Source organism: Heterocephalus glaber, unplaced genomic scaffold (genome assembly GCF_053883595.1).
Source record: "Heterocephalus glaber isolate CG9 unplaced genomic scaffold, H.glaber_assembly_v1.0 deba00000546, whole genome shotgun sequence".
Classification (NCBI taxonomy): domain Eukaryota; kingdom Metazoa; phylum Chordata; class Mammalia; order Rodentia; family Bathyergidae; genus Heterocephalus; species Heterocephalus glaber.
Window position 1 is genome coordinate 20,385,033 of NW_028258147.1, and position 72,089 is coordinate 20,457,121.

Here is a 72,089-nt window from a genome sequence, read left to right on the forward strand (position 1 = left end):
TAGTTATTGTCTACTTTTTTCTCCCTAGAAACATAAGAAAATATTTTATTCTGAAACTTTTATTTTGTGAAATCTGCTATCACTCTACTTACCTATCATTTTCAGCCCATTCTCTTTCTTCCAGGATTATATAAATTAAAATCCATGAATAATCAGGGCTAACGAGAAGATCAAATGCATACTGGTTTTCAGAGAGCTACTTGCTCAAATAAATTTTGATAAATATATTGCATTAGAAGCAATGAGCGGGATGGGACAATAAATGTAAGGTGAGTGTTTTTTACTTTTCTTATTGCTAAGACAAAATACCCAGCACCCAAAGGTAAAGGAGGAAAGCTTTATTTGGCCCACAGATTGTAGGGGTTTCAGTCCATAACCAGTTGGCTCCAAGACAGGTTGGCATGGCAGAGGGGCATCACAGAAGAGAAACAATCCATAGCAAGCAAGCAGCCCTCTTTCTATTCCTTTCTTATATTTTATGTAGGCCACTAACCCTAAGGCAGGTGTAGCACTCATACCCTTAATAGCCAGGCTATTCCAAGCCAATCAGTGGTCTGATTTAGTAATCATACACCCTTGATCTCAGCACCACACAATCTAGATCCATCTGCAGGGAACACCCAAGCCATAACAATTTGCCTTTGGCCCCCCAAGGATTCATGCACATCCCTTTGTGGAAAAGACATTTAGTCCATCTCTAAGAGTTGCCAGTTTCTCTAACAGTTTCTTTCAGCATTGCTGAAAAGTCCAAGTCCAAAGTCTCTTCTGAAATTTAAGGCAAACTCTTAGCCCCTGTAACAAATGAAAAGAAAGTTAATCACTTCCAACAAAAAATGACACAAGATAGACATTTCCATTCCAAAGGGGAATACAAAGGAATGGGACCAAAGAAAGTCCAAAATCCAGCGGGGCAAACATTAAGAGCTGAAGTGTCATGCCCAGCATCCAAGGCAATCTGTGGAAAGCTGTCAACTCCAAAGGGCTTGGGTGGCTCTGCCATTATGGCACTGCTGTTTGTTGTAGCTCTGATGGCTTCTCTCTTGGCCCAGTTCTACTCCATCCTTGCAGTTTTCCTCAGATGACTCACATTACTGGCTTCCTCAAACTTCTGAGGTCTCCACTACACCTTTGGCTTTACACTCACAGCTTCACACACTGCTCTCTCAGGGGCACATTGCTTGGTCTCCCAGGCCTTCTTTTGTGGAAGCCTTCTTGACCTCATAAGTCTTGCATTCTGCATGCACCTAAAGCCAGCACCATATGGATGATGCCAGGGTATGATGCCAACTGGAGCAGTAGCCAGGCTTCCTTCTCTTTTGGCTGGAGGTATAGTCACAACAATGACCCCACTTCTCTGGTACCAAATTATTTCAGTTACTTTTCTCATTGCTGAGACAAAATACTTGACACCCAAAGTTAAAAGAGGAAAGGTTTATTTGGCTCTCAGTTTGTAGAGGTTTCAATCTGTAATTGGCTGGCTCCAAGGTAGGGTGGCATGGCAAAAGGTCATCACAAAGGAGAAACAGTCCACAGCAAGCAGGCAAGCAAGAGCACATCAACCTTCTTTCTGCCTCTTATTTTTTATGCCTCTTATTTTTTATGCATGCTACTTACCTAGGGTAGGTGCAGCACTCATGCCCTTAATTTTGGCCAGAACTATGCTGATCAGTGGATTGATTTAATAATCATACACCCTTGATCCCAGCACCATACACTCTAGGTCCAGCTACCTCTGAAAAGCGCCCGCCCCCATGGCTGCATGAGGCTTTGCAGGGACATCTAGACACAAGCTATAATAGTGATTGAGAATTATTATTATAACAGCTTTCTTCAGGCATAATTTTCATGCAATGAAATACACCCATGTTAAACATAGTTTAATGAGTTTGGGCAAAATGTATAGCACTGTGAAACCTCCGTCACATCATGATAAGAAACAATTTCATCATCCAAAACATATTTCTTGTCTCTATAAATTTGATCTTTGCCCCATCCTTTACCAGGTTCCCATTAATCTACATTTTGTCCCTTTAGCTCTACTTTTTCTAGAATTTTGTATAACTAAAATGACACAGTATGTATAGTCTCTTGCTTTGCTTCTCTCACTTAGCATAATATTTTAAAATTTTATCCATATTCTACACATCAAGCTTTCTACTTTTAATCTATAAATAATGTTCACTTTAAAAGATACACATTTGTTTTGCCTATAAGACATTTGACTTTCAGGTTCCAGTTTAGGGCTTTTATGAATAAAATTCCAATGAAATTTTGTTTACAAAGCCAATATTCCTTATAGATAAATTGCTGGGCTATCAGGTAAATGTAGATTTCCTAGTCTCTTTTCTTGCCCTGAGTACCTTTGGAGAATGCATTCACTCAAAAATTAGAATAATCACAAATCACACAATTTGGCTTTCATAAGAAGAAGATAAATTTCCCCTTATTTTCTACCTGGTTTTTAACTAACTCCCTGTGTTCTCCTGTGCCCATTTGTACTTTTTACTCAGGACTTTCAGTTGGCTTCAGATTCAGATATTTCTTATAAACTCAGATTTTTGCATGCCTTATTCACAAGATTTTTCTCTTAAATATCCAGCTCTTCTGCATTGCACTCTATAATCTAAAGCTTTGAGTTGCTAAAACCATGGTACTCTGCCTTGTAGTTGGAGAAGACGGAGGATTGCAACCAAAGAAAACCAGACTCGTAGTCCTTACTCAATACAACTCTTTAGAAGTCAACTATTCTTGGGTGGGGAATTTAGCTCAGTGGTGCTGCTGCCTACCTCTCAAGCACAAGGTTCCGATTTCAATCCCCAGTACAAAAAAAAAGTCAACTATTCTTAAAAAAATTTCAAATAACCCTCATAGATTCCAGTGGCTTTGAATTATTTCTTAATAATTTTTCTAGATTTAAACTTCTAATCTAGAGAAATAATTCTCATTGCAAAAGAAAGCTTTATTATCTACTTTTATTTATATTACTTTACAAAGAAGTATCTATAAATGGTAGTTATTTTATAGAGGTAGAATTGAAAACAATTTTAGGTTTTAAAATCTTTGAATATTTCTTAATTTTTCTGGGTAAGTATTTTTTATAATCAGAAAAAGAGCATTCCATTTACTTTCATTTTATAATAGTTTGTAGAACAAGCATATTGCAAGTTCGATATGAAATGTAATTTTTGAGATTTAAAGTGCTTTAACAAGCAGAAGAGAATTATTTTGTAATTAGTTTAGTTTTACATCTTGTGTAAAATTATGTACCTCAAAAAATTTTGTTGGACTTTGTTTTATTTATTTATTTATTTATGGTACTGGGAATAGAACTCAGGACCTTGCACTTGTGAGGCAGGTGGTGGCACCACTGAGCTAAATCCCTGGCCCTTGGACTTTCTTTTTTTAAAAAAATTCATTAAGTATGTTTGTACATTTAGGTATACAATATGATGATATTCATCACTGGGAATTTGTACCTTTACAAGAAATATCTTGGTTTTTATATTTTTCTCCTTTCCCCTGCCCTCCCCCACACTCCTCCACCCCTTCATATTTACAAAAACTTTGTTTCCATTTTTGCTTTTTCTCATATTTATTTCCTTCACTTCCCCTAACCCTCCTGCTTCCCCTTCCCCTTTGACCCTTATCTTCCTATTTCAAATTATCTATTATATATTTTGATCCTTAATTATACTTTCAGTTTCTCACACCAGAAAAACTATTTGATATTTATATATGAACATCCTATTTATTTCACTTAGGATTGTGGCCTCAATGTTCAATTAATTTAGCTTTAAATGTCTATAGTTTCTCATACTTTATAGCTGAGTAGTATTCTGTTTTATTTTTTAAAAAACCCACATCTTCTTTATCCAGTCACCAGTTCATGGGCAATTGGGCTGTTTCCGAGTTTTAGCTATTACAAACTATGCCAGTACAAACACGGGTTCATATACATCACTGTAGTAGGATTCTTTTAACTCCTTTGGGAAGATACCCAGCAGGGAAATAGCTGGATCAAATCGGACCTCTAATCCTAGTTTTTTGAGGTATCTTCGGATTGATTTCAACACTGGTTGCGCCAGCCTACACTCCCACCAGCAGTGGAACAGGGTTCCTTTCTCCCCACAGCCCCGCCAGCATTTGTTATTGGTTGATTTCTTGATAGCAGCCATTCTTTCTGGAGTGAAGTGGAATCTCAGCATTGTTTTCATTTGCATCTCTTGAATGACCAGTGATGTTGAACATTTTTTCATATGTTTATTTATTGTTTCTACTTCTTTGTTTCAGAAATATCTGTTCATTTAAGGTGCTCACTTTTGTATTAGCTCTTTAAATTTGAGAGATCTGATTTTTTTTTAAGTTCTTCATATATTCTAGATAGTAGACCTTTGTCTGAGGAACAGCTAGTAAAATTTTTACCCATATTGTGTGTTTTCTCTTTTCTCTGTTCGTGGTTTGTCTTGTTGTACAGAAGCTTTGTATTTAGTAAAATGAGATCCCAGTTGTTAATTCTTTGTGCTAGTTCACGTGAGACTAAAGTTTTGTTCATGATATCTTTTCCTATGCCAATGTCTTTAAGAGTTCTGCCTGACCTCTCTTCCAGCTGGTTTAGTATTTCTGTTTTAATATTTAGATCTTTGATCCATTTTGATTTTAGTTTAGTGCATGGCAAGAGATATAGGTCTAGTTTTAATCTTTGGCAAGTTGAAACCCACTTTTTCCAGCACCGTCTATTAAAGAGGCTATCTTTCCTCCAGTGAGGGTGCTTTGGCTTCATTGTCAAAGATGACGTGGCTGAGTGTGTCTGGAGTTGTTTCTGCATCTTCTAATCTGTTCCACCGATCCTTGGGTCTGTTTCTTTGCCAGTATTATGCGTTGTTTTTTGTTTTGTTTTTTGTTTTTTTATCACAGTGGCTTTGTAGTATAGTTTCAAATTGGGAACTGTGATAACCCCCTACCTTGTCTTTGTTGCCTAGAATTGCTTTTGCTATTCTAGGTCTCTTCTTGTTCCAAATGAATTTTTTGGATTGCTTTCTCTAGTTGGGTTCTATTGGAATTTCAATTGGGATTGCATTGAATCTATATAGTAGTTTTGGAATTATGTCCATTTTCACTATGTTGGTCCTTCCTACCCAGGAGCAAAAGATGTCATTCCATTTTCTGATATCCTCTTCTATCTCTTTTTTTCAAAGTGCTGTAGTTTTCAGGGTAGAAGTCTTTGATTTCTTTCATTAGATTGATTCCTAGGTATTTCATTTTTTTTTGGATGCTATTGTGAAAGGAGTTGTTTCTTCAGTTTCTCTCTCAGTGAGTCTGCTGTTCATGTACACTGAAGCTATTCAATTTTGTGCATTGACCTTGTATCCAACTACTCTACTGAATTTGGTTATTAAGTCTAGAAGACTTATGGTGGAGTTCTCAGGATCTTCTATATAGGGTATCATGTCATCTGCAAATAATGACAGTTTACCTTCTCCATTTCCTGTCTTTATTTCTTTTTCTTGTCTAATTGCTGTGCCTAATGTTTCCAGAACTATCTTGAACAGGAGTGGTGGTATTGGACATCCTTGTCCTGTTCCTGATTTTAGCTTGAAGGATTTTTCTTTTCTTTTCTTTTCTTTTTTTTCTAGCAACCATTTAGGATTTCAATTTTGACAATTTAGTATGACATTTGCTGTTAGCTTTTCATAGATGGCTTTTATAAGATTGAGGTAGAGACCATCTATTCCATATTTTGTGGGGTTGTTATCATAAATGCATGTTGGATTTTGTCAAATGCTTTTTCTGCATCTAGTGAGATGATCATATGGTTTTTGTCATTGGCTCTGTTAATATAGTACATTACATTTATTGATTTGTGTATGCTGAACCATCCCTGCATCCCTGGGATGAATCCCACTTGATCAGAGTGTATGATCTTCTTGATGATCTTCTGTATTCTATTTGCCAGTATCTTATTGAGGATTTTTGCGTCTATGTGCATTTGGGAGATTGGCCTATAATTTTCTTTTTCGATTTGGTGTTTCTTTGCTTTTTGGATCAAGGTGATGTTTGCTTCTGGAATGAATTTGGAAGTATTGCTTCACTTTCAATTTCACTGAAGAGTTTAAACAGTAGTGGCAGCAGTTCCTCTCTAAATGTCTTGTAGAATTCATCATTGAAGTCATCAGGGCCCGGGCTTTTCTTAGTTGGTAAGTTTTTAATTATGTTTTCAATTTCATTGATTAATATTGGGTTGTTTAGAATTTTTGGTCTTCTTAATTCAACTCTGGTAGTTCATACATATCTAGGAATCTGTCCATTTCTTCTGTGTTTTCTATCTTATTGGAGTATAGGTTCTCAAAGGTAGGTATTGATGATCCTCTGGATTTCTGCTGGATCCATTGTAATTTCAGCCTTTTCATTTCTAATTGCTTGGCTTGGGTCTTTTCTTTCTTTTTCTTGATAAGATTGGCTAAGTATTTCTCAATTTTGTTTATTCTTTCAAAGAACCAGCTCTTTGCTTCATTGATTTTTTGTATCATTCTCTTTGTGTCCATTGCATTGATTTCTGCTCTGATCTTTATAATTTCCTCCCACGTATGAGCTTTGGGTTTGTTCTGCTCTTGTTTTACTAGAAGCGTGAGATTCAGCATCAGGTTGTTTGTTTGAACTCATTCTGTTTTTCTAATATGAGTATTCACAACTATAAATTTCTCTCATAAGACTGCTTTCATTGTGTCCCATAAATTCCAATTTGTTGTATTGGCATTATCATTTAGTTGAAAGAACTGTCTGATTTCTTCTTTAATTTTCTCTGTGACCCATTGGTTGTTCAGGAGTGTATTGTTCCATTTCCATGTGTTTATGAACTTCTTGGGTTTTCTTTTGCTGTTGATCTCCAATTTCATAGCACTATGATCTGATAATAGGCAGGGGATAACTTCAGTTCCTTTGCATTTACTTAAATATGTTGCATGAAGCAAGTATGTGGTCTATTTTGGAGAAAGACCCATGTGGAGCTGAAAAGAACGTGTATTCTGATTTTGTGGGGTTGAGCACTCTGTAAATGTCTGTTAAGTCCATTTGTTCGAGAGTTTGTTTGAGTTCTTGTATTTCCTTGTTTATTTTTTGTCTAATTGATCTATTTATTTGTGACTGTGGGGTATCAAGGTCACCCACTACTATTGTAATAGTGCTTATTTGATTTTTTTAAGTCCATTAGTATTCGTTTTGTATAGTTGGGTGCACTAGTATTTGATACATATATATTTGTGATTGTCATCTCTTCCTCTTGGATTGTTCTCTTTACAGGGATGTATTGGCCCTCTTTATTTCTCTTAATTAGTTTTGGTTTGAAATCCATTTTATCTGCAAATAGAATAGCTACTCCTGCTTTTTTGGGGGGTTCCTATCACATGGAGTATTGTTTTCCACCCTTTAACTTTCAGTCTATGAGTTTCTTTTTGAAGTGTGTTTCTTGTATGCAGCATGTTGTTGGATTTTGCTTCTTGACTCATTCTTCCAGTCTATTTCTTTTGATTGCTGAATTGAGACTCTTAACATTGATGGTTATAACTGATACGTATTGGTTTATCTTTGTCTTAACTCTTTCCTGTTGTTGGGTTCTCCCCCTTTGCATTTAATTTCTTGTCTTGCCTGATGGATTCATTCTGTTGGGCTTCATGGGGTTGTGACACTCACTGTCTTTCCTAGGATATTGTTTCATATTTTTTGGAATGCTGGTTTTGTATTCATGTAGTTCCTCAGTTGTTCTTTGTTGTCAAAGTACCTTATTTCTCCACTGATTTTGAAAGACAGTTTTTTGCAGGGTACATCATCCTGGGATGGAGGTTGTTTTCTTTTTGGGCTTGAAATACTTTTTACTCCAGGCTCTTCCTAACTTGAGGGTTTGTGTTAAGAACGTCTGCTGTGATTCTGATGGATTTTTATTTGTATGTGATTTGTTTCTTTTTTCTAACTGCCTATAGTATTTTGTTTTTCTGTTGGGTTTCTGGAATCTTGACTATTATATGTCTAGCTGTAAAGTTCTTTTTTTTTCTTTCTTTTTTTAATCAGGGCTAGTTGGAGTCCTATATGCCTCATTAACTTGTATGTCAAATTCTTTCCCCCTGCTTGGGAAATTTTCTGCCATTACTCCTGTGAACAGTATTTTTATGTTATTTGCACTATCTCCTGTTTCTTCATTGATTCCAATCAGTCTCATGTTATTCTTCTTTGTATCATCTAGCAGCTGCTGGATTGATTTCTTGTGGTCCTTGCTATTTTAAAGAAATCTTTCTTTTCCTCCTCACTAATCACAATACTGTTATACCTGATATTCTGTCCTCACATTGGTTTGTTCTGTTGCATAAACTTTCAGTGGACTATTTAATCTCTTGGATATCTATTTTAATCTGTTTTTTTGGATTCCATTTGTTTCCTATATTGTGATTCCATCATGTTCCTGAGCTCTTCTATTTTTTTTTTATCTGTGTCTTCTCTAGAGTTATTAATCATGCCTTGCACTATGGACACAATCTCTATTATTCTCTGAGAAATTATTTCTGATTTTATTTTTTTTTTACTGGGGATTGAACTTGAGACTTTGTGCTTGGGAGTCAGGGGACTGCACCTCTGAGCTAAATCCTGGCCCAATTATCCCTGATTTTACTTTTTCCAGATCCTCTTTCATTGCCAGTTCAGGGAGTCCAGGTGCTTGAGTTTCAGATTGTTCCATCTTGTTGCCTGTTTGGTTTGCCTTTGGTGATCTGGAAGTCTGGTTTTGTGTCTTGTTCAGGTGTCTTGTCATTTCAATCACTACAGTCTGCTGTGCCCTTATTGATGTGACTCTTCCTCTCCCAGTGGCTTCAGTGCTCAGCAAACCTTAGGGAGGCCTACTCTCTACTGCACTGTTCCAATTCCTGTGCTCAGAATGATGGCCTTCTGGATTCCCAAGCTGTGCAGTTGTCCAGGCAAGCTTCTGGCTGGGTCCTGCACACAATCACCAATGGTACCTAGGCCAGCCTCTAGCTAGGGCCTGTGGCCCTGTTTAGCTGTTTTCCAGGTGGTCCCTTGGCTGGGACCTGTGCAACCAAGCCACTGTTATCTGGGTCAGGTTGTTAGACTTTCATTCTTAAGTAGTTTATCATTTTTCTTATTTATGCTATTAATTTGTATTGGCATAATATGCCTTTTAATAGTATAAATTGTAGATTTATGTGATCAGATTAATTTCCATCATAACTAATATAATTTAGCACTTATTTTGAGGTCACAGTATTATTTCTTTGGGGAGGATCTCCTGACCTGACAAAAGATGTAAGAACATAATAGTTGCTATTCTCCACTGAGAATTAACCAAATCCCAGCTACTGCTCCAAATCTTTACATATTTCTATACTATTTAATTCTCCTAATGCCTTTATCAAATATATTTTAATGTGAATTCCCTTTATAGAGTAGCATGCTGAGTTTAGAATGTTTGGTTATTTATTTAGGGTCATGAAACTAGTAAAATAGCAGAGCTGGAAATCCTTGGCTTTTACCCCAGCTAGAGTGGCTCTGTGCCCCACCCCCTTTATTTTTATCAGCATTATACTAAATTATGGAAAGATGTGAATAGGGTTGGGAATTGGTATTCTATGACCCTCTCTCAAACTTAAATGGTAGATAATATTGCTAAAAAGCTAGAGATCATCTTCAAAGATATAAGTAGGATAAGTTGAGCTATTATTTTACCAAGGTCCTTTAGATATGTTTTAAATTAAAGGCAAGTTGATATCTGAAAATTCTTCCAGATCTATAATTCAGTATTTTCGTTCTCTGCTGTTTTGGTCTAGGAAAAAATTTAGAAGTAAACAACTTCTCATAGCCTCCCTAGAAGTCATCTATTTTTTAAAGCTTGGCACTCAATTCTCCTTTCATTTTTATTTCTAAAAAGCCAGGCTGTTAATTCTTAAGGATTTTTAGTGAAGAGAACACTAGAGTAGCATACAGAATCTCCTCATTCTTCTCCACTAGTCCTTCTCCTCCTCATTTTGAAATACTAAAACTTCTTGAGTTTAATACACACAAGTCTCTCCAGCCAAATAACATTGTTCGGTCTCCCTAATAGTCAATTGTGGCATTTTGAGTAACTTCTGGCTACCATAATATAAACAGAAGTGAAATACACATTTTAAGTGACATTTTTCAAAATAGGATGACTGGGACTCCTAACATTCTTCCTCTCCCACATCCCTGCACAAAATACACAAACAATAAAGGCACAGTTTTTTACCACAATAGCTAGAGTATACCATGAGAGAACAATAAAGAAGTAACAGAAATCCTGAAGAGCACAAATATACATGATATTTGTACAGAAAAGGAAAGGAAATACATTGCCTTCAACACTCCATCAGAAGAGCTGAGATCAGCTCAGAACTAGGAAAGACTTCTCTCTGCAGAGAAATTTTAAGCAAAAAAACTCTAGCAGCCCCTATCTCCACCATCAACTCCCATGGTTTTCACTATTAAAGATTTTGCAGTCTTCATAGGCTAAGGAAGCTCTCTGAAGTGCACTTGCTGAGCTACCCTTGGAGACAGAGCTGCAGTTGAAAAGCTGCTACTGCTCCTGGATGTCTTATAGATGAGAGCACAGCAAGAATGCATCCAGCTTGCTGGGCATGGTGACAAAAGCCTGTAATCCCAGCACTTGGGAGGCTGATATATTAGGATTGCCACAAGTTTGAGACCAGCCTGGGCTACATAGTGAGTTCAAAGCTACCCTGAATTACAGAGTTAGACTCTGCCTGGGAAAAAAAATGAATGCATCCAGCTACAGAGGGAGTAGCCATTGCATCCTACATCCTTAAAACTTAGTTGCCATGCACCATGCCCACCTGGTAGCATGCTATCCCTGAGCAGAGTTTCTATTAGATTTGCCGTATAAGAAATGCTTCACAGAATTAAGTAAAAATGAAAGGACAATAGTTGCATTCATTAATATATATGAATGTCTAAATTTAACTGGTAGAAGTTAATATATAGCTAAATCTAGAATACTCCAAATACTATAGGGGTAATGTGCAACATCCATATTTTTAATATGGAGATCAAAGTCAAAATGGTCAAAAATAAAGTTACAATAAGTTAAGAATTCACAATTTTATATATATATATATATACATCAAAAACATAACTTGTAAGAGGTCATGGTAAAGCCTGGAGTTTTCATATGTGATAGATGCTAAATTGTCATCAACTTAAAATCAGAGATTATAACTCTAAGATATTTTATGTTATCATCATAGTAAACTAAAAACCAAAACTTGACAGTAGATATGCAAACAATGAAAAGAATGAAATCATAGCTCTACATAAAATTATCAAATCAAAAAGGTACATAATATAAGACAGAAACAAATGAACTGTAAATGACCAGAGAAAAGTAACAAAACGGCAGCTAAAAGTTCTTGAATGTAAGTGATAAGATCTAATAAAAAATAAAGTGACTGAATGGATTTAAAAAAACAAAATCCAACTGTATGCTGCCTATAAGATACCTAGTTAGGCTCTAAAGACCACGTAGGCTGAAAGTGAAAAAATAAGAAGATATTCCATGCAAATGGTAACCAGAGGAGAGCAGAGGTAGCTGTATTTATATAAGCTGATATGACGGGTGTCAAGTCACATCTTTCAAGAGGAAGGTGCTTGTGCTTGCTTCCCACTTCCCTTCATTTTTATTTTTTTTTTACTACCTGTAAAGATGGAGATAAGCAGAGATAGTTTGATATCTATCTTGGATCGAGATAGGAAATCCATTTATTGAGAGTAGCAGAGTCAATGTTTCTGTACTCAATCTGTTCCTTCTGTATTGCTAAATGAGAGAAATTCTGCCCATCTATATTATTTAAAACATATATTTTGTTGTGTCTTCATTACAACAATGTAGCTAATATCCTAATGTGAAAATTGGTATCCAAAAGTGAAATATTATCATAACAAAACCCTACAAGGTGTTACTAGCTTTGCCTTCCAGTGATGAGAGGCAGGGAGGCACACATTAGAGGCTGGAAAGCTAATGGCTTTTGTTATACCAAGACAAAATTTAGTAAAGTACCTATGATAATTTTAGAGATAGGCCTCATCTTTATAGGAATTACAGTTCTACAGTAAGTACCTAGAAAAGGCCTAAATATTGATGTACTTTAGTAGATGCTTTGTGTTTTTAAAAAGTCCCTAAAATACATTTAGTTAGTTAATATATAAGCAGTTTGAAAGGAAAGATGAAAAAGAACAAAGCACTTCTAACAGAGCAATTTCTCCTCCATTAATCAAAATAGGCACTAATTTTACAGTGTGAAGATATGATATTTTCTTGAAGAAGGTTGTGCTGTTTGTTTTTGTTATAAAGAAATTGTAAAGCATTGTTAAAAATACCTTAACAATGGTTTGTTTGTTTGTTTGTTTGTTTGTTTGTTTTGGTACTAGGGATCAAACTGAGGACCACTTGGGAGTCAGGCGCAGTGCCACTGAGCTAAATCCCTGGCCCAACAATGGTTTTCTTAAGTCATGATTTTATTTGGATTAGAAATAGAGAGGCATTTTGGGAGAAGTGAGAAAACTGGATGGAAGTTTTTTCCCTCTTATCATTTGGCAACATCTTGAGAAATTTGATTGTCAAAGACTGAATTTGTTATAGAAAAGGAAAACTAACAAATTGGCTTTAAAAGAATTTTAACTAGGCATGTTGGCTCACACAAGTACTCCCAGCTCTCAGTAGGCTGAGGAAGGAGGATTTCTGTGAGTTCAAGGCCAGCCTGGGCTATATAATGAGTTCAAGGACCATCTGAACTACCTAGTGAGACCCTGTCTCAAAAAAAGGTGATTAATTAATTACTATAAAAGGGAATTTTTTTGTCTGTTGTATGACAAATCAGTGTTAAAACAATACAATTACTGATGCTTCTCAAATCATAATATGGTCACATCCTGATAAACTCATTGAGTAATAATGAAAATACCATAAATCAAGACTAGAATTAATGCATTTAACTTACTCATCATCATCACTTAGCCTAGCTTACCTCAAACATGATCAGAACCCTTATATTAACCTCCAGGTGGGTAAAGTCATCATCATAAAGCTTATTTTATAATAGAGTACCAAGTGCTGAATATAATTTTGAGCACTATTCTAAAAAAAAAAAGAAAGAAAAACCGAGTGGCTGTATATATTCACATTATCTGTATTAGGTTTCCTATTGCTAGAACATAATAGCTGACAGCCACAATTTAAAGGTGAAAAATTTTAATTTGGCTCAAATTCATAGAGAATTCAGTGTATGGTAGGCAAATCCAAAGGCGGAAACATCATGCCAGAAGAGTGTGATACAGCAAAGTTGCTTAGTTTGTGGTAGCCAGGAAGCTGAGCAATGGAACAATGCTAGAGAAGAATGGGGTGGGAGGCAAAGAGCCCTATGGAGGACTCAAGGTCACACCTCCACAACCCACTCAGATACACACCTAGAAGCATGCTTTACTAATCTGCTAGGTGTTTCTTAATCCAATAAAGTTTACATATAAAGATTAATGGCTATAATTCACCCTTTGTCAGCTTCACACTCAAACATACCTCTGTAAATTACATGGAATTTTTAAATAAAGACAGTAGCAAGTTTTATAATTCCACCTAACATAATACAACCATCCCACATACAACTATAAATGTAACAATCCCTTCCTCAAAATCTGAACAGTTCCAGCATTTTTTTTTCAAAAGTTCAATTCCAAGTATCTTCTGAGATTCAAGGCAAACTCTTAGCTGTGAACCTTTGTGAAAACTCAAAAGCAAGTTATATAATCCTGAAATGCAATGGAATAAGGTAAATATTATCATTACAAAAGGGAGAAATAGAATGATAGAAAAAAATTGGACCAAAGCAAGACCAAAACGCAGGAAAGAAAACTAAGTTATTAGTTCCATATCTGGCATCTAGTAAAAAGAGTGGTTAAGAGGTGAATTCCAAAGGACTTGGACAACCCCACCCCTATGGCTTTGGCACTTGTAGGGCACAAGGTGTCTTCCTTTGGATGGCTCTACTTTAAGCCTGCAGCTTTCCTTGGCAGACTTTCTAAGCTTCTGGCACCTCTGATTTTCTGGGGTATCTAATACACCTTAGAATTCATTCCCACATTTTCACATGCTGCCCCCTCAGGAGCTCTTTGCCTGACCATCCAGGGCTTCCTCTGAAATCTGTTTGGACCCCACAAATCTTATATTCTGTATGCTGGTAAAACCAGCATCATGTGGATGACACCAAGTTCTGTCACCAGCCTCGACAATAGCCAGGCCCCCTTGTATCATGACAGCAGCAGACAATGAGTGTCTGGATGGCTGAGTACAGTGAAATGAACTAACCCTCTCAAGCAGAGTTCCCTGGGACTCTCTTTTCAAATCAAAGGCTGACACCTTTGCATCAATGAAGCTGACATATTAAAATCAATGTTTACAGATCGTAAAATTGAAAACCTATAAGTTTTCTTATAGTCAGAGACCATTTGTATGACCAAAACAAATGTTTCACTTTGGCAAAGAAAAATCTAAATTCTCTGTTAGTTCATTACTTTTGAACTTTAAAACGTATAATAAGCTTAATGTATCTGAACCCTAAGTAGCAGGAGAGAGAATGGGTGCTGCTAGCCTTTCTAGAGATGGCTGTAGTAAACTTGTTAATCAGAATTGGAGACATACACTATATAGGACTGTTTAATGATCTTGTCCTATCAACAAAGTTACCTGTTCAGATGGCCTCAAGACAGCATCCATTAAATGAGACAAGTGAGAGAAGAGGACGAGCCCAGAAATTAGTAACTCAATAAAAGTCTGGAGTCATAAAATCTATAACTGGAATAGATTATTTGACTTTGGTTCATTCAAACTGAGATGATTAAAAGCAAAGTGATGAAAAGAAAGCATTGAAAATCATAAATCTGGACTGTAAAAGTCTGCAGGTTTTAAACTTCTAAAACCTCCTGTTTGGCAGAATCTGTACAAGCAGTACAAGGCTGCATGGGCAACTTCTTCAGTCCCATTTTTAGTTGTGGTAATGAAAAATTTATGAGAGGGCAAAAGAGGTACCATGGAAGACAATGGACAAAAGAATTATTTCTAGAACCTTGGCAAACAATTGAGCTTAAGTAACCTTCAAAGAATGGAGTTTTGCCGGGCATTTAGCTCAGTGGTTCTGCTGCCTGCCTTGCAAGCGCAAGGTCCTGAGTTCAATCCCTGGTACCAAAAAAAAAAAGAATGGAGTTTTCAAAATTTATAATCAAGAAGTTTTGGTGACTTGTGTATTTCTGCAATTATATCATTCCCATCCAACATTACATATTGAGTGGGTATGTAGAGTAAGGTTTTTTTTGGCTTAAAAGTTACAGAATCACTGATAGCCACTACCTGTACCAAGAGTGCTATGCTCCATACACATACCTACACTCTTTCCAGTATTAACCTCCTGATTTTTTTCCTTAGGAAAAGAATAAAATGTCCATATACAATAGTGATGGGTATTGATATTTGGGTGATTAGTGCAAGGCAACAGGGTACCAACTGCTAAATGTCTTCAATATTCATTCTACCCATGTTTTATTAATAAACCTTACCTGGTTATTATGGTTTAGGTCTAGATGTCCCCTCAAAGCCTCATGCAGTCACAGGTGGATTTTTCAGAGGTGGCTGAATCTACAATGTGTGATGCTGGGTATGTGATTACTAAATTAGTCCACTGATTGTTTTGTCATCACTCTAATCCTGGTAGTCTGGATAAGATAAAAGAGGCAGAAAGACACTGTTAAATTTCCCTTGTTTTCCCTACCTTGTATCCACCACAAACTGTTTCTCCTCTCCAACACCTGTCTGCTGTGCCACTCTACCTTGGAACCAGCCAAATTAGAACTGAAACATCTACAAACTGTAAGCTAAATAAACCTTTCCTCCTTTAACTTTGGTTGTCTGGTATTTTATCTCAGTAATGTGAGAAAAGTAACTAACACACTGGTAGGACATGAATGACCATGTAGAGACTGTATTTCCCCACTGTTATGTTTTAGATCTAGAATGTTGCCCAAATGGTTCATGAGTTTAGAAGTGTGGCTTTTGGTATCAGGGGATGTAGGAGGGAGATAGAGGTGGGAGGGAGGGGACCACCCCAGTGATCCAAGTTCTCCAACCAGGCTTTACCTACCAGATCATTTAGCTGAACTAATCCACTAATGAGTATCACACACCCATAATTCAGTTACTGCCCCCAAACTCCACCTATGAGCTCACAAGGCTTTGGTGAGACCTAGATATAAACCATAACAGGTACTATGTCTCAGAGATGGGAAAATAACTAAGGCACATACCATCTTTGAAAGTGAGCACGAGTATGTGATTAAGATGTGGCCAATGGAGTATGAGTAGATGTGATACGTGCAACTTGTAGTTATAGCTGTTAAGTAGAAATTTCTTGCTCTTCCTTCTCTTGCCCTCCCTGTCTGCTATGTGGGGGATGAAGTCAAGTGAATTTTGAACATATGAGGCTTTGTTACCATTGAAAATCTCTGACAGCAGTATAGCTGTGCCTTAAGTGTTAGTAACATCTGCCTACAATTTATTCTAATTTAACCTTCCACCTGATTTTTGGGCAAACCAATAATCTCACTGAGCCTGAGTGCCTACGTCTCCTAAAAAATCACTTATCTTTGTACTTGCCCAATTTTTATGTGCTATTCTTATATGACAAATATATTCTAAGAATTCAGAAAACATTTTTCCATATACAAACTTAACACCATTTGCAATGAATTATATATAGCTCAACCACTTTAAAAATCACATAGAAATATAAATCAGGAAACAGATGTTTCTCACATGCATTATTATTTTCCTTAGAACCAATTACACACTTTTTGGTGCCATTTATTATGACTTATTTAGATTAAAAAGAATGATAAACTAAGAGGTTTATAAAACTCTTGCTCATTTATTTTTAATGGGAAAATTATAAAGCTTCCATAAAAGGAGGCTAATAAGACAAACAATAATATGCTATCTTGAGAAAATATTACCCAAGATTGGTGCTTCTGAATATATTCCTTGTGCTCTCCAGATCAATTCTCCTTTGGTTTGCAGGAGGCTGACCTGCTTGGACTTTCCCAGAAGACTTTTATTTCTCCCCCTTTTTTTCACAGCAGGAGAACAGAATGAAACGGGAGAGTAAGGCGTGGGTAAGTACTCACCACATTCTCTCTTATCTGGGCAGAGTCACTGAGGGGAGTGAGGGCTCCTTGACCCAAAGTGAGCATTTCCTGTCCCCAGACCTCTACACAGAGCACTCTGCACTGCAGGATCCAGCAATGATTCTTACCCTTGCTTCTCCAGTCCTTGGGGTGGTACAGCATTTGCTTGGCAGCCTTGAAATCCTATAGGACTACTTTGCTTTTCCTAATCTCTACCATATCCCTATAATTTATCCCTTCATTAATGTTTTCTGTTTTTTTTTCAAATTTATTTATTAGTTCTAAAATGTTAACACCATTGTACATCGTTAACAGGTACAGTATGGTGTTTTGAAGCACATGACCATTGTAGAATGCTTTAATCTCACTAACAAATGCATTACCTCTCATAGTTATCATTCTTGCTCAGAGTACTTAACATTTATGTCCTTTAGCATTTTTCCATATTGTAATATATCTTCACTAGTTATAGTCTCCAGGATGTGTGATAGATCTCTTAAATGTATTCCTCCTATCTAATGGTACATTTTAAATGACCAAATTTGACTTCCCATCTACTTTCTCCTGGGACTCTGGCTGATACACAGGTATAAAATAAAATTTTATATACCATTATTATTATAATATAAAACATATGAGGTTAAAGGTGAAACAGAAAAACAGAAACCAATAGATTATTATGTTTTGGTGATTGGGTTAAAGGTGAATCTATTTTACTCCTAATATTCATTTGCTATTAGGTTAGAGTTATGTATTAGCTAAGAAAATATAAAAAATGTAAAATTGTTGCTAGGATATTTTGTCAGATAGATTTTCTTTGCTTTTATTAACTAACTAGGTAAGAATGAATCATTAACATATTGAATTTATGCAAATCACTGTAATCATCTGCTTTCTTTTTTCCTGCTCTTAGGCCACAGAGAATTGCTAGAGAAAATTTTGAAGTCAGGATGACTTGATTTTAGTCCAAGTTCTTCCTTTCAAGCAAAAGAAGCAGATTCTGGCTGATTCACCAGAGAAAGGATTTACTGAGTAGGTATCAAGAGCTCACTGATATGTTGGGAAAAGAAAAAGACTCAAGAATAAGACAGAAAGAATAAGCCTCTAGGAATGTGCTCCATGCTGCTGATTGGCCTAAGGTGAAGACTTAGAAATAAATCTCACTGAACGCACTAAGTTCATCAAATGTCTAACTTTGCTACCAATTCAATTGCTGCATAAACATTGCTATGTATGACTCCCTTACAGCACTTTAACACTTTGCCACTGCTGGACAAAGCCTAATGGCACTGCCATTGTTCTTGCTTTAAGGTGGACTGTGAGTGTACACCCATTTTCTGTGACTGACTTGTGAAGTGAAACCTCACTCCAGATCTTATAATTGGTGGAATCTCATTATGTGCTAGCATTTCAGCTATGAGGACATTGGGAAAATAGATTTCAAATTCTTTTAGGAAGGGGAATAAAACATGGATACTTCTCCAAATTTAGGAGATGCATTGGTGTACAGGGACTGCTAGTACCAAAACTGGGTGGCTTAAGCAACAGAAACTTACTTCCCCCAATTCTGGGGTCTTGAAGTCCAAGATCAAATTTTTAGTGCAGTGGCTTTCTTCTGAGGGTCTCTCCCTTTGGTTGGAAGATAGCCATTTTCTCTCCCTGCCTTCACAAGATCTTTCCTCTTGTATGAGTCTATTTCTGTCTTCTCTTCTATGAAGAGAACAGTTATATTGGACTATAGTCCACCCATAAGACCTTACTTTATCCAAATTACCTTCTTAAAAAGCCTGTTTTCAAACAAAGTCACATTCAGAGGTAGTGGGGGTTAAACTTTATGAATTTGGGGAGGGCACACAAAGAGTATTTTAAAAAACATTCAATTAAATGTGGTCCTGAGTGGTCCTGGATTAGATCATGGATGAAGACAAAATGAAGACAATCATAAAAAATGCACTTATGGTGGGTGTATTAGAGAAGCACGCTTTATCAATGTCAAATTTATTAAATTTTATCATGTTACTGTGGTTATACAAGAAAGCCATTGGTTTTAGGAGGTGTATATTAAGTTACGCAGAAGCACATGGCCATGAGGTGTATGATTTACTCTCTACTTCTGAGAGAGAAACAAAGAAGATAAATAAAGTAAAATATTGTACTGCTCTTACAATTTTTTGAGGGTTCATTTTCTTTTTTCAAAACATTTAAAAATACCTGCTGAAAATCTTATTTTTCAAACATATTTAAAAGATCCAAGAAGTTACAAGAATATTTGACAAAATACCCAACTTGGAATTGTCCATCATTTACATATAATATTTTTCCATGCTTAAAAATCTCAGAATGAACAACTATCATTACATACAATGTAATTATCACTCTTACAAAATGTCAGAGGACCTGGATGTTTGTGTGAGTTCAGTAATAGAGAAGTCCCAGGTGGTGACAAAGACCATGGAGATAGATGTTAGGATTTAAAAGAAGTGAGGTCATTATTTCTGAAAGAGTCAAGAAAGTGTGAGGGTGGGTATTGAAGGTTTCTCTACATGGATGCAGGATACTTTTCACACAATGATAGCTTACATCATTTTGTCTGGCAAATATTAGACAATTTTTAAAATACTGGATGAATGTGAGGAAGTGATGGGGAAGTTAGTAGAATACAGTGATAAAAATGTAGACAAGGACTGGATATGGTGGGGTACACAGAAGTCCAGCTGGTTGGGAAGGCAGTTGGAGAAGGAGACTTGCAAATTTGAATACAATTTGGGCAATTTAGTGAGACTTTATCTCAAAAAAAAAAATTTAAAAGGGCTCCTTCCTCTTCCCTAAGATAGGGAGAAAGCAGACAAGTTATTTTTAAAAATTGTGTGTCACAGAAAATTTTGCTATTGATGGGTCAGACATTGCAAAAAAAATAAAGTAAAATTTAAAAATGTATCCAAAGAATCCTTTTCTCAATAAATATTTTTCTACAATTGTACAATGATATATTTCATACATTTAATATTTAAATCTGGTATTTGATACAGTGTTATTGTACAATAGCTGAAATTTCTCTCACTCAAGAAAACAGAGAAATACTGGAATTTTCTTTGTTAGTATTGCTCACAATGGTAACATTCAATGGCTTTGTCTCCTTATAAAGATTACAAGATTCTTATTTTAATGAATTTACTAAAATTTGAAAGAAAAGGAACAAATGACAATAGAATATAAATTTTAAAAAATTGATAGTTTGTTGGCATATAATTATTTTAACATTGACAAAGAAGAGATTATAGAAGAGGATTTTGAGAGAAAGCTAGAAAAACTTGTACTCTTTGCTCTCCACAAATGTGCAGTTACCAGAGAGTTCACTGACTCAAGTGTTTATTCACATCTGTCAGCTAAATCATAGATCCAAATGCAAAACGTAACACTCAAGAACATTATGTGGATTTGTGATACTCCCTGGAGGACTTTGGGTCCATAAAGCAATGAATGGATTATAAGAAGACATAAATACAGTATTTTCATCTATGACAGATGCAATCTTACTCCAATGTTATTTATATTATATAAAGGAAAACTGAACCTATTTTCCTTAGTCGAACTGAAAGGAGGCACCCTTAGGGATGAATAAATGAATAGCTTGCTATTAATTTCAAATTTCTATTAATTCATCTTTGAAAATGCCATATTTCAGAGATTTTTAAGATGATGTTTATTTTATATGTGTACATGTGAAAAAAACGGAACCAAAAGAAAATATGAGATGGAGCTGCAATGACAACAGACTGATGTATTTTTTCTTTTCTTGTTATGACCCAGAATAATTCTAAACTCACTATCCTTTGGATATGAATGAGCAGTTGGGCACCCAGGCCAGCCTCCTTTAAAACCGGCACTGAGTCTCAGGTCTCTTATATCCTGTAGGCTCTCATCCACACTTCATGTGTGGGAGGCAGGCATGTGACACACTGGAAAGATCAGGGATCTTGAATTCAGAAAAGTTGTCATATTAACTCCATCTCACCTCCATCTTTCTAAGTTTGCAGACCTAGAATTTAACTAGATTACTTAAACTTTCCTAACTCCAAAATTTTGTACTTGATCCAATCAATATATCCTTTTGTTGTTGTTGTTTTGGCCCTAAAATTTTCAGAGAAAGTCACTGCGTAGGTATCAGCAAAATAGTAGTTTCTTCATTTTACAAATGCAGTTTTCATAATGTATTAAACTAGGGTCAGCTGCTGAAGAAGCTACTATACGTTAATTTTACATCTTGAAGATAAAGTCATTTTCTTGTCCAAAATAGAAAAGAAGGTATGGATATTGCAATTCAAATTTTCTTGATAACTAAAATCTATATTTGAACTTTTACTTTATATCTCATCAAGAGATTTGTAAGAATATGCTTTCATTATTATGCTTATGAATGGCAAATTGCTTCTCAGGTAGAATTAGAGAGCAATTTAATAATCTTATTTTAAATATAAAACTCAGTCAGAATCATGTTGCTTTGTCATGTGAAATTGTTTGGTTTCAAATAGTTCTCTATTGACAGGTAGTAGTCCTACTCAGAATCTCTTAATCACTGGTAAAAATGTTAAAAAAAAAACCACTTAAGTAAAACATTACTATAAATGTAAAGATATTACTATTTAATCTCATCCCTTTGCCCAAACTCACTTAAAAACTATCTTCTAAAGAAACTACCAGGATTTATTCACCATAGGAAAAAAGAGTTCTTCAATTAAATTCAATAAATAGTTCCTGGATCTTTTTTCAGATTGTTTAAATGTCCTTAATTAACTTTTCCTATAGTGTTGAGGAAGCAAAATATAATACATGTAAATAGGAGGGAGTTTTTTAAAAATTTGGCAAAACTAATTCTAATTTAATATTACAAGGTAGAGTCAATTTTCCATAATAAATTTTATATAGTGAACTTATGATTGATTATTTTAGTGAATGAAATGGCCAGTAGGAAAGGTTTTTGTTATTGGTGTATGTATAAACATGGAAATACTTTGAATTTTTAAAACTTTTAGCAGGTCACAGTTCATATACTTTAATGCACTGTTGATTTTATTTATTGCTGTGTTTCACATAACACACACAAATTAATTTTATGCATGGAATAAATGACTTTCATCTTATATGTAAGTTTCTATTTCATGTAAAACCAAAATGTTGGTTATTTTGTATATATTTAAAATGATTTTATACTTTTATGCCAATAATTAGACCAATTTTAATTTTAATTAATGAAGAAAACTCTAGGTGATACATTTTTTATACTTTAATTGTTAATTTATCTTCATATAAAATCTCAAATGTTTTCCAATGAGGGATCAACTTTAAAACATCCTTCTTATCCTGATTAAGTCTGTAAGATTAAAACAGTATAGTCCAAGTCTGCTAAATGTTTTAATTTGTTGGCTATAACTGATTAAGATACAGTCCAACATAGTTGAAAGAAAAGTGACTTATCAGTATAGTTGAGCCTTATCTTCCACAAAATGTGGCTATGAGTGCCTAATCTTCTCAAGGGAGGAAATAATCCTGTATATTCTACAGAAATTTACCACACATTAAACATGTTGAGTTACTTTTCTTTTAAAGATTACTTTTGATTTCCTTTCTGGTATATGGTAATTTTTACTTTACCTTAAATTCTTTTTGAATATCTAATAGGCTTTTTAGATAACTTGACATCTGGCTCTGTACTATCCTACCTAATTACCTTTTCTCCATTTTTTACTTCTTTAAAATTCAACCAAATAAACAGTAAGCTTCTTTTACTGTATCCTTGTATTTTAATGGCATCATCATGGTTTTATGGAAACATAATAAACTTTAATATTTTAGAGATTGAAGGCTTTTAATTGCCTCTCATTTTCCTAATGTACTATTGTATTGAAAATCAATGTGTTTATCTTACTCATTTTCTTTTTATTCAGTGATGAGGAACAGCTCTTTATTGTTTTTTGATATTCATATGTTTGGTGGGGGTGCTTGCTGTTTTTGATAAAACACACAGACATACGCATTCACACATATACACATACACACACACACAACCCTCACATCTCTCACATTAAAGGCAACTTTAAAGACTAACTTTTGTTTTCTAGTATACTTGCCAGACTCAACAGTCATTAAGAAGAATTGGCACAGTGAAATGTTTTTGATTGGAATGTATATGGGAATGCATATGCATTTGTGGGTGCAAATGCTATTTTAAAGGGCATGAAAAGCCCATTATTTCTCTTGGGACTAGAAGATAGTTCACAACCTCACAATATCCCAAAACCAGATTTCTCAAAGATGCAGATTTCTTTCAGATGCAAACCGGTAGCTCTGAAGAGTAGATATAGCTGCTGCTACCATTAAGAATGTTTTGTAAGACAGAGGAAAACTGCCAATAAACGTGAAATGTATTTTGGGAATTGAAAAGAAAAATTCATTGCAAGGAAATGGAAGTATGAGAGCATCATAAATTTGCTAGAAACAGAGGAAGCAAGACTTTGAAAGTAAGACTTTGAGAGCAAGACTTTGAAAGACATATGAAGTGTCATCCCAGGAAGGAAGGCCTCTGACAGAATGGAAATGAAGCTTTCTTGGTAACATACACATTCCTCAGATTAAGTCCACTGATAGCTCTCATGTTTTTCATAGCCACTTTTTTTTTTTTTCAGTACTAGAGACTGACCCCAAGGCCTGCACACTAAGCTACATCTCCAGCTCTTTTGTACTTTAATTTTGAGACAGAGTCTTGCTAAGTTTTCATGATGCCTGGACTGGCCTGGAACTTATGATCCTCTTTGCCTCAGTATCCCAGAGTGCTAGGATTACAAGTTCTTGATCACATTTGTCTATTTCCACTCAATTCCTTCTGTTCTGGTGCCTCACTTCCAGTCTCATAGAAGAAGGACATCTTTCTGTCATTTCACCTTTGTTTCTAGTTCTCTCAGCACATGCAGAATTCACATACTAACCCTGCTGCTACTCTCAGCGAATAAAGTAGCCTGTCCCTAGAACGCTGGTGTTTCTAACAGTCTCTGGATCCCATAAATAAGCCTGAAAAATCCTTTAATAGTGTCATGTTTTTCAAATTGTATTGCTGTTGGATTGAAATAGAAACAGAATAGTGTCAACAAGCCTTCACTTGTAGTCATAATGTGCACTAGTGTATGTGAGCTTCAATTATTAGCATTTGATCTTTTTTGAGAGGCACTTCTTCAACATCACAGGTTTAAATGTTTCTATTGATTTTCATGTCTAGGTTTATTGTGAACATATCACCTCCAGTTAGCCTACAGCAGCCTTTCTTATTTCTTAAACAAAACAACAACCAGTTAGGAAATTTAATGGCAGCAGTCTAAATATACATGAGTAAGCTGTGAAAAATAATTATATTTATGGCAAGCACTTTATATTAGAACTTACTGTCAAAAGGTAAGTTTTCAGAACATATACTAAGAAGTGTCTTGCAATCTTAGATTAACTTGGACATTCTTGATATTATATAGATATATATATTAGTTTCTTTAAAAAGATCTATTGCATATAAATGAATATATTCATATAGAACAAAGGAAATCATTTTGATAGCTCTATTGGTTTCTACGGCACAATCACACATTATAACTTTTCTATATGTTTATGGATAATACTCAATTATAGCTCATTTATTTAATTCTACTTTAAGAAGGATAACTGATTGTGGAATTCAGAAAAATATTAATTTTGTAATATTTCCTCCCCACATCTATTTTCTTGGGATAAGTTATTAAGTATCTTATCAGATCATTGTGTTGACCTCTTCTTTGTTATCGAAATATATTAACTTCAGCATTTGAAAAATTCCTCCTCTTGCTACTGCCTGCCCTAAATTCTACTCAAGACTTCGTAGATTCTTACTGGTCTGAGTGTTTCTGTCTAGAGCACTTGGCCCTGGAACCAGTATAAAATAGGTGAAAAATAATTGGCAGTTACTCTTTTATCTTATTTTGCAGGAATGCTTGCATCATTCCACAAATTTTAAATAACACTGTATTTATTTTAGCCTTTGTATACTTGATATTTTTAAAAGCATGAAGTTATTGTATAATCATCAGCTTTTTAATCAATTAGTTCTCAAAATATTTTTACTACATTTGAAATGAATAACTGAGACCTACAGTAAAAAAACAAATTTATATTTAGGAGTAGAAGTTCCTCAGGTATATTGAACTTTATATTACTTTAGGAAGTTGAAGCATGAACCCGTGACATTTTCTCAGTAAGAATAGTCTTACAAATGATGTAGATGATTTGATCGATGTCTACTTTAGAGCACTGTTGTTTTATGGAAAATGGAAAAAGAAAAATAAGAAAAATGGTCACTGCTTTTTGGTATCAATTATACATAAACAAATAATTAAAATTCTAGAAAACTTGTGAGAAGCACCATATATCAAGAACCAAAGTATTGTAAAAGTTTACGAAGTACATCCACTTTTCAAAAAGAGAGGAAGGTTTGTAAAAAAGGAAACTATTCAACATTATTCTCTTATTCCAATGAACAGAAGATATAATAACTTAAACAACTGTGATTTGAAAAGCAATAAATAAATAAGAACAAGATTATCTTCAAGAAATGGACAGATTCTACCGTATTTGAATTTAAATTTCCACAAGACTATAATAAATTGGGAAAGATATTGTAGATCATATTTCCAGTAAATGAGTTAAATCATAATTTGTGCATAAGTAGATTATGCCAATTAGTAAAAAAATAATTATCTTTAAATTATAAAGGGACAAATAACATGAAAAGAAGATTCAACAACAAAAAGTACAATTAATATACAAATCGAAAGAGAAAATGCACAATCACTTAAGTAACCAAAGGAGTATAAATGAGATGATTCAAGTAATTAATGCTATCTCCATATATTTTAGTTGTTAAATTACAGCAAGGAGGAATCACTTTTTTGGCGATTTTCAGTTTTTACATTTATTGAATTTATTGGAAATAAATATGATATATTGGTAAGAAAACAGGGCAGGAGCTTATAAATTTATGTGGAGAGTTCATTAGAGCAGAGCTAACATACAAATGGATTATTTATTAAATTATTAAAAATCTGAACATAAGCAATAATATTGACACCGACAACAAAGTGGGCAAAGTTATATTTTGGGGTTTTTTTTGCGGGGGGGTGTGGTACCAAGGATCGTACTCGGGTCCTTGCGCTTTCGTGGCAGGCTCTGGAACCACTGAGCTAAATCCCCGGCCCAAAAGGTATATTTTTGTTAGTGGTAAAATACTTTATTAATTTCTGAGAAAACAATGTGGTGATACAGAGCAGAATCCAACATACTGGTTGCGTTGTACCCAATTTGTTCCACCAGTGACATTTAATTTCAAGTCATAATCTGACCACAGGAAATATGAAGAAATTCTTATTACTGCTCTATTTATAATTGCAAAATATTCAAAACCTAAATGTGAAAACATAAGGGTAGTAGATGTGGAAAAGGTAATCTGGATTTTGTGTGTTGAAGTAGACATCTGTGGTTATCTCTCTGGGTCCACTTTCCTTTTCAGTACAACTCTGTGCCCATTGGCTGATATGTATGCACTACTGCAGTAGACTCTCTTCCCCCTCCTGGCTTTTTGTTCTGCCTAGTCAATGCGAAACATGGACAGGACACTTGAGAAAAAGAGGAACTCCATCCCCACTATCACTGTGGTTGGCTGTGTCATTTCATCAAATGTCAGAAAACCCTTTTCAGAGAGAATTCTACCAAGACTCCAGAAGCTTCCCAGTTCCCTTTTCCCTAAAATCCTCCACTTGGTAAGAGATCCTGAGATTACTGGCCCAAACACCCACTCTTGTTTGTCCTAAACCCTGTCCATGTTTTTGTCAAGAATCTCTTTTTAAGCTTCTTGCAAATCGTCTACAATTTTATTTCATGTCAAGATTCTGATAGAGAGGTAAACCTTTCCTTGAATTTAAAAAAATTAAATTTCTATAATTGATGACATTCTTTCAATGTTGATAATATATGTTGAAAATAAAAGAGTATTTTAAACTTCTACTTAATTGTCCCATTGCTATTACACTTCTGATTAATCTGTTAAAAATAATTCAAGGTTTCCTACTCCTTGCCAGGTAACAGCTTAATACTTGAAATACAAGATGTCCTGTGAGACTGTAATATATAAGACATTATTTACTACTCATGATAAATATAAAATATGAATTTATCCTACTCAGTTTGTAGCCATGATTGGTAAAGATACTATCATCCTGCCTTCCAAAAATCACTTGCCCAAGAATAAGATATTTATGCTTTTTGAGATTGAAAATTCTATATTTAATATTGCTAGAAATCATTGTGTATCTTTATAATACATTATATTAGTATTATGGTTTAGATATTAAGTGTGTCCAAAGACTTATGTGTTGAGGTTTGGTCCACAACTGATACTATTATTAGAAAGTAGTCCAAACTTAAGAAGGAGAACCTGGTGGAAGAAAGTTAGGGCACTGGGGACACTTCCTATGAAAACCCTGATCCTACTTCTGAAATTGTCAACTTTACAGGCACCATGAGGTGAAATGCTCTGTTTTGCCACACACTTCCCACCCTGATACTCTGCCTTGCCACTCTCCAAGAGATGGTGTCAAGTGGCCATGGACTGACACCTCTGAAACTGTCATCCAAAATAAGCCTTCTTGTTATGGTATAGCTCTAGATGACCCCCAAAGCCTTATGCAGTGGCTGAATCCAGAATGTGTGATGCTGGGATTAAGGACATGTGATTACTGATTGGTTGGTACCCCTCTAATCCCGTTAGTCTGAATAAGATAAAAGGGGCTGAGGGGCCGGGGATTTAGCTCAGTGGTTCCGCCGCCTGCCTTGCAAGCGGAAGGATCCGAGTTCGATCCCCGGTACAAAAAAAAAAAAGATAAAAGGGGCTGAAAGATGCTATTAAGCTCCCTTTTTGCTTCTGCTGTCTTCTTCTGCCATGAACTGTTGCCCCTCTGCCACTCTGCCTTGGAGCCAGCCAGTTATGGACTGAAATGTCTACAAATTGTGAGCTAAATAAACCCTATGTCCTTTAACTTTTGGTGTCAGGTATTTTGTCTGAGCAACAAGAGGAAAGTAACACACTTCCCATTTTACAAAATTATTTCCCAGGCATTTTTTCATGATGACAGAAAGCTGAACCACACAATTAATAAGTTTGTTTTTATGCTTTAGAACATTATATAAGTCTATAGGACTTCAGAAAAGGTTATGAAGGAACTCTCTAATCAACAATATTCTAGGGCCGGGGATTTAGCTCAGTGGTTCTGCTGCCTGCCTTGCAAGTGCAAGGACCTCAATTCGATTCCTGGTATCAAAAAAAATTGTCTGAACAATGTTCCCCCAAAATATTAGAATTTCTTTTATAAGTGGAGCTACAAACTTCTGAAATTTGAATTCAGATTGCAAGGACTCCTCACATTACTTACAGAGATTTTTGTTTTGGCTTTTTCCATCCCTGTCATTTGCAGAGCGGAGCTGTGTGAAAACAGAATGTTTGACAGAATTGCATCTATCAGTTATAGGACATAATATACCTGAAGACATTGGTGTACTATTGTGGGTCAGTATACCACATGGTCAAACTATTACCCTGCAAATTCCCACACAGTAACTGTGTGACCTTTCTCAATGGAATACTTACACTACTTAACGTGTAAGGGTATTTTGAAGAATGGGTGAGGTCATAATTTCTGTGAAATCCAAACAGTGCCTGGAAATACAACAAGCATCACTAAACATTCGGTGTTTTTCCTAATTCCATTGCAATTGTCCAAGTGCAGACATCAAATATTTCTAAATCCACCGACACTCTATCAAAACCACCACTATCTTGGACAAAAAGTTTTCTCATGCTTGTTTGTATATGTTAGAAGTATAGCCTTATAAGGCTAACTTTTCTAGCTTTTCGATTTTTTTCTTTCAACAAGAGTTCAGTAGTTTATTTCAGTGTTCAACGTTAATAAAACGTTTTGCCCTTTCTTTCATCCTCCCTTCTACTTTCTCCTTTTTTCTTCTACCATTTTTTGTTCTTCCTAATTGTTATTAATACAGTTATTACAGATTATGTGTATTTTGCATGTTTGTATGATTTTGGTGATATATGAAAAGCAAAATAGATACATTAGAAAGATTAATGAGGCATAGCAATACAAACTAGTGATAGAGATGTATTTTGTTTATGAAGAAAGCTATATCTATATGCTAGGTTTATATTACCATAGTAATGCACTTCTTTCTAGCTATTAATCTAAGCTGCAGAATATCACATGTATATTTAATCTTTCTTCAAAAGGATCTAAGATTATTTACATGTTCTATACATGTTATAGTTTTAAGGGCATTTTAATATTGGCCACTAATTTTATACTGTCAGAATGTTTTAATGTAATTACAAAGAAATGTAGCTACAATCTAAGATTATTTAATCTACATTCTTTCTGTGTGACCTTTCCTGTAGGAACATAAGAAAAGAAATTCATACCATCCTATAAAATTCCCAGTGCAGGGAAAAAGCAAAAATGACAAAAATTTCATCAAGAATTTTTTTGTGTAGCAACAACTGGCAATCTGAATCATATGGCAATGAAAGAGAAAAGTATAACCAAGGTAAATAAATGGCTTTCTTGTTGCTCACTATCTCTATCTTGTTAAAATAAAATAAATAATCGATTTCAATGAAATAAATTATTGCCATGGAGCACTGTACATTCTGTATGAAGACTGTATTTACTTTCAAGTAATAATCCTTAGAGATAGCATGTACAAATGTCGACATAATTATTTTCTTTATTTTACTGTAGTGTCTGAATCTTAGTCAAAGGACAAAGTGCAATTGGTTTGTTTTTCAAGTTATTTCTTATCCTGGTTGCATGTCAGCAAGATCATAGTGTTACTGTGTTAATTTTGATTGTTAACATAAAATTGGAATCTAAAGTAAAGGAAAATTGTGAAAATTAACTTGTTACAAGTATAAGAGAACAAAGCATGGGCATTATGATAATGTAATCATTGAGAATCTGTGAAGTAAAATGTATTTTTAAAGACACAAAGTTAATGCTTTCCTTTGAAATCTCCGTGTAAAAATTGAAAACACAACTTTAATAGAAAACAGAGTCAGGTAGTATATGAAGAATTACAGCTTGGGAGATTAATAAAAATAGTATCTAAAACAGTATTAGCAAGATATGAACCTCATTCATTAGTGGTTTCTATGATAATATATCACTGAAAATGTTGCATGAAGGACAGTCTTTGATAGGATTATGTACAGTATAATAGCAAGATACTGGAATTAAAATTCACTGAGAAGATACATCTTGTGAACTGAAGGGTAAGAAGATAATAATGGTAACATTAATAATAGTAAATAACACGAATAAAATGATTCACATAAATAGAATTTCCATCAGCAACCATTATTGTAATTATGAGAGTGATAAGCTAGTAATCTGGAGAAAATAGCTACTCTTTATTGATTCACTGCTAAATTTCTTTTTATTTTAAAGGCTTTAGAACTGCTGTCAATAACAATGTGTACACGGGGAAAAAGTTATAGCAAGAAAGAATAGAGAATGAATGTATTGCATTGTGCAACTTACAGCATTTCTAAAGAATCTTTTAAAAATACATTTATATTCTATTGTTAAGAATAAAGAGAAATGCATTCAAAAGATCCCCCTACCCCTCATAAATGATCATTGTGGGATTTATTCTAACACGGTTTACTTGAATTCCAGAGACAAAGTAGGAAAATGTAGCAGTCTAGGCTCTGGCTCTTTAATCACATGGAGTTGAGGATTACTCTTCATCAAGAACCCCTGGGAGGAACAGACAAGCCATCAGCGGCTGACCCTACAGCAGCCCTAGGGGCAATTTCGCTGCCACCAGCAAAGTTAGCAACAAGCGTTACAGAGCAAGTTAGCCAAGATCCAGATAATAGCAGGAGCAGTGCACTCACTTCCTGATGGTAGAGAATAAACTCTTGTTTAGCTCGTGGTTTCTGGCAACTAAGCCTCTTCCAGGGAAAGTAGGCTAATCTTCTTTTAAAATAAATGAAAGATGAGAATGTGAAATGATGAGTCACTGAGGTGCCCCAGCCTTGCTGTTGGTAAGAAGAAAAATTGCTAGGAGATGGTTTTTAATTTTTCTGCAATTGATAGAAAACTCAAGAGAAAAATTTTCCCTACAGTCTGAAAATGTAAGGTGCAATTACAGAGGGGGAAAATTAAATTTGATTTCAATTTGTGATACATTTTTCAGTTACAATATAAATAATGGAATCAACTAAATTTCCATATGAATTTTTCTACTATGTCTTAATCATTACAACTTGAAAAATCAATGTAACATTCAGTCCAACTGTTCTCATTCATTTTTTTTCCTGACATAACCTGTTGAGGTTCACTCCCCACTTCAGAAATCTCTGGACCATGCAGTCAAATCACAGTGTTAGTCCAACAAAGATTTGTCAGCTGAAATATCAGTTAGGGCCTGAAAATTGTTTATGTCTGAGAATTCTCTCAAATATAGATTTTAAAAATTTCTATCACTAACCAAAATACCTACTATATTATGTCTCAGTCTCCTTGTTCCTTTATCCTCAAAATATGCTTGCCACAACTTTGGTCATCTAAAAAGTATCACGTTCTTATCCATATCCACTTTCAACTTATCTCTCTCTCTCTCTCAGACCTATATGCCTCTCACATTCCTGTCCCAGAAACTTTTCTCTGCATCTGCTAAATGATTTGTAAGTGTTCAAAATCTTTTTAAATCACCAAAAATTTTTTCAGGTTTCATTAGAATTAAAAACATGGTTTATCTCAAAATAACTACAATCTTCATAGCTTTCTCCATTGGTAATATATCTCTCAGGTCTTCCAGTCCCATGAATTTAGAAGGAGAACTGTTATTGTCATTGGCCACCACTGCCATTATCAGACAACTGTTCAGTCCTTGTGAACCCATATTCTTTGTGAAGAGCTCACTGCAACTTCTCCTTGCAGTTGTTTCCCTTGCTTGTCTCTATGACAAATCAGCTATCCAAATGTAGCTGAAGATCTTCCTAGGTGACATTAGCCCATTCTACCTGTATCTATATATTAGTTATCTGTTTCTTAAGACCAGATCTGCAAGGCCTATCGTTAAACAATATGACATAAATGCTAAAGAAGACAGAGTCCAGGACATAACAAAAGGTCACACTTTAGAAAGCACATGGTCATCAGTTTCTCTCTGGACCCAAATCTGTGATTACTCTGCTTCAGTCACTCACTCCACTCGTTCAGTCAACCAATTTAATTAATCACATACTATATGTCTGCTAAGCATATGTGGGGTTATTGCAGTACAGCATACTTACACATTCCGGTAGACCTATGCATAGGATATGACAGCAACTTCCAAAAGCGGGGACCCAGTGTGCTTGAAGGGATGGCAGGGACCTGGAGGAAGCCTTCAGAGAAGACGATATTTGAAGAAAGACTTGGAGAAAAAAAAAATGTAGAAAAGCATGTAAATTGTATGCCCTGGAGAGTAGGGCAGAGGTGAAACATAGAATGCTTAGGAGAGGGTAACGAGATAAGTCACAGGCCCTACTTCCTAACTTGCAATATCCTCTCTGACTTTAAGAAGATGAAGATCTGATCATCTCATGCTGATCTTTAAATACTTCATCAAAATCAGATGCATAGTTTGAAAATTTTAGAAATAGAAGGAATGCACCCGAATGAATGGGAAGTTACACTGTATATTCTCATTCTCCCTTTATCTCCTTGTCAAACCCTAATCTCTGACTTCTGGAGGTTGGTTCAAGCCATTGAGATTTTTCTCCTAGCCTTGCAATGATCTTCTCTCCCCAACCTCTAGTTTTTTCTTTCTCCACTTCTTTGTCCCCTGCAACCCCACTTCCTCCAACACTCCGGACCGGGGATTGATCTCGTGCCTTGTGCCTATTAGGAAAGCACTCAACCACTGAGGTTCTTTCCCAGTTCAATTTCATTCTTAAAAACAGAAATTTATACATGTTCTTAAATTTCCCCTCATGGGATAAAGTGTAAGTACTATTTAGGGTGTAGTCTAGCATTTACTTTAGCCTCATTTCTCCTCATTCTCACTGTCTTTTGCAGTTTTATTCCATACATTCCAACCTATCTGCAGTTTCTCAAGTAAAGCATTTGGGCCATATTTTTGCTCCTGCTCTCTTGGTTTGGAAAGCCCTGCTCAACTTATATGGTGAAATGACAAACTCATGTTCAGTCTTAAGATTGAGATCAGCTGATTACTATTTCATGGCATTGTCCCTGCACACTGATAAGGCATAGAATTCATAGATTAATATAATTTCTATGCATATTCTCAATGTTATTCCTTTATCTTATATATGCAATTATGTCACTAGCCTTCATGCCACATTATAATTATTTCATAAAAAGTCTGTTTTCTCTTCAGATTATCAGAGTTACAAAAGCAGAAGCTGGTATATGTGAGTATATAAACCACACATGGTTTAGCACTGGGCTGACAGGTAGAAACCATCTAATAAAATATTGAAATTAGATGAATTATATCAAATAAAAGAGTAGATATGAGCATATTTTGTAGAAAACTACTATTGGCATTTATCACAGCTTAGTGGTCATGTATTTATGTAAATTTCTTAAATGATTACAAAACCTCCAAGACCTTTAAAAGTATCAAGAGGCAGCATGAGCAAAAGTATTTCCAAATAATACAGAACATATAATTAACGTAAACTTCCTTGGAAAATACTTGGAGCTTCTTTTCATAGATTTACTGCCTCCTCCTATCAAAATGTCTACCCTTTTCATAATAATTAGTGATTTAAAAAATAACACCCAAGATTCAGTGCAGCTTGTCATCTGATTTTTCCAAACTAGTTACCACAAAGTCCTAATGGTGATACTGACATGATACACATTTGGTTTTCAACACCCTACTTTTACCGAAGTACTGAATGTTAGGAAAATAATTAATAGTGTTTAATGTAATGCAAATTATATACTTTGCTGTCAGAAAACTCCACAGTGTAGAGAAGAATATTGTAAATTAAACACTGAACACTTCTATAACTCCTGAAAGGCAGCTATAGGTCTAGAAATTATATACCATTATTTTACACAAATACTGAATACTGTTCCTGTTTCTTCATCTGAGGGAATTAAAGGCCAAATCTGATTTCTTTGAGGGGACGGCAAGCATGATTAGAGCTTTCATTTTTTTTCTGATAATTACTAATTATTTGTGACTATGAAATCAAATGCTTTTTTCTGCCTTGAACATGCAAATGAGTGTCCTTGATTTACCCAACATCATCATTCATTTCGTATTTCCCATTCAGGTGATACTCAATGGTGTTCACTGGAGGGACCACTAATAATTGTCTTAACTTCTTAGTGGTGTGCGTGTGTGCGTGTGTGTGTGTGTGTGTAAACAAGCAAGTGTTCTGGTACTTCTGTCTTTGTCATGCACAAAGACATGTATATAATAAGGTTACAAGTAAGAATAGAAAAAGAGGCACACAGAAGAGAGAACTGATGCATATAAAAATACACACAAATAGAAGAGTTTGTGAATGCATAAGAAAGAATGATACACTAAATGGAGCATGCAATTTTTGAAAGAAAACAGTGGTAAAATTTGGCTGTTCAGACTACTGTTAATTAGATAATTTAAGTATAAAAACTAGCTAGTACATTTCAACTCTTCCTTTATCTATAGTTTATGTCTGTTGTTGATTTTCTGTAAGAACAAAATGATCTTACAGTTATTTGATTGCTCCACACTTTGGGTGCTTTGTATAAAATATAATGCAGTACAGATGTCAACTCAGGAACTAAATAGCACATATTTCTAAAGAACCATAAAAAATATTAACACTATAGAAACAATAGCTCTGTAATTACTTTTTGCTGTGGAGTGAGGTTAGGCATTTATCCTTATAGAATCCTAATACACTTAAAGTCAGATCTGCCCCTGTGGTCCTTTTCCCTTTGTTGATAAATGCATTGTGCAGGTACCTTGTATGGCCACTATGGTATTTGAGGTCATCCTATACCGTTAGCACAAATGGTGTGAACAATAGTTTATATGCCACTTAACTCCTTGGGAGAAGCGGTTAACCTTGCTAGAGAGGACAGATCAGTCATGTATAGTTATTAAGGTCTAGAAGGTTTTGTTATGCTCTAAAATCCTTTTGTACAACCACAGCATACTTTTGTAAGGGGCCTTTTTAGGTAGGAAAGCAAAGAAAGGAGATATCACCTTCAGAATTCTTACAAAATGTACACATGAAATAGGTGATGGAAGTCTCGCAAAGATCTATTTCATTAGTGACACCTCCACTGCAGAGGTGGTGAACACTTTCCCCTTTAGAAATAGACTTTCTAAAAATATGTTAATGAATTAAGAATAAAGGTTTTGCAGATGTAAAAAGGCTTTTGAAAATTTTCAGCTTGCTAAAAGGAATTCAGTCTGATCACTTTGTTTAAAGATTTCAGAATCATCTTATTATGTCTTAAGTGACTGGTTTTGCTATGAAATGGAGGGCCCTTATTAAATTTACTCCAAGTCATTACCAGACTTCATTCAAAATTAACTTTCAACCACTGCCCTTAGTAACTATGTATTTTTAATCTCCAGGGTCACCTGATGGTGATAGTCTCAAAAGAAAGCAGCTCAGAATACCTAAAGAAAAGCGCAAGCTTTCCTCTACTTCTAATAAAAACATCAGAAGACCATGTCACCTTATTTCTGGTGAGGAAAGGTTTGTAGGAAAACAAGCATGAGTTTTTCTTCTATATTGAATAGTACAATACTGCATCTTTTTCTTTCTGAAAGAAATCAAAATTTTCTTATAATATTTCATAGGCATTAAAAACATTTTAAAATATTGTAAGTGGAAAATCATGAGGTGAACAAAAATTTTTAAACAGGTCAAGGTAAAGAAGCATAGATAGATGTTGGAAAAAATCCATGATTCTTATGGCCTCAATAAAACAATTGTGCTATTTTTTGTGTGTGTTTCGTTAAACCATGAACAAGAGAAAAGTGTATTTATATAGCCTTTTCAAACAGTAGAAGAAGAAATCAGTTTACCACCACTGCTGTTTAAATATCTTCTAACTGGCAAAATTAAACCATGTCTCTTTATTTATTTATTGCACTTGTAAAAAGATTAATGGGGATGGGATTCCTTCAGGCTTTTACATATAACCCCTTCACAAAGAACAGAATTATACAGTTTGGCAAATGCACTAAATTAGCTACATTTATTTAAATAATCATTATAGAGGAAACAATAAATCCACAACATTCTGCACAAAAAAAGTGTTTACCAAGTGTCTTGTAATTTGTTTTATCAAGGACACAGACTTTTTGCTCTTAGCTAATCTTGCTTCTAACAGTCTATTATCATATCAACCATTAATGAGTATTTGCAATAGAAATTTAGCTGAAGGTTTGCAACAGAAAAGTAAGGACAACTTTCACCTTTGTTGCTGGCGCAGCTACTCTGAGACACATTCTTCTAATAAACATGTTGTCAAAGGTTCCTAATAACTTCAGAGACAATCAAAATTAAATGGCAGAGCTTTGTTAAATCGGGAAAGGAGATGATTTGAATGGTCATAATCATGCAATTATCTCAGCTTCTCTATATTTCAAAGGACTCTGTCCATATCTCAGTCTATATCAGAAGGAAGTGAGTAGGGGGAGCTCTAATGCTGAACCTGTGATATATTCATAAATCAGGACTTTGAGAGCCTGTCACCGGCACCATAATGAGGGTCATTATTCAGGCAGAGTGTCAAAACTACTATCAAAGGACCTTCTCAGAATTACAATCATTCTGTTTCTTGTTAAATAAGCAATGTAGTACACAAAAATGGCAAACAAGAAGCAGGTCAATTTGATACAGTGTGAGGGCACAGAGATCTCTAGAGTAATTTACCCTCTGGGAATTCCGATGGCTAGTGAGATGAATTATACACACCCTCAAAAAAGATTAATGGTAATAAAAGCCCTGGAACATTTTCACCAAAAAAGCTCTACAAATTGCTCATAAGCAACTTTGGAAAAAAAGTGGGAAAAGAAATATTAGTTTTATTGTTACAAACTCCATGAGAAGTTACAAAATATCAACTTAGAAAATTGTCAGCCATGCACCAATAAAGGTTATAAATTTGATTAACATTTTGGTTTTGGTCATTAAACAAAGGTACATATATAAAACTGGAAAATTTCCGCTCATTTTATCTTAACACATTCCCACATCCAGAAAGGTTCCTGTAGACTCACACATATGCAAGCATGCACCAATTATTCCTTAGAGGTACACATAAAACCCAAAGCACTGCACGGTAATACAGGAAAGAAACGATTTTGTGACGTTCATATTTCTCTGTTAATGTAGTGATATAGTTAGAGAAAGATATAGAAAGTAGACTTATAAATACTTTCATAAGGAAATGTTTGTGAAAATAGGTAATTTTGATGTGATTTTAAAATTACACAATATTCAAAGTTTCTATGAATATTTATATTTATATTCTATAAACTTGAAAACACTCATGTTGAAAGAGAGGGAAAGTGAGGTTTTTTTAAAGCTTGAAAAATCTTTTTAATTCTTGTGTTTTGTTTACCTTCTTATAATTTTGTTGTTAGGGCAAGAAATGATAGTGATACTTTCTCTCTACAAATGAAAAGTGGGTACAAATTGAGATTTCACCATCCGTTTCCTCTGCAGCTTTGAAGTACTTGAGAATACTTTTCTTATTGTGAAATGGAGATAATGCATTCTCTTGCCTACTCGCGGTGTGTGTGTGTGTGTGTGTGTGTGTGTGTGCGCGCTCACCCATATTTCACAGACCTCTATTTTCTCTGGAATTTCTAGTTTTATTTAGAATACCTGAAGAAAGTATTCAGCATTACATAAAATGCTGCAACTTAACAAAGTCTTGAAGTAGAATTTCTTTTTAAAAAATTAGTCATCAATGATTCCTTCTCATTTCTTTTGAAATTGATGTTCAGATATTCAAAAGACTTTTAATAGGCAGACATCTACTGTGAAACCAAGAAATCCTTAACAAGACCTTAAGTTAAAAAGAGGACAGATTTCAGTTTTATCAAATGTTCGTAATGGTCATTCCTAAGAAAAGACAAGCCAAACATTCGGCCAAAATTTCATCTCTACTCAAGCTCTTCTGTATGGAGGTTGAAAGAACATTACTGAATCCTTTAACACTTCTCTGTCAAACTGAATATTCTGTGACAATAAATCCTACCTTGTCCAGAATTACTCTTTAAGTAAATTGGTATCAATGAAATAATCAAAAGCAAACCAATTATGTTCTGGCATCTTTTATCCATGTGTTTGGATTTAACTGTCTATTAAATGGTGTTTGCATATGAAGAAATGCTCTATTGTATGCAGAGGTACTCAATTATTTAGATTATACATTTGAATAAACTGTGCAGTGGAAGGAGTACCCTTGTAATGTAGGACAATTACATTTTCTTGCATAGTTTACAGATTATTAAACTAATATCAATTCGACCCACACTACCAGTTCTTGGATTCTAACCTTTGCCTTTGAGACTTAGCTACTTTAAGGGTCTACTTTCTACCCTAACAATTAGCAAACTGTGTCAATCATTTCAAATTATACCAAATTATGCAAATTGGTTTGGGAAAAGGATTGTATGAGAAGAGACCACAAAAATTTAATTTCAATAAAGATCATAGGTGAGGTTTGTAGCAGCTTGCTGCTGCTTAAGGACTCCTGGCTAACTATGGTTGTTAATAAGCAGTGAGAGTGGCTTCTCCTCACACGCCGAGGTCAGTGTCAGCCTCCTGAACACAGGGACATCAATTCAACCTCCCCTCCTGGGTGCCTCAGAAAGGCAATGGTGATTTCCTTTGTCAGAATATCTTTCTTTAATTTTCCTGAAAGAAGGATCAGGTCATTGACACATATGTTCCTCAGAATGTATACTGTTTAATAAATACAACAAATTATCACATTTAAGCTCTATCCTCACTGAATTCAGTACTCATAAAGATTATTTCATGAGGCAATCTTTTTTCTAGCACATGATTGTGCTTTTCAATTAGATAAACAATACCTATTTACTTTAATAAATGACACGGAAATGCTTCCTTCTCCAATCCTGTAATTGTCCCATCATCTCATCCTATGAAGTTGAGGTGACTATGGTTTTTATCCTCTATGTTTATAAATGCAGACATGTTTTTAAATATCTGTATCTTGCTACTAGGATTACAGAACTTGAGAGAACATGAGACGAAAATACAGCAATCCCATGTCATGATTCCCAGATGCAATTTGTTTGGAAAATGCATTTTAATACTCTCTATTTGCAGGTACCCAGTCTTCATCGCTTGTTTATATTTTCCACCTGGCCACAGAATGAATTTGAGGTGGCTGTGGGATTCTCTTGATTGTTAAATTGTCTTTGTTTTAACAGATAAATTGAAGGCCAGAGAGGTTAAGTGGATACTCAAGATCCTACAGTGAGCTAATGGCCTACAAGGGAGTGGGCCCCAGCAATCTCAACTCCTTGTATAGTTCATTTTTCTCCAGCCTCCACTGATTCATCTATCATGAACAGGCAAACTGGAGTTTTCACATCATATTTCTTTATGTTTCATTTAAGTGATTCAAATTTTAGAAGTTCTTATAGTAATCTAAAATGTGTCTCAAGCATTCCATAAATGTCAGAAGGGAAATATGCTTTCCTTTTAATAAAATCTGAGTTTCCTCAGATGACAGGCTATATTTGTTCATTTTTATGTATCTAGTACCAATGGTCACTTTTATGAGACAATTTGGCCAGAGTACAGTGTGCAACCATTTGATCAAATGCTAATTTAGATGTTACTGTGAAGGTTTTTGCTATCCGGTTTTTGAAGTACTGGGTACTGTTGCTGGTACTGAGTGAGTACTTAACTATATCTCCAGACCCTTTTTTTTGTTGTCCTTTGTTTGTTTGTTTGTTTGTTTGTTTTTGGTACCAGGGATCAAACTCTGGACTTTGCACAGGCGGCAGCACCACTGAGCTAAATCCTGCCTGTTTTATTTTGTTTTGAAAACAGGATCTCCCTGAATTGCTAGGCTGGCCTCCAATTCCCAAACCTCCTGCTACAGCCTCCCTAGGAGCTTGGATTACAGGCATGTGCCACCAACCCTGGTGCTGTGCAGGTATTTTATAGACATGATTAACATGTATAATCAGATGATTTATATGAAGGAGATTATTTTTGATAATTTGTATGGAGATGATCCAATCAGTTGAAAGGCCTTAAAAGCAGAACTGAAGAAGTTGCCCTCTTCTGCAGTTATCAGTTCCTATCCAGGAGTTTTCAGTCCCTTCTTTCTGACAGCCTGCCTGATGGACTAGGACTATGGCCTTGCCTAGCCCAGCCCACAAAATTGCATAACCTGATCCCTTGACATAAATAAACGTTATTATATATTAGATATAATATCATATGTAAAATATCCACTACAAAAACCCATAAATGTTTACTGTGTACTGTTTTCAGAATTGATGAATACATAAGTGACAGTGTTTTATTTCATTAAAATGTATATATTTTTATTTGGAGTGTTATATTATTTATGAAATATTGTATTAATTTTCTTATACCTTTGAATGTATTAATATTATAAAACAAGACTCCTTCATGACAGGATCTGAACACCTGTTTCCTTCCTCTTGTTAGGAAATATACCTTATTGCCTCTCATGAGTAAAGGAGGCTAGCTTCCTTTGTTGCAGAAACATACAAGGAGAAGACTCTCAAGAATAGTATTCATAGGAAAGACTGCACATTTCTATAATCTGTTCTCAGTTGCTGAAGAAGAACCTGGTTAAATCTCCGCAGACCATTTGTTTTAAATCTCTAGTGCTGTAAATAATGAAAGAGCAATATCCTCTGAGCACTGTATTGACTGGTATCTCTTTGAAGTGAAGACTTGGAATATGAGTTACTCAGAACCTGTTCTTCCACTAATTAAAATTCTCATATATTTTTTGAGAGGGTGACAGGCTCAGAAATGTTTCCAGTAATAATACAATTCTTTGGCTTTTTAACTAAACAACTGTCCCATAGGAGTAACAGTAACAGCATCATCACCACAAACATGAAAGTAAACAAATATTCCCCCTTCATGGCTGTGAGGATATCAAGACTTTTCTTACAGTTAATAAAAACATTTTTCCAAAGGATTCTAAGGACATATTTATTTCAACTTATAGAATATATGATTCCTAATCTAACCTTTCTTATATTCAAAAATAAAGGAACTTATGACTAATGAATGATTAGCTGTACAATCAATGAACTTATGACAAATGAATGATTAGCTGTACAATCAATGATAATTATTTGCATTTCCAGAGAATACTGCCTGCAGACCACAGTCAGGTAATGGCAGGAAGACTGGTGTGCTGTGACAATTCCAATTCATAATGCATGTAACTGGAGGTATAGTGTGTACCTCAGACTGCATAACCCTGTTTATCAGAAATGTTCTGGGACAGCAAAACATTTAGATAAACAAGCTTTTCTGTTATCAAAGGAGTTGCAGGGTAATTGATTCATGTCTGGAGATGTAACCTAAATGTGGATAGAATGTAGCTTTCAATAGAGGATTTAGACTCTGTGGAGCTTTATATAAACACAGGATTCCCAAATTTCATTAGCAACTTTAATGTATGTGTTGGTTTGCATTTTAAACATGTCAAAATAAACTTTCTGGACCCTTCAGGTACTATCACAGATGATGAAAGATTTAAAATATAAACATTCACAAATTTGAATGAACAATTTTTAAGTGTAATTTATATTAGAGCTAAATATTGGTTACAATAGAAGGAACCTACCAGTATATAGGAAATTGAAGTCTACTGTTGGTTCTCCAAATTTATGTTAATTTTCAAATGTTAATAATAGCTTTCACACAATGTAAGCTTTATACAAGACTACTTTTGCATGTTTCTTATTTTGAACTTCAGCAATTCCTATTTATTTCTGGTCTAGAAATCCAAATGGAACCATATGAATTCCAATATATGGTTGATGATTTTTTTTCTAATTGATTACCTGACAAACTCAGAGTTTTATGATCTTTACTTTGCTTCATTTCTCTGAGTACTTCCTTAAAATCCATATCTTCAGACTAATCATGAGAAGCCATCAGAGTAATGTAAAATGAAGAGCACTCTATACAATGCATGACAAGTATTCTTCAAAAGTGTTAAGGTCATTAAAAACAAGGAAAGACTAGGAAATTGTCACAGATTTGAACAGACAAAGGAAATATGATGATCAAGCACAGAGTGATGTCCTAGATGAGATCTTGGAACAGAAAAAGGACACAGGTGGAAAAACTTGTAAAGTTATAAAAAGTCTTTAATTTAATGAATGATATTACATCAATTTTAATTTCTTAATTTTGACAACTGTATCATAATTATATAAGATGCTATAAGAGGAAGCTAAGAGTACTTAGTATGTTTTTACTGTCCTTGCAAATTTCTATAAATCTAAAATTATTTAAAGATTAAAATCAATTGCTTTTACAAGCTTAAAAATCATGAAAATTATTTGGAAAAAAATTTTGCCCTTAAAACAAACATACCACTACAAAGATAATATACTACAGTAGCAGAACAGAAGGGAATACTTACTGTATATGTCAATCAAAATATATAAAGGGATTCTATAAATTAATAAGGAAAAGGTAAAAGATCTAGTATAAAATCTGACCAAGTATGTATATTAACTAATGAAAGAAATAGAGGGAAAAATGATTATGGCCAATTTTTCTCTGAAAAGATCCGAATAGTTAGGAATAAACTAATCAAAACAAATCTTAGATTGACAAAAAATGAAAAGAAATTTCAGTAATGAAGATTTGAAGATATGGGAGTTTACTTTTCCAGCTGGGAAAGGAAATTGGTGCAGCATTTTTAAGGCAAGTTGGCAACATCTATAAATATTTTAATATGGGATAATCCTCATTTAATAAATCAAAAATCGAGACTACATTTAGAGAATGTTTCCCAACAAGGAACACAGGTATATGAATGTTAATTCTAAATTTAGTAGAAAAATTGCAAATACACTAAAAGTTCATAAAAGAAGAAATACTATACATAATATTGAAAACAATCTAAAATAAGTACATGAACATTTAAAATACCATACAAATCTTAAAGTAGTGCTGAGATAGATAATAGATAGACAAATATGATTTTTTTGTCTTCTCTCATTACCATGATATGATCATTCTCCTGAGAATTTCCAAAACATAAGCAAGGAGGCATGTGATACAAATAATGTATTAATTTTCTGACCAATATTAGTCAGTATCTATATGTTCAGAAAATGAGTGATGGAAGTATTTGTTTTTTTGTAAGATTATAAATATTGAGATAATTCTTCGTTCTTCATATACTAATAGATAATACAGTCTGTCAATATAAAATTAATATGCTATTTAATTAAATTGAGTACATAGTAGTTTTTATTGCTCTTCATTTTTCAGGACTACCTTTGCATGTTTCTTAATCAAATTACAGCATATAATTATGTTCCCTAGCAGCAAACAGAAACACAATGCTATTCTTTATTGGGGTTACCTTAAATGTAAAAGTTAATAAAGCCTCCACTTTTACAGTAAGTATTTCTAAGAAAAACAGTATTCAAACGAAGTACTGATGGGGAAATCACAATCTAAGGATGCCAGGGCAGTTTAAAAAAAAGGAGACCTCTGGGGTTTGTTTTTGCACCACAGAACATGCAGTACAATAGACAACCACCAGAGGGATTAGGAGAACCAGAGTTCCCGGGGTTGGAGGAAATTGTAGAAATTCCCATAAATTTCTGGGAAATTACAAACACAGGCCTGGAGATGAATTTCCTATACAAACTTAGACCGTAAATACTGGCAGAACTGGCTCATATGTTTATATCTATATATCTATATCTGATCTATATCTACATAACTCTCTATATAGATGGATTGTTTGTTTTTGAAAGCATGAATCCCCCAAAGTATTAGGAAGGCATACAAATAAACAGAACATGACTCAGCCAGAGTAGCAAACTAAATCTCAGAAACTCACCCCAAAGAAGTGGTTATCTATGAATTAGATGACAAAGAAATCACGAAAAGTATCTAAAAGAAGCAAAATGATCTCAGTGATCTCTTCCATATGACATAAGAAACACAGACAATTAAAAAATAGCCAAATAGGAGTATATTAAATTTTAAAATATTTTTTTTCTTTTCCCCAAAGATCTCAGTTTTATAACTATAGCATTTCAAAACAAGAGAAAGCTAGTTGTGGTGGTACACAATTGTAATCTCAGCACTCTTAGGGGCTGATCCAGGAGGACAACAAATCCAAGCCCAGTCATGAAACTAAGCAAGAAAATGACTGGGGATATGGACGAGTGAAAAGAAACTAGGTTCAATCTCCAGTACAGTGGATAATAGACAAACAAAGTAAATAATTTATAAGCTGAAATGGGAATTTATTAATAAAGGGAAAATGTGTGCAATTCATACATGTAAAAAGGGGTAATATCTAAAACATATAGGGAACTTTTACAACTCTAAAACAACAATAACTGACTTAAAAATTGGACAAAGAATTTAAATAGATATTTTTCCAAAGAAGACATACAAGTGTCCAACAATTACATGAAAATTAATGTCATTAATCATCAGGTAAACGTAAATTAAAACTGCAATGAGATATTACCTCATATCTCATTACCTTAGGATAGTCACCATTGCAAACAAGAAAAATAACAGATAATAACAAGTGTTGGTGGGCATATAGAGAAATTAAGGCCCTTGTGTACTATTAGTGAGAATGTAGAATGATGCAAGAACCTTGAAAAACAGTATGGAGGGTCTTCAAAAGATTAAGAATAGATCTGTCATGTGCTCCAGCCATCATCTTACTGAGGATATTTCAAAACAAATTAAAAATAAGACATTGAAGAAATATTTGCACACTCATATTCATTGAAACATTATTCACAGCAGCCAGGAGATGAAAGCAATCTAAATATCCACAGACATGGAAAAATGGATAGAAAAAATGTAGTCTATACGTACAATGGAATACTGTCTAGCCTAAAAAAAAGGTAATCCTAACAGATGCTTCAATGTCTATGAAACTTAAGGACATTATGCTAAGTAAATAAACCAGTCACAAAAAGACAAATGCTGGATGGCATTTATGGGAAATTTATCAAAGCCAACTTAACCCCATAAAATTAATACAAAACTTATCATAAGAGTCCCCTACAATTCTTTCAATTTCTGCAGGAAGTGTAGCAACATATACTTCATGTAATTTTTTTTCATCTCATTTATATTTTACAATAACCATTTTTAGGTTTATTTGATTATCTCTATTGTTTTCTATTTTATTATTTTCTCCTATGATATTTATTATTTCCTATCTCCTACATGCAGTGAAAATGACAGTTTAAATGGTTGGCTCTTTCTATTTAATAAAGGTGTTTGAAATCATATATTTCTCTCCAACCACTGCTTTTGCAAAGTATCAGATATTTACATGTTGTTGTGGTTTTATTTTCATCCAACCGAGTTTTAAATTATTGTGACATTGCTTTTATTTGATCTTTATTTCATTAATAAGTGTACAATAGAATTTCAATTATTATAGCTTCCATCTTCTATAATGAATACATGAGTTGTAAAGTATATTCAGTGTTCATCAGGTTCTGAAATACTCCTTACTTTTTCATTTCCATTGCTTTCCTTTATGTACTATCTCCTACATATGTTCATTGTACCCTACTCAGCTTGAGATGTGGAAAGAGCTTACACAGCCACTCTATATACTTCTAGGTTGTTTCTTCAATTTCTCTCTGTCTTGTCACTCATCCTTACTGTAGGCTTTCACATTTATTTTTTGATTGGACTTTGTTTACCACTAGAATTGCTATGTGTAGCTGATAAATCCACAAGTTCTCATTCTCTGCCCATATCAAATCTGTTCCTTCTTACACCAAAGATGCTGAGTGTACAGCCTTCTGCATTCTGACAAAACTGTAGATGTCAGCAACCAAGGTTAAGGGAGTATATTTGTGTGGTGGGCAGGGATAGTAGCTGCAGACAGGAGATCCACAGATACCAAGGCTCTTACCCAACACTTTTCAGTTTGTATAGAACTTTGGTCTATTTCAATGACCTGGCATAGGTGGTTCTGGAGTTTTGTTCTCCTAGAGAAGAACCACTTGTTTCTTTCGACATCTACCATAGCCAAAGAACTTCTTTTCATCTGAATTGTAAAACTGTTGTTCCTTTTTACTTTAGGCTTCTCTTAAGATATTATCTGTTGTTTATTCACTCTTGTGTTCTTTCTCATTTAAGATTTTTTTCTGAAATAATTGTTAAAATTTTGTTAGATTTTTTTTACAAAGTTCTTTAATGTCCTGAATGCTTCTAAAGCTCACTCATGGTACTGTTTTATTTATTTTGGTACTACTTTATTTCTTTTATTTATTTTCACTGAATTCATTTCAAACTATTTAGTTACAATTTATACCAATGTGTGGAAATATTTTTGTGGCATGTTTTATTATCCAAGAGAATATTTTTGTTTTATTCTTTAATTTCTCATATCATGGGATTCCTTTTATATAGCCCATTTTTATAAGGAATTCATTTATTTAAACATTTAGAAGTATGAAGACAGTATAGTTTTCTATTGTTATGTCTTTAGAGCTATTGCTTTGGCTGTTTTTGCAAAAAGATCCAAATACTTTCCAAGTTCTGTTTCCTCTGATGTCATTTTTCCTTTTTATTTGAACCTTCTCTTTATCTTTTTCTTCCAATTTCTATGTTATTAATTTACATTGTAGTTGTAGCAGCTTACCTTTTGTATATGGCTTTGTCCAGGAAAAGAGATTAAGTTTTTATTTTTGTTTTGAGAATTCAGGATTGTTTTAACTCTCTTGTCTTGTTATGAATCACACACTCTCAGTGAGTACTACACGAGCAAAAGCTTTCCTCAGTTGCAGCTGTTATGTTTTCAGTTTAGTCTGCCTTTCTTTCTTTCTTTCTTTCTTTCTTTCTTTCTTTCTTTCTTTCTTTCTTTCTCTCTCTCTCTCTCTATCTCTTTCTTTTATTTTTTGTTACCAGGGATCGAACTCAGGACCTTGTGGTTGTGAGGCAGGCAGATTCTTTCTAATCAATGCATTTTTAAAACTTAAGAGTCTTTGATGTTTTTCTTTTCTTCCTGCAACAGATCTCCTGATTCTATGTTGTATTTACAGTTATTGATATTTTCTCCTACCTATTCATATCTTACTAATTATATAGATTATTCATCACGAAGTATTTTTGCACATTTCTTTCTTTTGTTATTTCTTTTTTTGGGGGGGTGAGAATATAGGTTACTGGATAACTTTAAAAACTACATTAGAAATTCCACTTCAACTATTATGCAGTGAACACTAAATCCACTGAATAGTTTCAAAATACAAAGGACAATGATACTGAAAGGTACCGAAGAATCATCAAAAGCAGGTATATTACAAAAATGAGGAGAATATCTAACACTGGAACAGATTGTTAGCAATTTTCTTTAGCTTTTTACTTAACTGCAGACTCACAGAACATTTGCAGTGTCTTTTCTTTTCTTTTCTTTTTTGGTAAAACAACTAAAAGACAAACTTTTGGTTAATAATTTTTAAGAAACTACTGAAGAAGAAGTCACAAGAGGAAGATTGCCAAAGAGAAGTCCAAGATTCTGTATTTTTAAGCCAACTCAGACAAGTAGCTGAGCCACAGATCATATATGCACAAGACTACATCTCAATGTAAAAAGTTAAAGCTTCATTTGAATTGTTGACCAGGAGACAGATTTTTTAAAAAAATATTCAGTTCACCTGAGTTAATCTTCCATTAAAAGTATGTCACCATTTTTCGGAAGAGTATAATAGAATCCAGAATATGCAAAATATAATATCAAAATGTCCATATAGTGTCCAAAGTTATGAAACATGTTAGAAAAAGTAAACATAAAGTATTGACAAAGAAATAGTAATGAAATCAAGTCTCAAATGTTTGGATATTAGAATTTGATGCTCAATTATAAGGCATTTATGATAATTATGCTCCAGACTATATAGGAAAATACATTGACAATATGTGAAAATATAGGAAATTACAGCAGTTAAATAAAAATTCAGAAAATAGTTTTAATTTAAAAAAGCACATAGCCAAGGTGGATGTCAATGATCTAGAAGACATTTCATTAGAAAATATTAAACCTGAAAAGAGATAAAAGACTGAAAAATGAAGAGACCATCAGGGACTTATCAAAATATTTAAAGCATATGGAATTAGAATTTCAGAAAGAGAGGAAACAATGAGTTGGAATAATTAGTGAAATGATAGCTAAAATTTTCCAAATTTTCTGAAGACACAAGTATGGATACTCAAAAACTTCTGAAAATCCACTCGGAAAAATACAAACATAACTTCCTCAAAGTACATCATAATCAAACTGTGAAAACTTTTTGTTAAAGCAGTCACTGTAAACTGATGTTCCCTTTGATCACAAGGGAACATTTTAATGTTGACTGACATAGAAACTATATAGTCTGGAAAACAGTGAAAGGCAGAATTAAAAAATGAAAAAAAAATTTCCACAAGTACATTTCTATGTTCACCAAAATTTTCTTCCCAAAATAAAAGCTGAATAAAGATATTTTCAAAGAAAAAAAAACTAAAATAAATTATCCCTAACAGATGACCTGTACTATAAAAAGTATTAGATGAAATTTCTCATTTTGCATTTGATAAGTAATCTCTATTCTATTTACCTAATATATCAGAAAACATTTAATTTGTCTCATATGGAGAACAATTTTGCAGTATTATATTCACTTATTTATTAATCATAATTTTAATAATGATAGTAATGCAATATTTTGTGCCATGCACTGTTAAGTACTTTACATACATTATCTTGTTTGATCCTCCCAATCTATGTCTGAATTCAGTATTATTCCAGTTTTTATAGATGAGAAAAAATATTTGATTCAACGGCTTGTCCAACCTTAAACTTCTAACAAGTGGCAAAAAGAAGACAACAATGAGTTTTAACATTCATCATAGTGGTTAAAATTTGAATTTGACATAGATTGGAAGGTGAAATGCAGAATCACAATAGATGAATTATAAACTTTAAATTCAGCAAAAGAGGACAGAAAAAATTTGCATCTTCCTCATTTCTCATTTATGAACTATGGCACCCTGTCTGTGGCCTTCCCAACAATCATAGCACTTATTTCTTGCTAATGAAACAGAATTTTGTTTACATATAATGCAGCTTTGTATTTCATGGACAAAATTTTGATTTAAGCAATTTTAAAAGTCTATTGTCCTTCCAAGAAATGTTTTTGGAATAAATATATGATGCAAGTGACTCATAAAACTTCCTGCAATGTCTTTATTCTAGAGATGTAACTTGTTGTTTTAAAGTATATTTACAACCTTAGGGACACTTTCTAAGTGCCACATGCATTACCGTAAAGGTAGCCTATGTGTCTTACCTCCACACAAAGGATTCATGTAGAATAGGAATACCAATACTAGTAGACAGAAATCAGGGGTCATTTTTGTATACAGAAGTATACCGCTGGAGGAGTATAAATCTCAAAATTCACAAATTTTCTAATAAAAATATTCTCCTCACAATTCTTTTCTCGATGAATATTATGGAACATTCCAAATACACTGACTTAGTGACTTCCCTCATCACTGGGACAAAGCCTGACACAACTTAAAGGAAGAGAAGCTTAGTTTAGCTCATGATTACAGGCCACGGTCCACAGACTCTAGCCCATAAATGCATGGCAAAGGAACATAAGGAAGAAAACTGCTTCCATCATGGTGGTCAGGAAGGAGAGAGAGAGAGAGAGAGAGAGACACACACACACACACACACACACACACACACACACAAAGAGCCAGGGAAGGAGATACACCCTTCCAGGTCATGCTCCTGTAACCTGAACCTGTCCCCCAACCCCTATGACCAGCCAGTTACTATAACCCACCATGTCCAAATCCTCTTTCAAAAGCCCTGCCTATAAGCCCATGAGGCTTTTGGGGGACATTTCCCATATAAACTATTACATATACAGTTTGTGAACCATAGCAGCGCCATAAGCTTATTGAGTTATTTATATCCAACTCTGATTTCAAGCCTGATTAGAGTTATTAAAGTGATTACACAATTAGTGCTAAATGACCTTCCTAAGAATCACACAAAAGTTTAATTCTTAAGATATAACTTACACTGAAACTTTCAGCCTTGCTGAAAGATTTGGGGCATCTATTTCAAAACTTCATTTCTGAAAGTTGACTATTCTGCCTATCTGCTACTGGTTTTAGTTGAAAAGACATTTGACAGAGGGTCTCTAAAGAGTGGAAGAACAGAGTATTTTCCAGCTAAAGTTTTAAGAGAATAGTTTCAAGAAATGACCAGTTTCAATTTAGAGTTCTCTAAGGGGTTTAGTTCACCTTCATCATTGATCTTTCTGTTTGAAGTGTTCATTTACCATCCTGACACAATCTAGGGCCTCACTGCATGATGCTGATGATACTTTTGTCAATGTGAAGAATGCAGGGCCATTGTTACAGAAATCGTACAAGAAACAGGGACCTTAATATGTACCATCTGTTTTACAAAAAAGCTCAATGTGGTAATGCATTTGCAATACCAGAAGCAATATCTCTAAGACATGAAATGAACATATGTTGTCTAAGAGCCTTCAGGCTGACATTGAAAAAGAGAAAAGATAGTACTTCAAGGCAAATACTGTCCCAGTAGAAAGACTGCCAGATCCAATATGGCTCAGCCTATTGACAAGTCTCTAGTGAACAAGTTCATATAAAGATTTTCACATTGTTATGGGCTGTACAACTCTCTGGCCCATCTTTTCAGCATGGGTAAAACAGTAGAAACACCCTCTTTGTCACTCTGGGTAGTTTTCTGTTTCAGAGCAACAGATGTTGTCAGAAAAAGTCACAGAATACAATAAAGAGCTTGAATGATTATTTTCTAAAGCTAGAGTGAATCTAAAATGGTGATTTATGATGAATGATGAGATATTTTTTAAAACAGAGCTGGAAATGCAACCAACTACATGCCAACAAAAATATCTTGCTATTTACCATCACTGCAAATTATGAATTTTATTAATTGTGGTTTATATAATCATCTCATATATATGCCAAACTGTACCAAATATCAACTGAAGAATTTTTACCTTTTTCTACATAAACTCTAACATAGAATTATAATATTTTTATGATACAGATTTTAAATACATATGCAGTATTTATACACATATTGTAGTATGTACATAGCACAAATGTGTATATGTGTGTTGTATATGTGAGCATTACAGGAAATTAAATTCAGATGATGGATTATTAAACTCATTAGTAGGAAGAATAGTTAACTAGGTTAACAAGTGTTAGTTTGCTTATATTTCAGTTCCAAAGATTCAATATGGGTTTGAGTTATGTTATGCCATAATCAGGATTAGCTCTTCATAAACATGTCAATATAAAATATAAGGCTTACATTTAAAAAAAAACAGTTGAAAAAACAGAACAGTGGACTTGAAGCCAGGAGCTCTGGCTTGAATGTCCAGTCTCAGCTTACCACATGCAGGACCTCTAGTATGTCTGACCTTGGGTCATCCTTCAAAGTCTCACTTCTTTTTTTTTTTTTTTGGTACGGGGGATTGAATTTAGGACCTTGTGCTTGTGAGGCAGGAGGCGGCACCACTGAGCTAAATCCCCGGCCTACTTACTTCATTTTTAAGGAAGGAGGTTGAACTAAATGATCTCTAAGGTTCTTTCAAAATCTAAGAATTAAATTCTAATTATAAAGAGGCAACCATTACTCCACAGTGTAAAAATGAGGAGGAGTTATTTGAAATATAAAGTCAAGATAAATAACCAATTTATTTTATGCACTTTATTTTTAAAACCATACAGTGATCTATAGGAAAGTTGAGTTAAACAAACAATACCCATAGATCATATGTAATTTTATGTATAATTTCACATTATCATATAAATTATTATCCTTCTAAATCTTACTTGGGACAAACGAGGCAAGCTATCTCTTAACTGTGAGCTCGTGGGCTGATAAAGGTAATGGGAAGCCTCCTGACTCAAAGCCAAACATTTTCCTATATATTCAGTACTGATTTAATTGAGTATTTTTTTACATATAGAAGTAATTCTTTGATGATCACTTTAAAAGGGATCTTTATCTTCTATTTAAATGAACTGTACCAAATGAATGGTTGTTATCATGGCCTGCAAGAGTCCAAGACTTATTTTTTACATCCCTGATGCTGTTATGATGCAAAGATGACTGATAGGAGACTGGCTTTCCTCAGGCTGGTGTTCTAGACTACTGTTCTCCTGTAGCCCACTCTCTATAGTGTAATAGCTTTTGAGAATATGCCTCTCATAAGAAAGGCCTGGCTTGTTCACTAATTGTTCCCTGTTATTTATGCCACAGATAGAAATTCTCAACACAGAAATATATATCCAGCTTTTGAGCTGAGATTGGCGTGAAATTTTTTCTACACATTATTCTATGCTTACCTTCTTGCTTGAATTGTTTCTTCCCTTAAAACACACTAAATTTATTCCCCGTTCACAATCACTTCCTTATTGTTTTATAATCCAGTTTCTACTACTTATAGTAGAAATTATGCTACATTGAAGCTCTGTACAGGGAACCGAAAGTTCTGGTTACCCTTTAATTGAGGGGTGTATCCAAACCACTGTGGGGTCTCCTAGCCTGTCAACAGTCAGAGGCAGGTCAACAGGAACTCTTTTTGTCTCTGTGGGTTAGAGGAAAGGCACTGATGAAATTCACTTCCAACCACACAAAGTTCAAAGGCACTGGCCTGAGTGGTGCGTGTGTTTATTCAGGAACATGTGGATCTGATGAGTGCGAGGAGATTGGGGCAGTATGGCTCAGATGCAAGTCGTTGAGTATAATTGATTTTTAATGGGCTGGCTACCTGCCACCAGATGTTCATCAATTAGGTATGCGTTAAAAACCAACACAGCTGCTTATCTCATGCTGAAAATCCAGTGGCTGAGGTATTGTTACATAGCATAAGTCATATCTGTTTAGGGTGACCGTACATTCTGTTTGCTCATGACCAGTCTTGATCTAGGCCTATAATTATTAATAGTGCCCCCCAAAATGTCCCACTTTGTACAATAAATCACAAGGACATCTTCCCTATTTGTCCTGCTACTTCATTCATCATACAAAATAAATTAGACATAGATCTTGTGCTATAGCAGCAAATAATTTATATTAACATTATAAAATATAGGTCTTACCTCTGGATATGATTAAATTTTAGAGCTAGGAAGAACTTTTAGATGACATTTAGTCTAGTACTTAGGAACTGGTTATTGGTGAGTTAATTTTACCACCCTGCCAATGTTTGTTTTGCACATATTTGCAAAACAGTATCCGAATGACCTTCCTTAATTCTTCTTTGCTCTTTCCTACTCCTCTGAGAAGTCACCTGCAGCTGCTTTCTTCCTCTCTCTCTCTGATAGGCACAAGCCACATTCAAAGAGGACCTTTCTCCTTTGAAGAAGTGTCTGTTCTACAACTAAGTGATCAAATGACCTCAATGTTGTTTAAAAATGAATAAACAATCACTTTTAGGCACCAAGTCAATAACAGTTGTAAAATATTTTGTAAGATTATTTCAGTTCATTCATGTATAAAACCTAAAATAAAGTATTTTTATAAGAGGCTTTCCTACCATTGCATTTGCGTCAGTTTCTATGAGAACGTGGCACAGTATTTTAATATTTAATCGTGTTGATATTGCTACCATGTGCTATTTTAGATAATTGCCTTTTGAAAAAATTTGACTAGGGCTCAGCCAACCTAAGTTTATACTCAAGACATTTTTGTCTTTTCTGATATCTAGGAAATATTTTGCCTTGCAGTATCTACAAACTCCAATACTGTATTTATTTACATATTTTAGAAACTACAGTATTTTGAAATTTAACTTTTATTTTTACAAAAATGATGGTTGTAATATTTATAAAAGTTAACTTAGTCCTTAAATTTAAAACAACAAACAGCAGTTCCATTCCCTATTCCCTTTAGAATATTTTATACTATTTTGTAGTTACTTTTTATTTCTAAATATTGTATATAACTTGTAATTTCTTGATTTTTCTATTTTAATTTTCTTGTTCTTGTTCTTAGTTTTTATAACAATTCTCCAACCATTAACATATTCTCCTATTCCTTCTAGTATGCCACAAATTTGGTTAATCACTGTTTTGACTTTACCATTTTATATATAAAGACCATATTTGCTTTTCTATGCAATTTTTGTCTTGGAAATATGACTACCTGATTTCTTTTTGCTTCTTCAGCTTGGGTTTTGCTCGATTGTGTTTGTGTGTATATGTGTCACTAATTTGGCAACCTCAACTTTCTCTCAAACCTATAAATCTCTTCCCAATTCATTGAAACATAGATTAATTTACAAATTCCTTTTTATTTTCTTTGAAATAGTGTCATGTAGAGTCAGTCCTCCTCTACCATTCTGTACACTCATAAAGAAAGCTTTGCTGTTGATTTCTTGACTGTTATCTCATCTTCAAAGTTACTGAGGAGCAAAACAACACCATTCTGATATATGCCCTAGGAAGGTGATCTGTTTACTTTTTTCATTTGGCTTTTTAAGAATATTTCTTTTCAAACCTAGTACTCTGATATTTCATACTCACTGCCCTTGCTACCACTCTAATTGTGCTCAATATATATTGGAACCTTTTGATAGTGAAACTCTCATTCTTCTGGTCCAGAATTTGTTTTTTTAAGTATTTATGTAGTAACTGCTTTTACATTTTTTCTTTATTGTCTCTGAAATTTGCATTAGATGTTCAGAAAGTTTTTGGACTGAATCCTTAATATCCTCATGTTTTTCCTTTTTTATATTATTCCTTATACTATTTTCTTTTTATATTATCATTTAATACTTTACTTATAAGAATATTCTTATTTTTATTTATTAAAATATATAAAATTGATAATTAAAAATGTACAGTACTGTTATTAGGTCTTGATGTTGAAATCCTATGTAATCTTTTTGTTCATTTGTGTTTTACTATATTTGTATCAAATATTACACAACATGTGAATAAAAACTATGTGAGTAGTACATGCATGTGCATGTGTGTGTGTCTGCATGAATGCAGAGTGATGGTCAGTCCCACACAAATGCATTCTAATTTGCATTAATTTTCTAAACTGTAACTGCATAGCTACTTAACTTTTTTCATTTTATTGAATAAATGACTATGCTTACTTTATGAAGAGCATGCTGCAAATATATTTTTTCTAAGTATGAAATATTTTGCTTTTTAATTTTACGTAGTTGTGTCTGATATTGAATATACAATTAAGAATATAATAAATAGAATGCATCCATTTATACTTTCTGTGTTTTATTTCATTATATTTATTTTTATAGTATTTTTTTCACTTTACCTCCAGGACACCAATCCCCTTGAGTTCTTTTGCAGCACACTGTACACCCCTTCCCTCTGTTATAGCACCATACTTGTGGAATTTTAAGTGGTAGGATAATACAGGGCTCAGCCTTTCCACCATTCTCTTATCATAGTATCCCTTATTGATGTCATTCAGATCTATGGCTGTAACCATAATCTACAGGCTAAGGGCTTTCCCATTTATATCTTTAGATTCCACTGTTTCTGAATTAATTTTCATATGTCCCGGTTTAAGAACCAACTCTCCAAGAGGTTTAAGAACCAGTTTATATATATATATATATATATATATATATATATATATATATATATATACATGTACATATAAGTGAATTGTAAATTTTACTTTCCTAAAGTTGGTGCAGCACGTAAGTCCAAGTTTTAATCAATTAAACAATATCATTGATTTAAAATTCCTGGTTGCTGATTTACTATCACAGCATGTTTGTGTTGATTTTTACTGAATTCGTCTATCAATAGTAAAGTTCTGCTTCCAACTGTGAATAAGTGTAGTTGCAACATGAATACTAGTTGTGATCTCTGTTCATGTAAGCAGATATGGCAAAGTTCCACAAAAAAGACTTGTGTCAGAAATTCACTCCATCGATGCTGTGAGCAATTTCTTCGCTAAATCAAAAATAATTTTCAAATACTGTAAGAATATTTCTTAATGTTTTCATGGTAGTCACCATTTAACAGCTGTAGACAAGACATAATTTTAAAATTATTAACATTTTCTTTCTGATTTCCTAAAATCTAAGCAATCAACAATTTCAAATAAATTTCTGACCTACACTACTTGCTAGTTTTCATATTACAGATATTCCAACCAAATCTATTTTCAAGCTACAAAAGTGACATCACTCAATGTGGATATAAGAGACATGTATTCTAGCACACCATTGTAGAAGGATTCTACCATATAGACAAAATAGAATAAACTGAAGAGTATGAATATTTGTAAATCTAGTAAAAAGCCAGGAAATGATGAGTTAGGGCTAATACCATTGTTTAGTGAAATTTAGTTGTAAGTTTACATAATTTAATTTTTTTCTTTTTTGTACTGGGGATTGAACACGGGTACTTGCGCTTGCGCAGCAGGCGGCAAAACCACTGAGCTAAATCCCCGGACCTACATAATTTAATTTTTAACAAATATGTTATTGCCAACTAGTTTTTAAAATTTCTGAAATTAAACAATTGTCTCTGAATTAGTTTCCTATGACTTCTGTGATGAATTGCCACAAACCTAGTGCCTTAAAAAATTACTAGATTATATTACAGTTCTGTGGAACAGAAGTCTAAATTGATCTTATAGGACTAAATTCAAGATGCAAACAGTCTTGCTTTCCTGTCTCAAGGACAAAGAAGAAAATGTTTTCTTGTTTCTCCAACTTCTGGAGGCCTCCCAAAGTCCTTGTCTCATACCTGCTCTGTCATCATAACCAATACTGGCTGGGAGAGACTTTCTCTTAACAACTACCCCTCTGCTTCCCACTTCCATATTTACAGAGCCACATGATCACATTGTGCAAACTAAATAATCCAGGAAAATCTTCCTCCTACTTTATGTTCGAATAATTAGCCATCTGACTTCTAGCTGCACCTGAAATTTCCCTTTCCTGTGTAAATTTCCATATTTCGTTTTTGGGGATTAGAACAGACATCTTGAAGGACTATTCTGCCTGCCACAGGTTCTTGCCTGTCTTCAATCAGAAGAAGAAACGAATTGCAGTTTTCAGTGCTCAAATTTAATTAAGTGCTTGTTACAATAATTAAATATATTAGTATTCATGTGTGTGCAGCCCCCCAAAATTCTTCCATTTCACTGGATGAGAAACTTATGCTCACAGGGCTCAGGTAACTTGAGATGGCTACTAAATGCTTTAAATAGTAGACCTAATCATTAAACCTAGGCATTTGGACTGTACATTCTCTCTCTCTCTCTCTCTCTCTCTCTCTCTCTCTCTCTCTCTCTCTCTCTCTTCCTCCCTCCCTCCTCCCACTTTTCTTTATGTAGAAGTCACTAAGTATTAACCACCATGAGAAAGACATAAGAATATGAGAATCCTATTGTTAAAATGTTTACTATCTAGTTGTGGGATATAGATTGAACTGATAAATATTTAAATAATATATTTCAAACAATACAAAATATTTTGAGTATCAAATTTGTGACAGACAGTGAGTGCTTCTTTAGGCAAATAAGGAAAGTCTGAGGATAATCAGAAAATGTCTCATAATGAAGGTAGAATTAGGGGTGAGCGATGGCTAAATACATTGAGAGTACACAAATACGCTGAAGAATAGCATAATAGGAAAGAAGTTAGAAGAGGCAACTGTTCATAACCTGAAAGGTACAGGAGTATTTAAGGAAAAGCAGACTTTTGTAGTTTCAGTAGAAGGTCCTTCAGATAATACCTGACTACCTGTCATCAGCTCTGGTCCCATAATTGCACACAAGATTCCCGGTAGTTTAAGTGATTTCACTTGGATGGTCATCTTTTTCTTTGGATAGTTTATCCCAAACAAACTAATAACTGACCTCAGCAAATTTTTATATAACAAGAATAAATGTGGGGCTATGATCCAGTGTGAAAAAGTCCCTGTTTATTTTGAAGGAAGACAGGAAATGTTACATTTTCATATGACCTATTATCTGTGGAATTGTTGCTTTCTCTGTGCACTGAGAAAACCAGTGGCATTTGATACTTGCTAAGAAGGAAAAGGGCCTTTCACAATTTCAAATCTGCAGCCCAGATTATCATGCTAGACAGCTCTCCGAGATCCTGGGCATAATTAGCAGGTGATCACTTCCATTTTCAGGGTGCCAAAGTCATAAGAAATACACTTTTGCAAATACATTGGAGTCATAATTAAACCCCTGTTTCCACAATAGGCTGTGCCTATTTCACATCCCATACATGTGATTAATACAAAGAAATGGAAAATGTCAACATAAGAGTCAAAACTCACACTTACAGCTTTTTGCTATTCTGAGATGACATCTGAAAACGAGCAGTTTGGAGTGAGAATTTTTCCATTAACATTGCTGATCAGCATGTGCTATCAATTCTCTATTGACTTCAATTATTAGCAGTTACTATGAGTTTTCCATTAACTTTAATGATTGGCATTGGCTAAGAAATTGTAATGCTTCCTATGACCAGTATTTGCTAAAAACTCTCTTCCTAATTCTTTGCTATACTTTTAGAAATGTCTTTTTTTTTTTGGTTTTTTTTGTTGTTGTTGTTGTTTTGGTACTGGGGATCAAACTTGGGTCCTTGAGCTTGTGCAGCAGGCGGCAAAACCACTGAGCTAAATCCCCGGCCCTTTTTGTATACTTTTATTTCAGGTTGTTCTTGCTGTTGTTTATTCTTAATTTTAATAGGTAACAAGAACTCAATGTTGCTAAACAATAGTATTCAGTATTGTCTATGAATTATTTTGTTACAAATATATTTATATTTAAGGCATCAATTAGAACTTGTGAGACAAAAGAATTCCAATATAATATACATTTGTAAGAGACACATCCAAAAACCCCACAAACTTTGAATCCTATAGAATGCTTGGTGAGCAACATTCCCACTATGAACTAATCTTTTTCTTTTTTTAATTAGTCTATATTCACAGTACCTAATGAAAACATTTATTGTGAGGCTCTGAACTAGTTTTAAAAAGCCAATTTATTAGATATCAGCTACCAGACAATCATTTATAATACAGAAGTTGTGAGAAAAACTGTTGTATATCATTTTACTACTTGTTTATTCCATGGGAATAGGAGACAGAGTTATAATGGGAGCAAAAGCTAAATGATCTTTTCTTGAATTGATGAGTCTTTAATAAAAATTCAGCTTTGTATATATTTAAGGAGTACAGCATGTTTTATTATTCCTATACATAATAAAATAATTAATAGAGTCAAATCTGCATGTCCACCACCTTCTCTAATTATGCATTTTTATGTTAAGGAAACCTAAAATCTAACCTCTTAGCAGATTCTTAGTATGCAGTGCAATATTTTTAACAATAGTCTTCATGTTGTATATTAGATTTCTAAATATATTCATCCTACCTAGCTGGAAACTCATACCTTTTGAACTACTTCCCATTTCTTTGCCTTTCTCATCCCTAGTCCCAACTTTTTTATCCTGTTTCTATTTATCTGGCATTTTTAAGATTCTACATACATGGGGCCAGAGATTTAGCTCAGTGTTTTCACTGCCTGCTGCACAAGCACAAGGACCCAAGTTCGATCCCCGGTACCAAAAAAAAAAAAAAAAAAATGATTCTACATACAAATGAGTTGATACAGTATTTTCCTTTGTCTGACTGATTTATTTCATCTAGTATAATTTCCTCCAGGTTCACCTATGTTTTGCAAATGACAGAGTCTTCTTTCTAAAACTATTCAACCAGTGGATACTTACACTGTTACTCTAGGTTATATTTAGATCTAGAATATCCCCTCAACTCTCATGCATTCAGAGGCAGAGGTTTGGGAAGGTGTTTGGTCATGGGGGCCCTATACTTACCAGTGGATTCATCCACTATGAGTTTAGCAACTGAGCATGCTGTTAGGACATCCTGGATCCTGCCTTCTCTTGCTGCTTCCTGACCTCTGTGATTTGAGTAGCTTTCCTCTACCAGACCCTTTCACCCTAGAATTTCTGCTATGGAGCCAGCAGAACCTGGACTGAACCTGTAAACCAAAATAAACCTCTCCTCCTTTAAGTTGTGGTGTCCAGTATTTTGTCTCAGAGAGGAGAAAATGACTAAGGAAACATATCTTGATCACTGCAAATAATGTTAAAATAAATATGGAACCATAGATATCACTACAAGTGCTGATTTAATTTCTTTATGAGTGTGTATGAAGTAGCTATTCTGACATCTGTGAGCTGATATTCCATTGTCATTTGACAAATAATAAACTAAATGTCCCAAAGGGTCATTTCTTCAGTGAGTAACTTTCATAAATCCTTTTAGCTAAAAGTAACCCAAAATAGATAATAAATTCCACTCTTTTGTAGTCTGGTAGAAGTATAAGATTATTCTGTACATAAGAATACTCATTTAGGGCCGGGGATTTAGCTCAGTGGTTTCGCCGCCTGCTGCGCAAGCGCAAGGACCCGAGTTCGATCCTCAGTACCAAAAAAAAAAAAAAAAAAAAAAAAGAATACTCATTTAGAAATGAACTTAAGGCTATATTTATCACTACAACTTTAGATTCCCATCATCCTTACCTCATATAGCTTCTGCCATTTCTTCACTTCTGTCCTTAGCATAGGCATGCCAGCTACCTGTCAGACACCTTTGAACCTTTTCTATAGCAGGCCAGCTCTGAGTCAACTGTAGTTTTCTTTCTTCTACATGCAGCAGCAAAATTTTCTACTACTTTGATTACCACTGTTACTACTGCTTCTATTACAAATGCTACCACTTCTACTACTACCCCTTTTGTAGTGCCCTGTTGTCTGACAGTAGATTGGACAATTTTCTGGGAAGCACAATAGGGCGAGTGGTTGTTTTTCTTTTTGGTTCCTAAGAAGTATTTACAGTACTTAGTTTATTTTTGTTTGTTTGTTGTTGAAATACCCTCTCTCTCCTTCCCAACTGGCTCTGATTGTACAAAGAAGGAGTAGGGTGTTAGGAATGAAGTTTTGAAGACATAGCCTAAAAAAATATACTAAATCTTGGTTAGATACTGTGAATTATACAAGTCTGACCTACTGTGAGGAGGTTAGAATTGGAGTTGTGATTTTGTTGGAAAATAAAACTTAATGTTTGAAACATATTATTTGCAAAACATAGAAAATAATTTATTAGAGTATCTTGATTTCTATTTCTAACCACATTTATATCCTTTAGAGATGTTGATTCTTTAATGACTTTTTTAAAAATCCAGGTCTCATCACCTTTTCTTCTGATTGGGAATTTTAGTTTTAAAGTTCATGTCGAGCATGAGTTACCTTCTTGCAAATGGCATTCCCTAAATTGTAGTTAAATTAAATAGATTTTTTAAAAATCATGTCATTGTTGCATATGGCTTTATCACTTAAGAATGTGTTACATTATAAAAACATTCTAAGTAAAACTTTACAAACTTTAAAAGTGATCTTGCATTCTGTCTTATTCTACTTTTAAATAGCATGCTTACCAACTAGTCATCTTCATAAACCGGCTTTTTCTGACCCAACCCAGAAGGACACTTGGAGTCATGGTATAACGGCACCTTTGTCAGGGAACTTGGGTTTATAATGCACATTTTGTAAGCATTTGTGGGACACTAAGTTGTTAGTTTTATGTTTTCTGCTTTAAAAGAATCAGGAGGTGAAGAAGATTACCTTTGGCAGTTCTGCTCCATGCCATCACTTTGTTGTCATTCTTGGAATGTCTCAGAAGGTTTTATTAGGTAAAAGCCTCTATAAATTCCAGGTGTTGACCATATGTTCATCATTGCATCCACCAAACCGAAAAGTGGCCTTATTTTCAAATCTGACTTCCTTGTGCATGTGTAATAAATCCTACAGTCTTCTTGGTGCATAAATGTGAAAATCTTTACATAGTGTGAACTTTCTTTGTAAGCTAAGTTAAAAACCAAAGGAAAATAGAACAACCACTCATATCCTCCCACTATTCTACTATGCCAAAGAAAAGGTTTTTTGTGAAATTCAGAAGGGAATATGCAATTCTGCCCTTACTCCATTGGAAGGCAGTAGAATTGGGGGGAATTAGAATTTTTAACTCATTAGCTTTATCATTGCATAGAAATGGTTTTGATTTTCTTTTGGTAGGTGCTAATCACTAGTTTTAGGAGCTGCCATTTGATAGATCCAAACTGCTTTGCAATTTGTCAGGTAATCTGAAGGTTAGATACCCAATCAGATAGTAGAAGAGAGTTAAACAATGAAAGGACCCTGGATTTAGTAAGCTGTTTCCATTCAACACTCTCATTAAAAATTTTGGAAAAAGAAGGAAAGAGAGAAGAGGCAGAAAGTGAGAGTGGCCCACAGAGTGAAATATCTTCGTGGAATATGATCTGCCAAAACTTCCCTAGTAACATTTAGATGCTGGGCACTTATTTTCAGATTTATGCTCAAAGAAATCAACACAGGATAGTACAATAATCTCTAAGTGAATGCCAAGTTGTGTGCAAAAAGAATGCTCTTTTATTTTTATTTTCACCAGTACCAATTTAAATTGAGTTATTTATGAAACTGCTTAAAATTTTAAACATAGGTGTAAAACTTGACAAAAGATAGGAATTGACAAATAACTAATAACTACAACATTCTATTTCTTTTACATCCCCTTTTTAGCTCTGAAAAATTGCTTATTTGGATTAAAGCTTTTAGTTTTCACTACAAGTCACAAAGCTTACTTGTACATCAGGTAAATTTCAGATTTCAAATATTTTATACTTACAACACTTGTATTAGAGTGCTAGGTTTTATTTAAGCTGAAAATTAATTGTCCTTTGAAATGAAATTATAAAGCAAATTCTGACAACTCTTGTTTATTAATGGTTCTTTCTTGATGCATATATTAGTTTCAAAGTCTTCCTCGTAAAATATGCATCGTCAAATCCTGATTATGTGAACTAATGGAAAAAATCTGTGAATAATGTGACACAATTTTTTAAATGATGGAAAATTCTGCTGTGTCTCATATTTGACTTACATGGCAACATATGAATAAATGTAAATTTTATCTCTCTTTTTGACCTGAAAATGCCAATGTTATCACTAATGAACTAGCAAACTCTTTTGTAAAACTGCAAAGGTCTGTCTTCGCTATTTTAACGCCCCTTGATCTTAAGCAGATCAAGAGAGAAAAGGTGTCACTCCTCAAATTAACCCCCAAATGAAGCTTCTTTCTCTTCCCAAAAGCTGATTCCTATCTGTCTCATGGTATTTGTTTTACTCAATTTTTGTCCCTTAACACCTAGCAGACTACAGCAAAATAAGACAGGTTCATGGCAACTAAGTGATTGATTAAAGAGAACTTATTATTTGGGTGATCTTTTAGATAAACACATGTCAACTTCCTAAATGGAGTTGCTATATGATTTTCTTTCAAATTTTTCAAGGTTAAATCCTATAATTTTATTGCTTAATACTTTGTTTATATACCTAAGAAACATTTTTAAAAGAAATTCCATTTGCTTATATAGATAAACTGAAGATAGGAGTTTTTAAAGTTCACCACTCTTGTATTTTTCTTCACCTTTTGTAATAGATGTGGATTTTCTTGAGATTAGAAAATTAAATTCCAGCAAGTAATAATAAACTCAAATCTTCAGGACTATTGTTCCTTCTGTAAGCAATGTGATCAATTTTTCCTCTATCTTTACTAGGATTCAGAGGTAATTGCATGATGTTTATTATTTACACATCCATGGATGTGGAATTATATGGATTTTGTTTTTTCATTTAGCTAAGCATATTGACGGCAGGTGCTGGGTGTTATGCCTGGGTTATGCACCTAAATGTACAGTGAATAACCCTAATGATTAGTTCAGGGATAGAGGAGCACAAGTAACTTTCTAATCAATTATCTTAGTAAACAGAAATGTTAAAAAAAAGATACTTTCTTGGTCATTTATTAATTTGTTTTTCTTAGAAAAGAGAATTATCTTTGTAAAAGAATGCTATTTTGTTCACTATTGCTATTTTTTCTCCCTCCTTTCTGTTTTTATTACTGCTTAAAAAAGATGGGATTGTGCCTGTAACACAGTTCTTGTCCACCCTTAAATTTGTGCTAAGTAAGGCAGGTGTCCTTTAACTCACTTTCAATAATCATATCCACATTCTTGTTAATGACATGTACTCTAAGTAACTCAGTGCTGAAGAAAGTCCATGATAATTGGGAAGGAAATAATTTCCATTGGTATTCCTTGGACCTATTGCTACAACTGACATTTCGTTATACATGGTGACACAGCCTCTCTGCTGAAGGAGAAATAAAAAGTATCTCCTACAAATAGGCAACAGGCACCTGACCTGTTGGATCAGGTTATGTTGTGTTACATGATATGACATGCCCTGTGGTGACCTGAGGCAATGTCATTCTGCGTTACCCTGGTGGAGCCTTATTGCTCTTTATTAGACAACCATGAGAAAACCCATCCACTGTGGCCCCCAAAGCACTTTCATGCCACCTTTGCAAAGAAGTGGCGAACCAGCTACATTCTGAAGTTTTCTTCCTAGGAGTCACGGAAAAGAAACCCTGAAGCATAATTACCACAAGAGTCACAGAAATTGTCATGTTTTAAAGATGGAATTCAAATTTTAAGTACACAAGAGAGATATGCATTTTATGTGACAGGGAACATACATAGTCAGGGAGCAAGCTGTAGTTTTAAATAAATACGTTCCATCAAAAATATTTCCAATATTCTTAAAATAATCAGTTAAGCCTTCCAATCAGTTTACCTACTTTTCGCATAAAGTCTGTTCATAATTACTCTTTATGGTAATTCAAAGCTGTCTTTTAAAATCACCCATTGTGTAAATTAGAAGCCCCAATTAAAAGGTGAGAATAAGTGCATCTTTAGTCTTACCCTTGGGATAATTTTTATCAAAACAGTAGCTCTCAGCAAGAAACTATCTTAAATTATTATATTATGTGATATTATGTAAAAGGAATCCATTGTGTTTGGTCATTTTTTTCTAATGATTTTAATAGTATTTTTCTATTGATACATCTTGCATATAAATTCAGTTTTAATGATCTGCATAAAGAATGGAACAATATTACATAGGTACATCTATCCAGTGATTTTAGAGTAATTACTGGTGCATGGAACAGAATATAACCTTTTGGTTATATTCTGCAGTAAAAGGAATAGGTTAGAGAGGTTTTTATGCAAATTAGAAATGCTCTGTGTTGGAAGCCTAATTGTACTTTTTATTGTTAGACAAGTCAATACAGCTTTAATACACATTTTATAAGCTTCTTGCTGAAATTGTATATGAAAGGATTGGTTTCCATAGATGAAAGGCATAATCTTAACAATGAGACCACATAGGCAGAGTGGTTGAAATACTGATAAAGCATTTGTTAGCTCCAATATAGAATAAGTCTTATTAGCTTTATTAGTCACTACTCTTTGGTCCACTACTATTAACTGTGTGAGTCACATGCATTGTGGAATATGATAGAGTTGCAATGTGTTTATCTATTTAGAGTAAACATAAATTCATATGAAGAGCATTTCAACTTCAAAGAAGTAACGATCATATCTTGTCTTTTGGTTTTTCATCAATTCAAAGAGAATTATTTGAGTATTTTGGATTTTAATTTCAAAACATTTTATATTGAGGTAATCAGAGTTAAAAATTATCAAATATAGTGTTCAGGTACTCTTTGTAATCAATATCTCTTCTATGCAAGAAGAAATGAAAATCAGCAGGTCATTGCTTATAACATCATGTAAATTTGAGAAGATTAAAAGAATATTAAACAGAAGTTCTAATAAATCTGAATCGCAGGTACTTATCTTTTGTGTCATTTTAATTTGCAACTGAAATTGTGTTCTCTGTCTAATTTAGCAATGAGATACATTAAGAATGGTTGCTTTATAAAATTTATATTTTCTAGAAAGTTCTAAAAATTAGAAAATCATCAAAGAGAAAAGAAAAGAAAAATCAATGCCCAAACTCTTAAATAGTAAAATAGGTTTACAGCAGTGTTCGAGTAGATGCAGCAGGTTTCATGAGTCCTACTTATTATCAGGACCTGATTTGCCAGAACTCCTGAGTTATTTATTTATTTGTAATAAATTTATTAAATATTTAATGATTTCTGTGGTTTTTATGGGTGTATACTCATCCTCAAACCCACTGAGTTGCAAACATTAAATATGTTCAACATTAAATACATACAACTTCTATCAACCATAACTCAATAAAATGGCTTAAAATTCTGTTATTGCCAATTAAGAACCATGAATAAATTATATATACCCTAGTTTGCATTGAGAAGAAATACTCTTTTACCAAAGAGATATATGTCATAAGCCAATAAATTTATGAGTAGAATTAAAGTTTGAAACATCATCAAAAAAACAGAAATACATAAATAAGCATAGAAGCTACACAAATATATAGTGGTCATGTAATTAAGAAAAACTACATTCATTCATTACCTCATTCATAAAATACTTATATTCTAAGAAGTGCTCTGGGAGCTAGAAGTATGTAAGTGAGGTGATGAGACGTGTCGAATCATAGCTATAGTGTGAACATATTACAAATTACATTTGGTTATGGCTTTGATTTGGATAGAAGAGTATGGATAGAGTCAATAATTTGTCTTGTCCATTAAAAGTTGACCACTCTAGTTTAGATACAGAAGACTGAACAGACAATAGGTTTGTGGAAGACAGAGCAAGAGGTTGTTTTTGAATTTGTCATAAATTACCAGTTACACATCTAAATAGGTTAAATGGAAAGTTAAATGTTTAATTGCTTGCATTGATAAGTATTCATTGTCTGTGTTACAGATTTGATGCTCATAATTTCTGGTATTATATGAAATACATTGTTATTTACATCTTAATCCAATCTGTATCCCATGATTAGAAAGTAAAGTGTGTAAAGTTTTTGGAACAGTGAGAAACACATGTCTTTGTCTTTCCCACAATGCACAAGTCTCAGTGACTTCTGTAAAGTAAACAGCATTGGGCACCAGACAGGAGAGAGAGAGAGAGAGAGAGAGAGAGAGAGAGACCAGATCCAAATGCCTGACTTTAGTTTTAAGGTCTGCTCTTTAAGACTCTGAGAGTTTTCCCAAGTTTCCCTGAGCCTCATGAAGATCAGTTTTCTTATTCAGTGAAATGGGAGATAACTTGGATTGTTCACTTCATACATAGCTTATATGAGCTCACATATAGATGTAAATAATTTTATTGTAATAAATGCATAATACAGATTTGAACATTAAAAAATATAGGGTTTTATTCTTATGAGGGAATGGAGGACAGAAAATTTTCTAGGTAAGTTAAATTGAAAAATACAATGCTACGAAGAGAGGGAGCAGGGGTATGATTATGGAAAAGAATATGGCCCCGAACCAGACCTAAAAACTTAATGATGAGAGAGATGACCTGCAGTGGTGGAGCCCACACTTCTGAACAGGTGTAAAATTATCTTTGAGTTCCAGTAAATTATGGGTATCTTATTAGTTGCTCTAATGAAAGATACATTCTTGTTTTCAAGAAACTTCAATCTAAAAAGCAGAATAGTCCTTCCTGTCTTTTAAAAATCTGTAATAAAATGTTATGAGCTAGAACATGTGAAACAGTTCAAATTGTCAATTTACAAATATTAGACCTTAAGTTATCCCTTATTTTGAATAAAATACAAACATATGACTAGAAATAAAAATTCCAGGTCATAGCCTATATTGAAATTATAAAATATGGATGAATTATCTGTTCAGTAAAAGGAAAGTTATACAAAGTTGAAAATATTAGTTTCATCCCAGTAGGGTATAAGTCATATTTTACCTTCTACTTTTATAAGTAATATTATCATAAAAGAAAATAATAAAGGAAAACCAGAGGATTTTAATTACATGAAAAAAATGGGTTTAAATTTAAAAGACTGGTCTTTGAACTCCTAAGCTTAAATATTTACATAAAAAGTGTTCCAGAGACCACTAAACTTTGGGACACAGCAGAACCAACTAATTACTTTTTGGAAGAACATGGCTTCACTTCATAAATTCTCTACTCATAATCTGAAATAATAAACATCCGAGGATAGAACAAAATAAATAATCAATAATAAAATGACACTATTGAACTTACTAGAACTATTTAGGAAATGTAATGAAAATATGCAAACCACAAAACAATAGGATTCTACGGACAAAGAACAAATAGAATTCCTGTTGCTTTAAATAACTAATTAGAAGTTTTAGAAAAAACCACATATAATATGGAAATTTAAATATTCAATGTATACAATAATACTAAGACTCAAATGAAGAGATAGGCCATTTACTTAAAATGTTTCTGAGCAAAATAATTCAGAATGCAGCAGAGGTATAAAGAGATAGAAACTGTTAAAGAAATAAATACACAAGGATACAGAAGTCCAATGCATGCATAAAAGTATTCATAAAAGACAAAATTTAATCCCTATTAGAGATAATGAGAAAATTTTCCCTATTGAAAGATCAAATTTGAGAAGCATAAGACCCAAGGGAGATAAATGAAAATAAATATACATTATAGTGAAATTACTGAATGCAAAATTCAAAGAGAAGATTTGCTTAATAAGACCATTTATCACTAATAGTCACTTCATTCAAAAATTGCCAAGGATGAAATCTGGAGGAAAGAAAGCTGTGACCAGGACTTAGGGTTTTATTTTGAGTATAATTTGAAGGCATTGTAGGGTTTTCAAAAAGATAGTGATGTAATTTAATTCATATATCAAAGATATTGTTCTGAATGCTATCTTCCTACTTGATTCATAAGGGCATCTATGAAAGACCAAGACCAATTAAAATTGCAGGAATTCTTGGCAAAGAACAATACCAGATTGGTGGTAATAGTAGAAGTGTTAAGAGTTGGAGCGGAGTATGTAGGTAGTCACAAGTCTTGCTGAAGAATTAGAACTGACATCAGAGGAAAGTGAAGAGTCTGTAATGATTTAAGGGTTTCTGGCCTGAGAAGCTGTGTGCATTGTTCTGCTTTTTTATAAGATGGAGAACAAGCAGGAATGAGTAGAATAAAGGGAGTGACAGATCAAGTTCTTAGCTACTTATTGAGTGTTACTACTGGCTGGGCAGCATTGTAGGCTCTTGAATACATATTCCCCCACCTAACTTTCACTACAACACTAGAGAAAGGAATTACTTTTTGTGGTATGGAGGATCAAACCCAGGACTTTTTCTATGCTATACAGGCATATCTCCACTAACCTACACTCTCAGCCCTAACTCTCCTTTTAAACATGAGCAACATTATTGAGTATACAGAAGTCAACTCCCTTGCTAAAGGTCACACACCTGTTTGATTTAAAGCATATTCTCACTACTCTCTCCTGCCTTTGAGCTAGGACAGTGATTCTTAACTTTTTGAATGTTCTTGGCCCACTCTCAAATCTTAAAATTTTGGCAATAAATGGAAGACATTAAGAGATAGAAGCAGCAAAACTGTTTTGGGTCGTAGCTGTCTCATAGGGCTAATGAAAGCATCCAGAATCTTAGAAATTTCCCTTGATCACCCTTCAGCATTCCATCATCATGAACAAACATAGACTGCCCAGCACATTTGCAAGTCTTTTTGTATCAGACAGAGAGAAGGACCACAGACATGAGAATAACTTCTCAGCAAGTTCATCAGAATATACAGTATACGAATTTGTTTTTTCTTTTCCCCAAACATCCTTAGTACCTAGAAAATTGCCTTAAATAGAGTAAGCATTTGATATATATTAATCATATGAATGTTTAAAAGTTGTAACATGCACTAATCCCAAATGTCTGTTCTCAAAAGCCTCCCAGAAACCGCTATTTAAATCAAGCAAACAAAAATAATTCAACAACCGCAAAAGAAATTATATCACCTGATCAACACTCACAGAACCTGTGAGGATTTGGTGCATTCACAAGTAGCAAATGGCTACGTGAAAATCATCAATCTAGGAAATTAACTTCACCACCCACAAGATCCATAAAATGTTGGCTTTGAGGCAATGATCAGTATTCCCTAAAATAGGAGAAAAAAGTTCCAGTGTGCATTATCTAGATTCTAGATAATGACAGTAGTAGACTGAATTTCAGAAAGATAGAGAAAAAAGGTTTAAATATTTTCATTACAAAAATATGATAAACTTTTAGGGAGATAGTTTTAACTTGATTGAAATATTACACAATATATACATTCATCAAAACAACATGGTACCTATACCTATGTACAATTTTCATGTTTTTATATTTTAGGAGAAATACATTAAAATTGAAATTATCAAAGATGGAGGGAGGAAGGAAGAGAGAGAGACAGAGAGAGAGACAGAGAGAGAGAGAGAAAGAGAGGATTCAGAGAAAGCAATCTTCTTGATTCAGAGCCAAATTTTTATTAAAAGTTAAAAAATATAAAGATATTGACCTCGATGGATGAAAAGAAGCATTTGAGATAGGAGAGTTTTGTTTCAAAGAACTGATAATTCAGGAAGGTCAGTAAAAATAGGCTTTGAAAGGAAGTTGAACAAAAGTGCTCTAATAGAAAAAAATCAATAGAAAAATATATAATATACAAGTATGCAAAGGGATTTATTAGGCTTACAGGATCAGAGGCAGGAAAGTCCACATGACTGCATGATGGAGAGCCAGAGAATCCAGCAGTTGCTCAGAAAAACAAACAAAACAAAACAAGAAGTTGAAGAAGAGGGGAATCAAGGATGCAAAACCAGTCCCAGCTCTAAGGCCTGGAAGCTCACCGGAGTGTTGTTAGTGTGTCTGTATTGGATGGCTAAAGAAATTGAAAACCTGGAGATTATTAATGTCCAAAGATGACGGCAGCAGAGGATGGACTCTCCTAGGAAAACTGGAGCTCTTCAAAATGGACACACTTCCTGCTTCTTTCCATTTTTATTTCATCCAGTCTACTAGCCTTTTGGTCGATGCCCCTTGCAACTTTGTTGGTCTTTGCCATTCAGGCTGCTGGCCTACATATCATTCATCCACCGGCATGCCCAGCACTGTTCCTTATTATTCTGCTAGGTATTTCATATTCCATTCAAGTTGATATATCATGATTAGTGGTCACAAAAATAAACAGCAAACAAAAACATAAGTAATAAAGCACTTGTACAAATTAGTATAATTAGTATATTATATGACAGCTAATCAGTGGGTTTTTTTGTTTTTTTTTTTTTTTTGGTGAAGTAGACAAAGATGACAAGTCCAAGGAATATGGTTGTAATGACTTTCTTTGAAGTTAGTGGGTTGAAGAAGCTGGACAGATTATAGATTCTGACCCCAGGTTAGTTACTCGGCACTCTAATGAGCACGTTTACAAGAAATTCTTCTGGTA